General features: G+C 41.2%; 1 protein-coding gene across 6 annotated transcripts; it reads right to left on the minus strand.

Annotated features, from left to right (window-relative positions):
- Positions 1-10,486: 10,486 nt before the first annotated feature.
- GPAM (glycerol-3-phosphate acyltransferase, mitochondrial) lies at positions 10,487-49,249 on the minus strand. Of its 6 annotated transcripts, none has more exons than XM_058543982.1 (21): positions 49,207-49,249; positions 47,290-47,420; positions 45,964-46,086; positions 43,551-43,624; positions 41,155-41,268; positions 39,297-39,443; positions 38,581-38,677; positions 37,817-37,953; positions 35,011-35,110; positions 34,470-34,682; positions 32,548-32,661; positions 25,155-25,240; positions 24,310-24,425; positions 21,963-22,033; positions 20,899-21,163; positions 20,175-20,317; positions 18,931-19,008; positions 18,164-18,304; positions 16,599-16,788; positions 15,010-15,068; positions 10,487-14,324 (listed from the first exon to the last, which is right to left on the minus strand). In XM_058543982.1, exons 2-21 carry the CDS (start codon positions 47,389-47,391, stop codon positions 14,208-14,210), a joined length of 2,487 nt encoding a protein of 828 aa, XP_058399965.1. In that variant the 5' UTR covers positions 47,392-47,420; positions 49,207-49,249; the 3' UTR covers positions 10,487-14,207. The 6 variants fall into 6 exon arrangements, with proteins under 6 accessions (XP_058399965.1, XP_058399968.1, XP_058399964.1 ...); XM_058543985.1 differs by lacking the exons at positions 47,290-47,420; positions 49,207-49,249 and adding exons at positions 47,151-47,223; positions 49,109-49,198; XM_058543981.1 differs by lacking the exon at positions 49,207-49,249 and adding an exon at positions 49,109-49,198.
- Between the last annotated feature and the right edge of the window lie 22,840 nt (positions 49,250-72,089).

Consider the following 72,089-nt stretch of genomic DNA (forward strand, 5'->3'; position numbering starts at 1 on the left):
GTAAGCTGCACGAGAGGCAGGATGTCAGCCTCATTCATCATGGCATCTCCAGCATCTTGCTGCATATAGTAAGCAGTCAATGAATATTGGAATGAATGAATGAAAGAGTCCAGTGCCATAAAAGAGATGGACTGAGAGTTCAGAAGAAGGAACAGTCACTTCCAGGTGACCCAAGGCAAAAAGTAATAAGATTTGGACATGCCGACGTGGGGACGGAGAAACTGCAGAAGCAAAGGTGCAGACGAGGGAAAGGAGGGTGAGGAAGCCTTGAGTGGGCGGGCTTGACTGTAGTGAACAGTGAGGGCAAAGGAAGGAGAGGTGGTCCTGGAGGGCTCTGAGAGTTATTAACAGAGGAGCAGAAAGGCTCAGGGAAGGTGGACTGCAAGGCAGAGGTGGGTAGGGGAACCGGAGATGAGCTAATATAGTCATCCCAGAGAGAGTGGCAAAATGACCAGAGCCGGGACCAGCACAGGACGATGAGGCCACAGACAGGAGACGGAGGCAGAGGCTGCCTCAGGCCCTATCGATTCCCATCGTTGTTCCAGCAGGACAGCAGAAAGAAATGGAGACAAGAAGGAGACGGGGGACCTTGGGCTCCACTGCCGCCCCTTACATCCCATCCCTCCCCATTTCTGTCTCTTCCCTTTCCTTTCCTCCATTTGGAGGACCCATCCTGAGGTCTCATTAGTGACTGTCGGTGAGCATCCCAAGGCCCCCGAGGAAGCACACGCTCTAGACCCACGGTCTGGGCGGTGGCCGCCCTTTTTCTCAGTTTAGGGTCTCAGTCTAGGAGCCCTAGATGAAGTTCCAGCGCCACCTAGTGGACAGAGCTAGAATGCGCGGCGTGGCCACACCCTGCATCCTCGTACAGTGCGGGCAGATTCAGGCAAACTCGCCCTTGAAACTTCTTGGCCATCAGAAAGACCTAGGAGGCTGGGGAGGCCCAAAGCACTAGTCATGAACACGGCTGCCCCTGTCTGCACGGGGCTTGCATAGGATCTGTCAGAGCATTCCGGAACCGCTGGCTGACGGAGCTAGTAGGCAGGTGGATGCAGAAAAAGCAGAGGGTCCTGCCGAAAGTTATCTGAGTCCCCTGGAAAGGGGCAGACCTTTGACAGAGCTAACATTTATAAAGCATCTACTATGTGCTGGGCTTGGGGCTAACTGTTTCACGAACGGTCATAACTTCATTTTATCGCCTAGTCCGTGGAGGCTGTTAATCAAGAAGCACAGGCGATGGTCCGGGGGCTGAGGAGGGGGGTTGGGATTTGAACCCAGGAGGCTTCAGCCAGGTTCTGGGCCCTGAATCACAAAGCTATAAACGCCTGGGCCATGGTCACCTCACAGACAGTTAACCCAGAAGTCCCCAGACTCCTGTGCGGGACCCCACCTGTTCAACACTCCGGTTTGTCAGCAGTTCAAGGCTCTGTCCCTGAAGAAAGCTGTGAAAATGGATTCATCCATGACTTTCAGGTCATGGCCTTCTTTCCATTATCCAGGTGCCCTGGTCTTGTGACTGGCCCACGCTCAACACCAGCCCTCACTCTCTCTCCTGCAGCAGTTGTGGCCTCTCTGTGCCAGAATGGAAGGGTTTAACTCCTAAGGCAGAAACCTGGGTGCTGGGAGGCAGGCTTTAAGTCATGGGGGTAATCTTAAAGCCCCGCTTCCTAGTGCGCCACCCTCCGTCTCCCTCCCTCTACCCTCATCCCTATCCCACCTCCAGATGTGGTGACAGTGGGGACTTACCACACCCAGTTCATGCAGTCCAAACAGTCAGGAAGAAACTTAAGGTCAAAGAAACCCCCAGGTTTGGTGGAAACAGCAGGAGTTTGAAAGCTAGGCTGTCCGTGCTTCCCTTAAGACACTTGGATTTGGGGCCGGCCCCGTGGCATAGCAGTTAAGCGCGTGCGCTCTGCTGGCGGCCTGGGGTTCGGATCCCAGGCGCACACCGGCACGCCACTTGTCAAGCCATGCTGTGGCGGCGTCCCATATAAAGTGGAGGAAGATGGACACGGATGTTAGCCCAGGGCCAGTCTTCCTCAGCAAAAAGAGGAGGATTGGGAACAGCTGTTAGCTCGAGGCTGATCTTCCTCACAAAAATAAATTAATTAATTAATTAATTAAAGAAACTTGGATTTCCAGAGACTTCCACACCTCCTCTTCCTCATCTGTATAATGGGAGTGGCTAGATGTGCCTGTAAGGCTGTTAGCTTGGCTACTGGCAATTAGTTCATGCTGGATATGTATTACTTTATTCTCCCCTGAAAAAACAAATTGCCCACCTGCCGACTCAAATGGCTTTCTTGTTTCCATTTTAACCAAAGACGTGCATTTAGAGACATTGCTCTCTAGTTTGGAAAAAAACAAAATAAAACTGTGCAAGCCCAATGATTCAATGACCCCTGACCCTTGGCCTCAGTGCCAGGGGACAATGGAGCAGGTGAACTGTAGCAAACTAAAAGGCACACACCCCACCTAAATGACCTCTAACCCATTGTCCCATGTGGAATGCACACCCAGTGCTGCCAGATCTTCTAATAGTTTTAACAAAAGCTAGAATTTTACTAGAATTTTCGATTTTAGAAAAATCTTCGGACATCATAGGCATTGACTCCATTTCTTTGACAATTCAAAGTTACCAAATTAGCCAGGTCTGTGGGCTGAATTAAGCCTACAGGCCACCAGTGTGCACAGGTCTTGCATATGAGCACGTTGTGGTTTAGTCAAATTTAATTATCAGGTGAGATTTTGAAGGGCTTCCTGTTCCCACTCTCTGGGTTCCAGGCCCAGTTAAAGACTGACTCTACCATGCACCCCCTCAGTGGCCACCCGAGAGTCCCTCAGCAGGTGCTGTATTTGCCTCCACCAAATACAATATTGTTAGGTGACTTTTCTTGAGTAAAGTCCTGTGTCCCTTAGGAGACAGTAAGCTCCAGGTTTGCACCACTCTCTGCTCTTTGTATCCTCTCCCTTCCCTAATTCTAGACTCCGTCTATGTTGGTTACTGATAACAATAACACCCCCTGAACATTTACCGCCCTGAATTCTAATCTCTTTAGCCACCACGTTTATCTTTCTCACTGGCAACCAGCATTGGAGGCAGGGCAATGTTTAGAGATCATTCCTCAACACCATCTTCGAACAAGGCTCTCAAACTGGAAATTGGAAATGCCAGGTTCTCTCTCTCTCTAATTATTCTGCCACCTGGTATGACAATGCGTTGGTAAGTCCAACTTAACCATCTTTGGAAACACCAGCTCTTGACATTGCTTTGTAGCTCTGCATCTGGTCAATGAGTAGTCATGAGGACTGTCTTAGTTTGGGTTGCCCTAAAAGCAGCTCCTGAGACAAGAATTTGGCTGCAAATTATTTATATGTGAGCTGATGCCAAGAAGTACCAGTAAGGGACAGGCAAAGGGAGACACGGATGGCGGAAAGCTCCAACTGGAGCTTAGTCCCAGTGGAGACGCTCCGAATTGTTCCTCTGAGGGGCAAAGAAGCCAGGCTATTTATCTCCTAGTTCCCACTCCTCATTGGCTGAGGGTCCCTCCTGGGTGTTAGCTCCCGGCACTCCCCGCATGTTCTGTGGGCCCCACAAGCTCCCAAGTGACAGAACGCTCTCAGCAGGGAGATCCAGGCAGACAAGGGGTGCAGGAATGGCCTCAGTGAACCCCAGGTGGCCAAGGGGACATCGGTAGGGTCCTACGGAATCTACTGCAAGAACTCTGCCTCAAGAAAACCCAATACCATGACAGAAGCCCATCTTTACACTTAGAGAATAAATTACACTTCCAAAGCACCATCCACTGGCTCGGTTGGGCTTCCCAACACTCCAGTGATAGACATGGGGTCGTTATTACCTGCCCTAATTTACAAATGGGGGAAATCAAGTGTTTGCCCAAAGTCATATAACCAATTACTAACTCTAATTTGCAGACTTGATGAACTTCATATTACTTAAGACCTTACCAGGGGGTTACTTAAATAGCAAAGCATTTAATACTTTAAAATTATTTTGAAACGTTCAACGTTGATTTCCTTACAGCTTTTCGGGAATTCATCTGGTGCTTGGTGTCGTCTGTCTTTTGTGGTTGTGTGGTCGGCTCTGCTACAGTAACCCCATACTCAGTGTCTGCTGCATTCTGGCCCCTCACGGTGTCGTGAGACCTGAATGCTCTTTCTGACAATTACTCTTTCAGCTTCTACACTTCACCTTTATTTATGTAAAATTATTTCATGGACACTGACAAGATTTCATTGTTAATAAAACTGAATTAAAACAGCAACCATGGACCTACCATTTAAGCTGACCCTCCTGGTTCAATAGTTTAGAGAAGCACAATGCATTTTCATCGAGAATGACCTAAATGCAAGGTTGTTGCCAATAAAAATGGTCTCGTCCTGATCAAAGACAGTGGCTGTTGTTCCATTGCCCATTTTAGACCTACTTTCCAAATTAATTTGCCTGTTTTGTGCCTGCAGTGAGAGGGAACTTCTGTGGGGAAAAGTTAATGAGGCTGGAAGGCTCCCACAAAGCAGATCCTATAAAAGGTTCCAATCCAGAGATGGAAACAAACTTTCTGTAAAAATGACTTGCAGTTTAGAGCCTTAAAGCATTGTGTAGCTGTGGCCCTGTTAACACCATTACTGTCCCAGGATTGCAGTTTTAGAAGTGATTTGTTCAGTGCCTTGGAGGGAAGGGATGTCTCCTGACCCCAGACGGAGAGGCCAGGACCGCAGCCTGCGGTGTGGGAGGACACGGTGGAACAAGAGACAGCGACTTTTCCAACTCAGTGAACACAGTGAAGACTTCAAAGCGAGCCCAACCAAAGCCTGCCTTGATCTCAAAATGCCTCCCAAATAAATGCCATCTGCAGATTCTGTTTCAATGTTGTTTGTTCTCTCTTCCAGACATGGACCCACCAGGGACGCCGAGTGCCTCCACTAAGCATTTGTAAAATACAATGTTGAAGGTCAAGTCTGAAAACCAGCCCCACAGCCTGCCAGCCACATGACCTTGAGTAATTGCTTACACTCAGTTTCCTCTTAGGGTCTTCAGGACCATCCCAAGCGATCAGCATGTGGTACCTGGCACACACGATAGTAAAAACACTATCATATTGTTGGTTCACAAACTGGCCCCTGTACACAGAGGGCAAGGAGAGACCACAGAAGGAGGCAGACCATTCCAGATTGGTGGTTGGTAGTCTTAAGAAGCAAGGGAATTTGTTTACAAGATTTGTCTTGGGCAGCCACGAGTTGAGTAGATCTCCGCACCCACCCACCAGAATCTTAAAGGCTTATATAGGGGCCTCAACTGAGTTCAGTCACATATTCAGTCCAGATGGTCTGAACAACACGTTACTCTCTCAAGGCTGTGTCCCTGAAACGGCAGCTAGCATGAGAGTAGTAGGCGGAAGTTACATTCCAAGGACAGGGGATCGGGTGAGAGGCCTCTGACTGCCTGGGTCCAGCTCATGGGTCAACTGGCGATCATGTCCTCTCAATGACCTCCTCCAACACGTATACTAATCATTGCTGAGTTTGGGCTCTGCACCATAACAAATATGCAATAAATGGTAGCAAATTCTAGCCATCTTCAACCTCAAAGGCTCTCTTCCTGCTCAACTCTGTGCGAAGAGCATGGTCTAAGAGGGCTTCTGCAAAATCCTATGAGCTAGTCACATCACCTCAGTGAACATGGCTGTCCTCTGTGTTGTACAGGGACAAACTCACAATGGATTTTTGAAGAAGAAATTTGGTGGAATGAAGGGAAAAAATCCTTACATTATTTTCCCCCTGTCTTGATGAGACATACTATGCCCCTGTGCCTCTGTCAGTTGTTCCAGGATGAAGGCAGAGTTTGCAAATCACAGGAAGAAGTGTGTCACCATGATCAAGAGAAAGTTGGAACTCAGCCTTGGCAGAAGTCTTCAGCAAACTACTGCAGCCATCAGCCTCTGTTTCATTAGTGGTAATATGGGGTTAATAGTACCTACCCTAGAGGACTGAGATGATGCATAAAAGTGCCTAACTATAGACACACAAGTAAGTCCTGGGTCTGAGCATGTCTAGCACATTGTTTGTTGGAGCCAATTTACTTTCTTCCAGTTTCACATCATTATGCAACTTGCCAAGTTCCACACCAAACTCGTGGATTACCTCTACTTCTCTGGATGGGAGATTGACCATTTTGCTGATTTGCTCACATTCCATTTGGCTGGTGGTCATGGGACTGAAAGTCGAACAATGTTGCTCCTGATCTAGATCCTCTCATCGACTTACTGTGCAAGTGCAGATTTTCTCTTCTGTAAAACTTGGAGGCTGAATACTAGGTGACTCCTAATTTCCCTTTCAGAGCCAAATTTGCTGTCCTAAATGGGAAATAGAGAAAACCAAATACCACACAGTTGCAACACTTTCAAGCTTACAAAACACTTCCATATTCATTCCACCTAATTTTGTGACCAGGAAGCAGGCAAGGAAAGGGTTACTGAGAATCTGATCAGTAACCTAAACGCTCTGTCAAATATTTTCCAGACAAGGAGAAAACTAAATGTGCTATTTTTCAGAGGTGGATGTCCCCGTTTTTGCAGATGTTGCCATCCTACGGTGAAACTTACATGGTTGCAGCAAGACCCCTGCAAATTCCTCCAGCTCCAAGTGTCCAAAAGTTACCATGGACCCACTATATAACGGTGTGTTTCTTGAACTCATTATGTAATGGCATGTTGCATTGAACCCGTTATGTAATGGTACCTTGACCTTGTTGTGTAATGACATATTACATTGAACTCGTTATGTAATGGCATATTACATTGAACTCGTTATGTAATGGTACCTTGACCTCATTATGTAATGGCATTTAACATTGAACTCATTCTGTAATGACCTACACATGTGCCATGATTGGGCCTAGCTGTTACACAACTGTAACACATCCTCTGCACTCTGGTGTAAAAGTCTTCACCGGCACTAAGCTCGAGGGGACACCGCGTGGGAGCTGTCCCCAGTGTTTTCCATTGCTTGTACAAGCAATAAACCTTTGTCTTCACCCGCTTCAGCCTGGATTGTGCTTTTTGGCTCCGCACTTGCCAAGAGATGGACCCATAGAGTTCAGTTACAATTCAATCTTCAAAAATCCATTGTGAGGTTGTTCCCTTACAATACAGAGGACAACCATGTTCACTGGAGTGATGTGACTAGCTCAAGGTCTTCCTGCATACGCATAAGAGGCCCAGACGCAGTCCTAGGTTTACTGCTCCCCAAACCCCATACTCTTTCTCCTATAATAAAAACCTATTTGAAAGGCCATGTAAAACTCACACACAGAACAAAACTTGGGCAAGCCTCCCTTTTCATAGACTGAGGGCTGAGAAGCACCCAAATGCCAAGCTTTGTGGTACAAGTCCCACAATGTAGGAGCTAGGCTGGCATCTACAGAGACAGCTAAGCAATGACAAGGCTGAAGGCTACTGTTTCCCAGTGTAGAAGCATCTCGACACTCATAGAAGTTCCAAGCACCGTTACCTTAAAGCCTAGCTCTGTCAAGTTAACTTGATGGCTTTCATACTTCCCTGAGAAGAAGCCATTTTGGAAAGGGCGTTTATTATCCATCCCCTTCCCTTGTTTTCACTTCCTGAGTACACTGTGCAGAACTGTGAAACTTCAATTTTTGCCAAGGCAATGTGTCTAGAGCAGGGATTCTCAAACTTTATGGGCATTAGAATCCCTGGGGGCTTGTTAAAACAGATTGCTGGGCGCTTGGGCGGGGCCCAAAGTCTTTGCATTCCCAACAAGTTCCCAACTGGGCTGATGCTGCTTGTCTGGTGATCACACTTGAGTACCACTGGTCTGCAAGGAACAGCCATATTCAATCCCTCCTTGAAATCCACATCATGGACCCACAGGTTCTACTGTTTCCTTATTAGGTGAAGGGAGAAAGGTCACTCTCTTCCCCACCATGCACACCTAGAATCATGAAATAGAAGGGGGGATGTTTTGCTTGCCATTTCAACAACAGAGAAACAATGACACACATGAATTTGGTCTCAAACCCTCCTAAAGTTGTAGAGGAGATGGGCTTTGTGGGATTCTGAAAAGCTGAGAGATTACTTGGGGAACATCTGGGCTGTTTCTCTGATAACTCCCCATGAGTGCTAAGATTGGTTCAAGAAGCAGCAGTCGGGTGTTTATAAACATTTCCTTACAAGTAAATTCAAAGATGGTTAAAGTTTTCAGGTGATAAACACCTGAGTATATTAAGAAAGAAAAAAAAGTAGCATCCTTTTCAACTCCAGCAGGACCCTCCCTGTCATTGGCAGCTGCGTGTCCTATAGATACAGATCATATAATCTATTACCCAAACCTAGACTCTTCTGAGAGTCAAAAGGGCCATTATTAATAATTATGAAGGGACTGTTGTAGGCAAATGGGGATCCAGGTATAGGATCAGCGCACCAATAAGGAACCCAGAAAGAAGAAAGAAAAAGTGATCTTCATCTGCTGTTGCCTTATGCAGCCACCTCACTTCTGCTAGTTCTATATCTTGACTTTATAAGTTGAGGACTTTCAGCAGGTGTTTGAGGGTGTGTCTTGTGTTCTTTTCCCTAATTTTCAACCAACCTGCAATATGAAGGTGGCAAGATGTTTTTTCAGGAGCTGGAAATTGAGTTTGTTCCTTCATTGATTCTAATCATTCATGTCATAAGTAGCTTTTACACTAATACCAAGCCCACTGACAGTGGCCAACACTGTCTTGTCTTGACATACGCTTTCCTCCATGTGGGCATGGCAATGAGCACAGCATCAAAGGTTGGCTCAGATGCCCACTGCCTGGTTAAACATCACCCAGAGGTCCTCATCATCCCTGCTTAACTCAGATGAGCAAGATCAATCTTCTCTCAACGATGAATTGCCTTCTGGCTCCTGGAAGGGGTACCTTGAACTGGTCCTTTCATACCTCTTTTTCCTAGGCCAAAGACATGACCTGGCAGCTGGCAAGATAGAAATGGCCCAAAGAGGCAGTTTATAGGATCCGCATAGTTTGTTGTCCCAACGTGTAAAAATTGAGTGTTTTATGTAAAAAATACAAATTTCAGACAAAATTGACTGTTTTTTTAAATCAGAGAATCCAGCGACAACACTGGGACTGTCTGGTAAGGGATAGGAGGCGAGGAAGAGTTGGAGAAGAACAGGGTCATAAAGAAGATAGAGAAGAGAGGGCCGTGGGAACTAAAGGAGTAAAAGCAGCCTCCCAGTGAGAGGCCAGGCCGTAGCAGGGACATCACAGATGCTGTGGGAACAATTAAGAAAATGCCTTTGTCCTTGTCAAGGAAGTTCATTAAAATTTTACTAGATCTGTGTGTAGAAGACAGACTGCGAAGTGTTAAAAAAGGGAATGGACAGGACTACAATTAGTGAGGACAGGACTAAACATCAAGAGATTAGTCTTCAAAATTAACGTCCACTTAAAGAGACCAAGTGGTTGTAAAAGTTAGAATTTTGCTATCATAGAGGTGTGTTGGGTGGCAGCAAGAGAATTGCTAATGCAAAGAATGAGTGCACCAAAGGGTGAGGGTGTAGTCATAGCAACAACATCCCAGAGGAAATCAGAGGACTTAAAGGACGGGTTCAGACGTCGGTGTCGGCAGAGGACAGATGGGATGGTCTTCAGTGTCAATCAAGTTCTCAGCCATGTCATGCACCCAAATGGCATGGATGGCATCACCAGGCACATGGTTACCACCCTTTCCAGATGGCACTCTTGAGAAAAGGCTGCATTTGAGTGCACAGAAAATAGTGCTCTAATACTAGTCTTACTTATGAAAAAAGTAAACTAATATTTTTTGAGCAATTATGAACTAGTAGGAAAACCCTAACACTTCAGTGCATAGATTTATAAATTTAAATATATAAAAACGCGACAGAAGCACCAAGTTTAAAGGAATCTTGACAGAAATCCAACAAATATCTCTGTGATGTGAATATTTACTAAGGAGGGCAAGAGCTAAGATGTAGATATCTACATCTCCAAATCCTTGATCAAATTTAAAGAGCTCTGGGTCAGTAATAAAATCATGGACTGTAGGTTCATAAATTTATGTAACAGTGTTTCTTATAAGCATTTTATTTATTTATTTTTGGTGAGGAAGATTGGCCCTGAGCTAACATCTGTTGCCAATCTTCCTCTTTTTTTGCTTGAGGAAGATGGTCCCTGAGCTAACATCTGTGCCAATCTTCCTGTATTTTTTTGTATGTGGGAAACCACCACAGCATGGCTTGATGAGCAGTGTGTTGGTCCACGCCCAGGATCTGAACCCATGAACCCCGGGCTGCTGAAGTAGAGCGTGAAAACTTAACCACTATGCTACCCGGCCAGCCCTCTTATAAGCATTTTAATAAAGATCTATGTAAAGTCAAACAAGAACAACTGTATAATGAATTACACAGGGAACTTTTAACTACAAATGCAAGACATCAAGAATATGTTCATTTTTTGGTTTATTAAAACAGAGCTACACTTCTGTGCTTCTTACAATACGTTAACAGGCATAAAAATCAATGTTTCCAAATAAGGGCTGCCCACAAAATCACGCAGTGTTATTTTACAGTACTTTATAGTAATCTTTTTACAACAATCTAACGTTTCTTCATACAACAGGTAAATAATTTAACACCTCCCATCATGGCATTTCAGAGCTTTAGAGTTTAGAAATAAAGTCAAAAGTCTTCTTTCAAATGCAATCGTTAGTTTGTATTAAACTAAAATGCCAGAAGCCAAGTCTCAAGTTCCTAAAAAAAGTGTTTTAAAAAATAGATTTACATCCAAATTAAGTCTTATAAACTTCAATGATAGGTCCTATCATTTCTAAACACTAGAACTGTGGATAAAAATATGCATTCAATTGTGCAGTATTTTCTTCTAGATCTGAAATTAAAATCTCATTTACCTCAGTAAATCTCTGAGTTAATTGTGCTACTTTCGGTGACAAACCCAGGATCATTGACAGTTGATCTTTCCATCAAAGGAAAGAGCTCTGCTCTAATCACCTATATTACAGTTTTCTGTGCTTATCGTCTCGAAGGGGAGGAAATATACACCTATTAAATGCAACATTTGATTGTACGAAGTGCACGCAAATTCTGTCTCAGTGCCATGTATTACTGTTTTGTCCCCTTAAAGAACTACCTAACATAGTGTTTCTCAAAATGTTTTCCCTGGGTACTAGGGAGTGGTTCACAGGTGTCCCAAAGGGGAAAACAGTCATGGGGTCACAACCGTTTGCAGAAACGAGGTTAAACAGGCTTGGTACTGCCGGACCCTGAGCCATTACTGAGCTGAAGTGCACTGTGAGTTTCCAGGAAACAGGATCCGTGTGCAAATTTATTTTAACAGGAATGCTTTTGCTACAAGACACCTGTGAACATCTCGCAGACCACTCAAATGACACGGAGCTCTATGGGGAATGCTTCCCCTTCAGACGACTGGAATCCCACAGTCTGAGTTACATTCATTGCAATCCCTGACGTGTTTTCTCCACTCACCCTCAGGACTTTGGGAGACTTAAGAGATCTGAGAAGGAAGTCAGAGTACTTTCTCTGTTACTAGTTCTACACACTTCACACTAGTTCTTTCCCTTTGTTTTTCTTAAAATTTAAGAGAGCAAAAAGTCCTTTGCTGTCTTCTGAATTACTTAGGACATTCTCACTTGCAGACAGTGCAGTTTTATATTGCTTATTATTGGGTTTTTTTGTTTGTTTTTTAACTTGACTCACAGTCTTCCCCTGGAGGGCACGCATTTCAGTTTTATAGAAATGCAATTGAGTAAACTGTCATAAGTTATTTACAAGCACCTAGTTTGTTTAATCTTACATGGAAGCCATTCACTTTCGGAAAACAATGAGAATAATCTTTTAGCGAGATAGTGCTATCTGGAAGCTTTACTGTGATGATGTACGTTTTTTCAGGAATGAGGCACTGAAGGATGAGTTGTGCTAAAATTAACTCAAGGGTCAGCTTGTCTGGATGAGCATAACTTTGGTTGAGATTTTTCTTCCTTAAAAAAGGTTTTCAAAGCACCAGTTAATTAAGAAAAGCATGCATATTTATTCTCACAGTGAGTTAAGTGGCGAGAGAGCTAGCAAATCATACATTGCATTCCCCAAAGCATCTGATTAGATTTCTAGAAAACAAACCAACTGAAAGGGAAAATAAAGCCAGAGAAGACAGTTTCCTGCTCAGGCTGGCACAGCAGCAGCTCTTGGCAGAAGTGATAGGCAGGGCAGCAATATCCACTAGGAAGTCAGGCCCAACCTTGACTTTCCAGCTACTAAGAAAGAGTTTGAGTAATCCTTGATCTGTAACGTAGGGGATGAATAAAAGAGACGACGAGTAAAATGTTCATTTGCCCAGTTAAGGAACACTCAAGGAGATAAACAAGCCTCCCTGGTTTTTCCTCCAAACGCAGAGCTCCAGCCTAAAGAAGAAGGGCTCTCCTATCCTAGTTAGTAAAATGGAATGTTACAAGGTGAAGAGACCCCTCCACACCAGAGCTGCTACAACACTGACAATGGCTTAATGGTACGTGAGTTCCTATAAAGAAAAAATATATTTTAAATGTGGAATTTGAGAACAGTGGAAGAAGATCACACCAGCACGTCATTATTGCTATGAATTTCAAATGCAATATTTCATACAACGTGAAATACCAATCAGTATCCTTCCCTCTCCCAACACACACAGAATATTCATGATACTATTAGTGTTTAAAATCCAAGCTTATGCAAGTACAAACTTAATTCTCAGTACTTTTATATTAAATTCAAAGACTCTATGCAATATTCATCAGGAAAAATTCCTAATTCCATAACACCATGGAGAGAAGGAACAATGTGCTGTTAGAAAATACCTGAATATCACATGATCTTTAAGAAATCACATTACCACAATTAGCTAACAACTACACTCCCTGCTCACAGAAATGCACCTACTCATTATAAACAATTTTTCATAATTATTTACCATTATGCAGCATCCGGCTTTAAGCTCATATAAATTTTTTTAAAACTATGGTTTTTCCTCAAAGTTAAAAATCCATAGAAGCCTCTGACCATTTACCAGTCAGTAGGGTCACCCCATATATTGCATGGCTTCTACACGGCACAGTTCGAATGGGTATCAGTCACCCAGCCTAGGTGCAGTGCACACTGTATGCAGTACATGAGAGCCCTGGGGCAGTAGCCTGTAGTCAGAGCACTTTAGGCTAACACGGTCTATCAGGTCAAGCTAATCTAGTAAGGACAGTTGCTATTTGGTTGGAGGCTCTCCAAGAAACAGCTGTACCTATGAGAGGCAGGGACCACCTGAGGGGTAGGAAGGAGTACAGACATAAAACAGGAATTGTTCCTAAATACTTGCCAGTCATTTAAAACTCAATGGCACTGTTTTATATGAGCAAAAGTTTTCAAAGTCACTTTTCTGGCCAAGTTTACCTTGAATTTTGCCAGCCGAATTTACTTCCTGATGTTAGCTGTTGATCACATGATGTTTCTTCTTGACCTAAACTGACATTGCATTTTCATGTAGCTCTTAAAATGCTTCCTAAACCTGACTGCAAAGGACAGCACAGTGACACCTGGGTGTGACGTACATCAGCCACTCATTTGTGAAGCACTTTGGAATGAAATATGTTCCCATTTAAAATTACCTAGTATTGACAAAGATAAAACTCTGAAAAAAAACAGTGACTGAATGACTCAATTATTTTCAGACGAAGCGTTAATCGTTAATCAGAAAATATACCAACGAATTACGGGACAGCATTAAGTATACAAGATTCAGTTCTAGAATACAACTACATTTTTGTGTCCATCACAGTTAATTAGTCCTTAACAGTTGTACTTAAAATGTAAATCTTGAATAAACTCCAAAATAATTTTTTGAGATTTCATTCTATAGTCTACTGATTATGAATTGCAAATGGGGGCTGAGGGCCCCCCAAAGTGTTATCTGCAGGCTGCGTGTCATCTCAGGGCTGGGATGATCACAGATCCACAGAGGGGAGAAGGCACTTGTCTTCCAGGAGGTCACATCACGACAGGTCAGGCCTGACCACACGACGGCACCTTCAACTCTCGAGCCAGAGGCTGGAGCCCACAAGGGACTCGTCCCGTGCCCTTCACTTGCTAGAGGTGCCAGGAGTCACCTACAGCACCACAAAACTCAGAATATATTCTAGGAGTTTCTGCCGGTTTCCCTGAGGTAGAAAAGTGCTGCTGAGTTCTAAAACAGACACTCTCTTTTGTTTGGTCTCTTTGAAAACCTAGAGAGAAAGTTTAGATTAAATTAAAGACAACCACAAAAAAAAGAGACATTTCTTGTCACCAACCCTGACCTGTGTCCTAGACCCCAAAAGGCAGTAAGGAACATAAGACCACATCCTGGCTTTAAGCAGATGTTCATGTGGGTGTGTGCGAGTATGGAGTGGGGAAGTTAAAGGCGCAGGTGTTTCTTTGGGTTGAGTTCAAATAGCGAACTATACTCTGAAATTTATGCTAGAATAAAGTCACAAATAGTCTCTTATAAAGGCCACTAGTACCTCCATGAAACTCATGTCTCATATGATATGTGAAGGCGGCCTGAGGATACTTCTAGCAATATTGGTAAAAACACAAGAAAATAATTGAAAATCATATGGTATAACTAACATCCCTGCCAAACTGTAGTAGCATCTTGAGACACATTGGCACTGTTATATATAAACAGTTTTGGAATGAGGATGAAAACCAGGAAAATTCTGAAACATTCAAATCTGTGCCGATAGGCCTCACTTTCAACATGCCTCTTCCCCTACAATCCCCAGAAATGCCTTCATAATTAACCCAGGAGGAACTGCTCTTCTCAGGGTCCACTCCAACACAAAGAGGGCTCAAACAGACTAGATTTAAATGCAAAGAGAACAAAAGGTAACACATGCTCTCATAACACAAGCAGTGGACAACACTTACCCCAATATCCTTAAACATTTTCACAGCATTCTTCACAAGACAATATGTGGCACTCTCAGCTGTAGAGAAAGAATAAGATCCTGTCAAATGTCTAGGCCTAGCAAAACACGAAAACCCCAATTTCCACAGTAAGAAAGTATGAGAGGCTCTGAAGAAGATTAGAGCAGGTCAGTGGATTGGGGTCAAGCTCCATTTCTGCAACTCGTGACCTGTGACGTCTCAAATGACCTGCTGTTTCTTTAATCCTACTTTGTCATCTTTTAAGGAAAAAAGAAGGAGAGAGAGAGAAAGAAAGAAAAACAGGAAGAGAAGCAGGGAAGGAAAGCGAGAGAGAGGGAGGAAGGGAAGGAGAAATACCTAAAACATCCATCCTGAAGGTTTTTTGTGAGAATGAAACAAGACAGTGTAGAAATTCTTTCAATTGCACAGTGATGCACAGACAATTCCTACGGCAGTGGAATTTCTGACCTCAGGTCAGAAAACAAGAGTTCTAAACCCAGGTTTGCCCATTAACTACTCTGTGATCTGGGAGAGTTTCCTCATGCAATAAGTGAGGTGACTCTATCTCTAGATATTTATCTAGAGATAAATGTTAGATATTTATCTAGAGAAATATAGATATATCTATAGAGAGAAAGAGAGATCTCTAGATAGAACTCAGTTTCATCTAAACTGTTAAGGGTTGTAATTCTTTTTTTTTTTTTGCTGAGGAAGATTCACCCTGAGCTAACATCTATCACTAATCTTCCTCTATTTTGTATGTGAGCCACCGTCATAGCATGGCCGCTGATAGATGAGTGGTGTGGTTCCGCACCCAGAAACCAAACCCCGCCCACCGAAGCGGAGCACGCCAAACTCAACCACTAAGCCACTGGGGCTGGCCCACTAGATAGATATCTAGAGACAGATTATCTTTAGGTCCCTTCTGGCTCTAAAAATTATGGATTCAAAGTTGTTTCAGTCCTAAACTGTACTGTCTAAAAAGCTCCTCCCGCCCCAGCCACACCTCTCATGTAACAGACAACACTGAGTGCTGACCAGGATATGGAGCAACTGACACACACCGCAGCTGGGAGTGCAAACTGGCGCGCCACTTAGGAAGCCCTGGGCAGTACCGACTAAAGCTGCACACACCCTACCCTGTGACGAGGCAACTCTACTCCTAGATCCATCCCAACATACATGCGTACACATATTCACTCAAAGACATATTCAAACACATTCACGGCGGCACTATTCACAGTAGCTCTGAACTGCAGACAACCCAAATATCCATCAACGATGGATATGAATAATAAAATGTGGTAAATATACAGTAGAATCCTACAAAGCAACAAGAATAAACAAACAACTATATGCAACAACATGTATGAATCTCACTTATAATGTTAAGTGAAAAAAGCCAGACATAAGGGTATATAACTATATCATTCAATTTACATAACATACCAAAACAGACAACAGTAGTAATCTATGCAGTTACAGGTCAGGGTCATTTTGCTTTTTTTTTCTGATTGTCTACAATTAGCAGATTCCTGTAATCAAAAAAAGGATAGTTCTAAAAGAAGCCAAAATCATGACATACGTACCATACACTGCAACACTTCTCTCTGTTCTGGTTATTAGGTATTTGTGCAGCTTCTGCAGATAGTCAGGCTCCGGAACAGGACCACTGAAGTTGTGAATGAAGATGGCAGCAGAGCTATAGGCCTCCAGCAAAGGCCCAAGGAGCCTCTGCAGGAAGGTGATGAACTGCTGGTGTTCCTTGGACTGGCTCACCTGGGAGTGCAAGACGGGAGATGAAGTCATGGAGAAGGGACGGGAGAAACAAGGCAGCTGACAGAGGAACTTCCTCGGAGAACAAGTAACTTGAGAAGATGGCCTCTCACTGTCCTACACAGAAGCAGCCTACTGCTCCACGTGCACAGAATCTCCGTCCGAAACAACAGCTGGTTTTGAAACGCGTTCTTTAGTATAATCATTGACTTTTACGGTATTTGAGGTGTGCATTCATTGAACAGCTGCCTAGAAGAAACTGCCATACTTGAATGACAAAATCATGACATATTGTCATCACAGAAAATAGCTGGTTCCAAGGCTGGACCCTCCAGGGCTTGAAACGTGGCTTGACTACCACTCAAGTGTGCAAAAAGGCCACCTGGCAAGTCCACCAAGGTCATCGCGGTCCTTCCCAGCCTTCACTTCCTGCCACCCCCACATGGCCTTCGGGCCACAGCCCGGCACTGTGGAGAATGATGGTGGTGGTGACAGGGTGCTTTGTGGCGGGACGGCTCTCACTGTACCCACCCAAAACGTGCATGTTCAGATAAGCCCCTCTGGAGTGTTGAAGCAAGATCACTGTCCATCTTGAAACTAATAATACCCAAAATGGGAAAACTTCTAAATGTCATTTGGAATTTCCAGAAGCTACACCTTCTAACTGTGTGCGTGCACGTGTGTGTGTGTGTGTGTGTGTGTGTGTAAACTAGGGGTGCTATCCCACTGCAAAGACAGTAATCCACTTAGGGTATCCAGAAAAGATGGGTCATTGTTACTAAATTCTAAAATTGCAAATTAGACAAAATTGATTTTTCTAAATCAGGGATAATCAATCTTTTAAAAAATCCAAATTTTCTCCTGTGATACTTTTTCTTTTAATTGAAAGCAAAGAGCTCGATGTACGAAATTTTGGGAGGGATGGCAAGACTGAGAATGACTCAAAGAGGGCAACCAGGCCAATGACAGCTGAATCTTAATTTCTCCCCCATACCTGGTGTGGTATTGCCTTGCTTTGGTAATGACTGAACAAAAATACTGCCTCTTTAGGAGCGGGTGCATGTGTGCATAAACAGGTCTGCACCTGCGCATTCCAACGCGAGGGTTGTGAAAGGTAACATCTATGACTTTCATCTTCCCAAATTTTCAGACTCCTGTTTCCTTTTCCATTTACCTATACCCAAACTGAACAATTTCAGGTATTAACTCAAACAGTTTGAAGTGTCTTTACTAGGTAGAAAGTACCGCAGCTGGTTTGTGGGTGCTTTAGATATGAATAAGCCACCAGAGCCCTGGTTTATAAGAACCTCATTAACTAGTGGCAATATCAACCTCAACTCATCACAGAAATGTCCACCTGAATTCTTCACCAAAGTACCTTCAGGTAGCAATCTCGCTGCTCCTCACCAAAATCACTGTCTTCATCTTCTTCATCACTTCTCCAAGACAAAGGTTCTGGAAGCTTCTTGTCCCACTGCTGCTCAGCAAGACCAGGACTAATATCTTCCTGATCGTCTTGCTATGCCAAGGAGATGACCAACAGTAAAAAAATATGCACAGGCACAGAAACACCAGCCCAGGTGGACCCCAGACAGAGCAGTCCTCTCTCTTTCCCTTCCCTACTCTTCACTGTTGAGCCATTCACAGCGTCAACCCACCTCCCTTTCCAAACTCAAAATCACTCCAGAGACAGCAGGGAAGGAAAGAAGCGGGGAAGGGAGGAAGCTACCAGACAGAACAAATAAAAATACCTTCACATCTCTTCTAAATTTATATCTGCTTTCCTAGGCCATAGCCTCTATGCTAAATCTACCAAAATTAACACAAAATCTCAAAAGAGAAAAGTGCGTGTGTGCAAAGCTACAAGCACAATGATAAATGAAACATCTCATCTTGGACTGCAAACTTCTGGATGTCACAGAATCAAGTCAAGATACGTTTTAGACAATACCAGTTACACAAAAGGAACCAAAATATTAATCCCCAAAGACATTTATTCTCCCCATTCTTATTTTTCTCTTCTCTTCTTCTGGATTTCACTATATAGCAAATGTATTTATTGGTTAAAATACATGGTAAAAAAGATAAGGAAATGAAGAACAAGAAACTAAATAAAGGCAAATAAAGAAAAGCTATTTCTCTTACCTCGGCCACAATAAGAATGCCATACTGGATAAACCTTCCTACTGTTTCATGGCAAATTTGGTAAAATGTCTGGCAGGGCTGAAAAGAAGCAGCATTTAAATGTAAACGTCACTGTCCTACACTTCTTTTTTTAAAGACAGAAAACATTGTATAAAGTATACTTCCATGATATCACCTCCCTCACTCCACTGGGCAAGTCCTAAGATTTCGGATGCCTACCCTCTTGACAAATGCATGGTCCTGGGGAAAGTCCGAGAAGAGACCTTGTGACCTGACTGGCAGAGCCCCCTCTGTGGCACCACCTACCAAGGGGGCTCCTGGGCTCAGTCTTACCCCCCAGGGGAGCTGCCTGTCAGGGCTCTATCACCTGTTTCTTTTTATCAGACAATTTCTCTGAAAAGCTATCTTACAGTAAATATTGTACACACAAAGTTGGTGGACAAGGAAACACAATATTCAAATAACTCAAAAAAGACCCAGGAAAAGGACAAGATCAATCCTGAGAGCCTTATCTACTCTATCCCTTCCCATCCTGCCCCCCAAGTTTCATGTGAAACAGATTCCCCAACAAGGCCAGCAACATACAACATACAAAGAAAGCTGTGGAGGAGGGCTGCACGCCTCTTGCATGTACTCATACATGTCCCAGCACACAGTCAAATAAGTGGAAGAGAATATTAGACTTTAAATAAAATAGGAATTCTATTTGTTAATGATTTTGAGGGAAAAAAACTCTCTCTACTGCTTAATACATATGCCTCATTATAAATGTCTAGAAGTGCTTGAATATAACATAACTGCTCATTAGTTCTGCTGGGCTTTAGTTTCCCCATTAGTAAAGTCAGAAGGGGTTGAGCAGATGATTTTAAGACCGTTTCTCACTCTTATCTACTGCGGTTCTATCATCCACGAGTGGGCGTGTTAACCATTTACAAACCTGACGCAGTGCCTTTGGCACGATAAGAGCTCAGTAACTTTGATCTGACTGATGGAGGACGTTGAGCAATCTGTCCTATCATGCCTCAGAGCTGTATGATGGGGTCACTGAAGCAGTGACCTCCCCCATAGCAAACCAAGATAGTAAACGACATATTGGTTTAGTGGTCACTGAGACCCAGAAATATAGAATGTAAAGCTTCAACAATGAATCAAAAATTCTCTAAGAGAAAAACAAAAGTGGTTTATGTTTTCATAAAAACGCTCAAGAAAAAGAGAACAGGCAACACTAAAGGGTCTTCACTTACGAGAGAGATGGTGCCTTCGTTAGAGAGCAGGTAGCACAGGCTGGCGGCCTTCCGCACCAGCTGCTCCTGGCTGACCAAGCTGGGGGATGTGCCGGCAGGCCCTCCGCAGCCCCTCTTACTCAGAACTGCGTAAAGGCTGCAGGCTGAGGAAGGAAAAGCATCAATGAAACTGGCAGCCTTAGATCTCCAGGAAAAACTCCAACTGGCTCAGATAACTTGGATTACCTTAACAGATTGTTAATACATCAAAAATAATTATCTGCATTTACTGGAGAGATTTCAGTAAATCCCCTCAGGATTCACTTCTCATGATTCCATGTGATCCCAAACCCATCAAACGCCTTCCTCAGGGGCTTCAGGCCCCTCTGCTCTCCTCCTCTGTTCCCTCTTGATCACAAATGAGCCCCCTCTACTCACTTCACTCCACGTGTGTGTCTCCTCTCACTTAGATTTTCAGCTCCTGGATAGCAAAATCCCTTACTTCTCCTCCTTAGTAATAAGTGGGCTACTGTGCATACAGTCCAGTAATTCAGTAACTACTTATTGAAGAGTAAATGTAAAAGTAAGCTATAAATACTGCTATAGCAGATTACATTTTTATTTGAAAACTAAAAATATAGTAACACTCCCTCAAACAAGGGGCTAGCCTCCAAACTGAAGTAAATACCACTATGTGTTTTAGGCCCCACTATTTTCCATGAAAATAGTTCAGGGCCTGACATACCTATGATGGACTCCATGATAAAGACATGGAGTACCCCATTGCTGTAGAAGTTGAGTTCAAAGACTGAAGGGATAGTTGTGCTGGGAGTAATAAAAAACTCATCATTCCTGCTGGTGTGGGTGATGGTGACGCAATTTCCCAGCAGCTGTATGGCATGCATGACTACATCTTCTGCATTTCCCGAGAACCCCAGGTCAAAATCACGAGCCAGGACTTCCTCCTTCATCACAAAGAAGTCCTCCACCAACGTGGAGAGATCAACTCCCTAGAGAAAGACAGAAACGTCTCATGGCAGTGGAAAACCTACTTCCCAAAAGGCTGAGAGGCCATTCCAAGGATTTTTTTCTTGCCTTGGCTTTCCTACAGCTCACATGTTGGCACATACAGAAAAAGGGCCAGAACACCAATGCAAAGAAAGTCAGGAAACTGGTTAAAAAGCTAGACCCCCAGGAATGTCCAGATATTCCCCATCTAGGGAACACTCTAGCCACAGCACACGATAAGAGCAAGTAACATCACAAAGGGAGGAAGCTGCTGTCTGAGTGTAAGAAGGGCTTATTTTTTAGCAAGAATTTACCTCGTGTTAACTATTTATGTGACAAATATTTATTTGGTGCCTATACATATTGGCACTACGGCTGGTGTTGAGAACATGACTGTAAGTGAGGCAGACATGGTCTCTCTCATCATAGTGCTTAAACAAGTGTATCGTGGGAAGGTGAAGCGTGGCCCTAAACACATATCAAATAGCTTGGAAACCATTAGCGACATGACATGCAGAATACTTACTGCATGTCAATGAAATATGCCATATTTACGTTAAGTATATTACTCAAAGAACATCTTACTATTTTATATATTAAGCAGTCTCCGAGTTTTTTTCAAGTAGATTTCTTCCTCCATCAGATTTGAAAGCTCCTGTGGGCAGGGTCCTTAGCTTATTTTATTATTTATCTCGCAATACTAGCCAGGAGTGGGCCAATCTGTTAGCGAATAAGCACGTGAACAGCTGACAAAGCATTCTCATGCTTCCTACGTAACTCCACGTGACCCTGCAGACGTACCTGCCTGTGTCTGTAGAGGAGCAGGCAGGCCACGATGTGTGTAGACATAATGGCACAGGATTTGCTAGCAGCTGGAAGGCAAACACAAAGCTTTAGTTGCACTTTTTGTTAATATAGCTGAAACCTTTTAAAAGTACCTAAATCTTAAACTATTTAAAACTATAAAAGTCCTCTACCACATTTCCCATGACTGTGATTTACCAAAGGGAAGTTACAACATTATACCACGTTCTGAGCCAACAGAACCTCATTAGAGATCAGTGTTCATCCTATAACAGAATTCAGTCTAAGATGGGTCCACCTTTCATCCAGGCCAACGGAAGTTAGTTACCGAATGACCAAGAGATACCTTTATGGAAACACCAAGACCCAAAGTATGAGCATGTTTTAGTAACTTGACAGGATATCCCATTTTGTGTTTCTTGACTTGTTCCTGGCTGCAGGCTACCATAACTGCCTCTCTACTTCACTCCTCTTACAAGTATTCACCACCACATTAAAACAAAAGTATAGTGGCGGGGAGGGGAGGTGGATTTGAAGTCAGAGAATCTGGGCTCAAATCCTGGCTTCTACACCGACTAATTTCATGACTTGGGGGAAATTCACTTAAGTCCCAAGCTTCAGCTTCCTCATTGGTACAGTGAGAATACCACCTCGTTCACCGGACCATGTGAGAACGAAATGACTGGTCTGGCACAGGACTCACAGTAACGGTTGCTCAATATATTTTAATGTCCCCTTTTCAATCTGGCCCAGAGGCAGCTCAGAGGAAGGGAGGAAGGGGACAGAAATAATTTGAGAATGACTATAGTCTGTAACCCAGTACTCTGAATTTGTAGAAAATTATGATCATATAAATCAAATATGAGAATGTCTATGGAATAATCTGAAAGACATCATTTGTGAGTTTTCTGAGATGATAATGAATTCACGAATACTTCACTCACAATTGACGTTGTCTCCAGTGTTTAAAATATAAAAAAGTACCCAGTACCATATTTAAAGCCATTAAAATGAATATTTATAAAGAGTTTTTTAAAAACACGAATAAATAGGGGCTGGCCCAGTGGTGTAGCAGTTAAGTTTGCATGCTCTGCTTTGGCAGCCCGAGGTTCACAGGTTCAGATCCCGGGCGCAGACCTACACACTGCTTATCAAGCCATGCTGTGGCAGGCATTCCACACATAAAACAGAGGGAGATGGGCACAGCTGTTAGCTCAGGGCCAATCTTCCTCAGGAAAAAGAGGAGGATTGGCAACAGATGTTAGCTGAGGGCTAATCTTCCTCACACACACAAAAAAAACATGAATCAACATTTGTGTTATAAATGGAAAATAGCACAATACAAAACTGTAAAAAAACATTTTTAAAGACTAGACAGCAACACCCCTGGTTATTATTTGGGTATGGGTTTTATCTTTATTTTCCAACTTTTCAACATTAAGGACATATTATTTTCAAGATCCGGAGTTTAAGCAAGGAAGAGACACAATCAGATGCACTTAAGAAAGAACAGTCTGGGCCTAGCGTAAAGCAGGAGTAGGAGCAGCCAGAGTGGAAGCAGCGAGATGAGGAGTAGGAACAGCCATTGTGGAAGGAGCGAGATGAGGTGAGGAAGCCTCCACAGGAGTGTGGGCAGGAAGAGCTGAGGTCTGACCTGACCGGGGACGAGGCATAGGGAACGGCGAGGCGGTCCCACCCCACCACGTGGTGCACTAAGGGACCACGCGGCTGCCGTGGGATTTTAAAGCGGCCTCTAAACATGACACAACACTGCAATTCGGCACTTAAGGAAGGCTAATTCTGCACTCCACTCACTCGGCTCTGGGTCACTCCCACTTGAATTATTTGTATACAGCTTTCCCACTGAGAAGAACATAAGCTCTTTAAGTGTAGAACCATGAATTATTCAAGTTGTATTCCCCAAGGCTAAAACAAAGCTTTACCCTTAACAGCTGCTCAATATTTGCTGAATAAAAATGATCATGGGGTCAGAGGGGAAAGGGACATGCATAAACCTATATGCTGTTATACCACAAGTGAGTTCAAAGAAACAAATTCATGAGCAAAAGAGGCAACAAATCATTTTGGCAATGTTATTTTTTAGAAATAAGAACTACCACATGAGCACCTGCTAATTATCAGGCACTGAGTGACATGTTGATTTGATCACCTCAAATCCCCACAGTATCACCTTCCTCCTCATAACTCACCCATCACCACCTATCTACTAGGTAACGGAACCAGAAGTGGGAGCTCACCTCAGCAGATGCCAAAGCCTGTATGGCCTGCCCTGCACCGTGCCAAGTCTGAACCGCAGAACTCAAGAGTTTGGTGTTCTACTTACTGAAGAGAACGTGCTCAGCCAGATTTGCAATCAGTCTTCTTCGGAAGGATTCATCTGTTGCATTCCTGGACTCATTAATGGACACGTCTGTACCTTCCTCAGCAGCATCATTAGGTCTGAAAAGATTTTTTAAAAATTAGACTTCCACAACCCCATACCGTTACAAAGCAAACTATATGAGCCTAAGATATAAATGTATTAGATACTTTAAACTACTTTATATTCTAAATTTCAACCACAAATAGATTATTTCTCTGGGTTGTTTTCCTCCATAATATCCTTTATTATGTTTAATACACTCTCCTGACCAAAACATGTTGTTTAGTTAAGACTAAACAGTCCGCTGTACATCACTTCCAAAACTCACTGGCAGAAAGAACGCATACGGAAAGATGCTTCATTTTAAAACATTTTCAAAAATTTGACACTTGAACATATTAAAGGAAGGGCTTAATATTCAATTTCTCTAAGTTACAATTCAACTGAATTCTGGAAAATTCACAAAGGAAAACCCTTTTATATGTTGCACTTATGTACAATATGCATAACCTAAGCCACTACCAAAAAGAATTCTTTTCACACATTCAAAGCATAAATCAAATAAGAACTCCTACATGATTGACAAAATCAAAAAGATTTTAACACAAATAATCAAAAACCTCCAAACTAATGTGAAAACGCACCATTTCAAGATCTTTTACCAGACCAACAGAAAAGTTACTCAAGTAAGGAAGTAAAAACAAGAACATGCATGTTCTTAATAAAGTTAACTATACTCTACACAACATGAGAAATAGTAGATATTTGATAGTTTAGTTAGTATAAAAAATTTCCTCAAATCTTGCCTTGAAGGAAGTATAGCTGGTAACAATGCTTGCTCCAGAGAAAGTGGAGCAGACACAGCTTTCTGACTTTGGTTTTCTAAATATTCCTGAAAAAAAAAAAATACAACACAATCATTTACTCTCAACGGCTCATTTTCATAAACATATATAAAATATAATTTGATCTTCAAAAAATAAAAAGTTTAGGATATAGAAAGTATTTCTCATGCTCTGTAGCATGGTTCATAAACAACTCCTTATCTTCAGAAGTCCAGAACAACTCAAAAAATGTTGTTAAGCATGAAATCTAAGAACTAAAGATACAAAGAACAGGATGATACTTAAGCAAAATCATTTAAAAATTAAAGGAAAAAATTTAACTTTTCTCACATCTTCATGAAATTATTTGACAATTCCAACATTAATAATAGTGATAATCGATACAAGCATACTTTTTAAAGGAAATCCAGCAACTTGAGGGTCAATAATATTCAAAAGAACCTCAGTCCAAAAGCAAATCATAACACGATAGAGAAGCTGCACGATATAGTTTAAAAAAAAATGGTAACAGGAGTGACGTCAGCATCATGGCGGAGTGAGCTTTCCCGTGAATTCTTCCCCCACAAGATACAACAAAAGCAACATCCACAGACCAACAATGGAATCCCAGACAGTGAAAAGCTAGAGCGGAGGGATCCACACTGCCGCATATCTGAGAGCGGAACGTGCTAGGCCCCGGGAGGAAGTGGGGAGAGGTAAGGAGAACTCCGCTCCCTCCCCATCAGATCAGCGATCCGGTCCGCGCGGCTCCCAGAGAGGGGGGAGGGGCGGCCCTCGGCGGGAAACTGTAGCTCTTCGGGCTCTCTCAGCCAGTGGGAAACTCCCGCACAGAGGGCTCAGAGGAGCCACAGGGCTACCATCAACATCTGAGCACCCCAGAGAGCGGATAAAGAGGGGCAAACGAGAAGCCTCCCACATCAGGGACCCAGAGGGCAAAAGAGAGAGCTCCCCCCTCCCCGCAACCCGGAGTCTGCAGCTCGACCAGATCTAGCGATCCGAGGCAGACCTGAACAAACTGGACCCGTGGATCGCAGTGGGGAAAAAAAACAAAACAAAACAAAACAAAACAAAACTGCGGATCGCAGCAGAAAAACTGGGGCAGAGCGCAGGGGGCTTAGACTACACAGCCCTTTACCACCAGACAGTGGCAGCAGGTGGAAATTGCAACCAGAGACTTCCAGGATGAGGAAAATCAAAACCAACACAGGAACCACAATGCAAAAATATATGAAATCACCAGACCAGAAACAAAATGACAAGCACCCAGAAATCAACCCCGAAGACACAGAAATCCATAAACTAAATGACAGAGATTTCAAAATAGCTATCATAAAAACACTCAACGAAATACGAGACAACACAGACAAACAATTAAATGACATTAGGAGTTTCTTCACAAAAGAGATTGAAATCATAAAGAAAAACCTATCAGTGCTGATGGAGATGAAGAACACAATGGAGGAGATAAAGGAGAATCTGGAATCTTTAAAGAACAGAGCTGACAATATGGAGGAAAGAATTAGTACTTTAGAGGATAGGAATACAGATATACTCCAGATGGAAGAAGAGAGAGAACTAAGACTAAAAAGAAATGAAGAAAGACTCCGAGAAATATCGGACTCTATTAGAAAATGTAACATAAGAATTATAGGTATTCCTGAGGGAGAGGAGAGGGAAAGAGGAACAGAGAGCCTATTCAAGGAAATAATAGCTGAAAATTTCCCAAATCTGGGGAAGGAGCAGGAAATACCAGTAAGCGAAGCCAACAGGACGCCTATATATATTAACAGACAAAGGCCTTCACCACGACACCTAGTGGTAAGGCTAGCCAGGGTCAACGACAAAGAAACAATATTAAGGGCAGCTAGACAAAAACAAAAAATAACGTACAAAGGAACTCCCATCAGGCTCTCAGCGGATTTCTCAACAGAAACTTTTCAGGCTAGAAGAGACTGGAATGATATATTCAAAATACTGAAAGACAAAAACTTTCAGCCAAGAATACTCTATCCAGCAAAAATATCCTTCAACTATGATGGAGAAATAGTAACTCTCCCAGATAAACAAAAGCTAAGGGAGTTCATGGCCACGAGACCCCCACTACAAGAAATACTCAAGAAGGCCCTCAGGCCTGAAAACAAGAAGAGAAAGGGAACACAAAGCTTGGAGTAAGGAGAAAAGTAGGTAGACAAAATCAGAGAACTAGTAGATCTTTACCGGAATAGGTTAGCAACCACTTAAATACTAAACTCAAAGATCAAAGGAAGAAATTCACCAAAAATAAATTTAACCTCATCACTGTAAACACACAGCCACAACACAAGATAGAATAAGGTATAACAAGAGCAACTTAGAAGGGGAAGAGGAAAGTGACTGAATTGACTTAGTATAAGGAAATAGGAGGCTATCAGATAATGGACTATCTCATACAGAAGATTTTTTGCCCAAACCTCAAGGTAACCACTAAACAAATAATCAAATTAAAACCACATATGATAAACAAAGAGAAAACTAGAAGAATCATAAGACAGAACAACCAAACTGAATTGGCAGTCCAAAACAAATAGGACAAGAAACAAAGGAAATGCAAAAGAACCAGAAAATAAGTGACAAAACAGCAACATTCAGCCCTCATATTTCAATAATTACCCTAAATGTAAATGGATTGAACTCTCCAATCAAAAGATACAGAGTGGCAGGATGGATTAAAAAGCAAGACCCAACAATATGCTGCCTTCAGGAAACACATCTTAGCACTAAAGACAAGCACAGGCTCAGAGTGAAAGGATGGAAGACAATACTCCAAGCTAATGGCAAACAAAAGAAAGCAGGTGTTGCCATACTCATATCAGACAAAGTAGACTTCAAGATAAAACAGGTTAAGAAAGACAAAGAAGGGAAATATATAATGATAAAAGGGACACTCCATCAAGAAGACATATCACTTATAAATATATATGCACCCAACATAGGAGCACCAATGTACATAAAACAACTATTAACAAACCTAAAAGGAGAAATCAACAACAACACAATAATAGTAGGGGATCTTAACACCCCACTTACAGCAATGGATAGATCATCCAGACAAAAAGTTAATAAAGAAATATTAGACTTAAATGAAAAACTGGACGAGATGGACCTAGTAGACATATACAGAGCACTCCACCCAAAAACAGCTGACTACACATTCTTCTCAAGCGCGCATGGAACATTCTCTAGGATAGACCATATGTTGGGAAACAAAGCAAGCCTCAATAAATTTAAGAAGATTGAAATCATAACAAGCATCTTTTCAGACCATAAGGCTATGAAACTGGAAATGAACCAGGAAAAAAAAACTGGGAAAGTGACAAAAATGTGGAGATTAAACAACATGCTACTGAACAACCAATGGATCGTTGATGAAATTAAAGGAGAAATCAAAAACTATCTGGAAACAAACGAAAATGATAACATGCCATATCAAACCATATGGGATGCAGCAAAAGCGGTCCTGAGAGGGAAACTCATAGCGATACAAGCCCACCTTAACAAACAAGAAAAAGCCCTAATAGGCAACCTTAAATTACACCTAACAGAACTAGAAAAAGAAGAACAAACAAAGCCCAAAGCCAGCAGAAGGAGAGAAATAATAAAAATCAGAGCAGAAATAAATGATATTGAGACCAAAAAAACAGTAGAAAGGATTAATGAAACAAAGAGTTGGTTCTTCGAGAAGATAAACAAAATCGACAAACCCTTAGCCAGGCTAACTAAGAAAAAAAGAGAAAAGGCTCAAGTAAATAAAATTAGAAACGAAAGAGGAGAAATTACAACGGATACCATGGAAATACAGAGGATTATAAGAGAATACTATGAGAAATTATATGCCAACAAATTGGACAACCTAGAAGAAATGGATAAATTCTTAGACTTATACAACCTCTCAAAATTGAACCAAGAAGAAATGGAGAATCTGAATAGACCAATCACAAGTAAAGAGATTGAAATAGTAATCAAAAACCTCCCAAAAAATAAAAGTCCAGGACCAGATGGCTTCTCCAGTGAATTTTACCAAACATTCAAAGAAGATTTAATACCCATCCTCCTCAAACTATTCCAAAAAATAGAGGAAGATGGAACATTTCCTGAATCATTCTATGAGGCCAACATCACCCTGATACCAAAACCAGACAAAGACAATACAAAGAAAGAAAATTACAGGCCAATATCGCTGATGAACATTGATGCAAAAATCCTCAACAAAATATTGGCAAACCAAATACAACAATATATTAAAAAGATCATACACCATGATCAAGTGGGATTTATACCAGAGACGCAGGGATGGTTCAACATCCGCAAATCAATCAACGTGATACATCACATCAACAACACAAAGAATAAAAACCACATGATCGTCTCAATAGACGCAGAGAAGGCATTTGACAAGATACAACATCCATTTATGATAAAATCTCTCAATAAAATGGGAATAGAAGGAAAGTACCTCAACATAATAAAGGCCATATATGACAAACCCACAGCTAACATCATACTCAACGGGGAAAGACTGAAAGCCATTCCTCTGAGAACAGGAACGAGGCAGGGCTGCCCACTCTCACCACTCCTGTTCAACATAGTACTGGAGGTTTTGGCCAGAGCAATTAGGCAAGAAAAAGGAATAAAAGGAATCCAAATAGGTAACGAAGAAGTGAAACTCTCACTATTTGCAGATGACATGATTGTATATATAGAAAACCCTAAAGAATCTGTTGGAAAACTGTTAGAAACAATCAACAACTACAGCAAAGTTGCAGGGTACAAAATCAATTTACAAAAATCAGTTGCATTTCTATATGCTAATAATGAACTAACAGAAAGAGAGCTCAAAAAGATAATACCATTTACAATTGCATCAAAAAGAATAAAATACCTAGGAATAAATCTTACCAAGGAGGTGAAGGACCTATACAATGAGAACTACAAGACATTATTGAGGGAAATCCACGATGACATAAAGAAATGGAAAGATATCCCATGCACGTGGATTGGAAGAATAAACATAGTTAAAATGTCTATATTACCTAAAGCAATCTACAGATTCAATGCAATCCCAATCAGAATCCCAATGACATTCTTCACAGAAATAGAAAAAAGAATACTAAAATTTATATGGGGCAACAAAAGACCCCGAATAGCTAAAGAAATCCTAAAGAAAAAGAACAAAGCAGGAGGCATCACAATTCCTGACTTCAAAACATACTACAAAGCAATAGTAATCAAAACAGCATGGTACTGGTACAAAAACAGACACACAGATCAATGGAACAGAATTGAAAGCCCAGAAATAAAACCACACATATACGGACAGCTAATTTTCGACAAAGGTGCTAAGAACATGCAATGGAGAAAGGAAAGTCTCTTCAATAAATGGTGTTGGGAAAACTGGACAGCCACATGCAAAAGAATGAAAGTGGACCATGTGCTATCGCCATTCACAAAAATTAACTCAAAATGGATCAAAGACATGAAGGTGAGACCTGAAACTATAAAACTCATAGAAGAAAATATAGGCAACACACTATTTGACTTCGGTTTTAAAGGAATCTTTTCGGATGACATGCCTACCCAGACTAGGGAAACTAAAGAAAAAATAAACAAGTGGGACTTTATCAGACTAAAGAGCTTTTATAAGACAAATGAAACCAGAATCAAGATGAACAAACAACCAACCAGCTGGGAGAGAATATTTGCAAAACATACATCTGACAAGGGGTTGATCTCCATAATATATAAAGAACTCACACAATTGAACAACAAAACAACAAACAACCCGATCAAAAAATGGGCAGAGGAAATGAACAGACACTTCTCCAAGGAAGATATACAGATGGCCAATAGGCACATGAAAAGATGCTCAACATCACTAATCATCAGGGAAATGCAAATCAAAACAACACTAAGATACCACCTCACGCCTGTTAGAATGGCTATAATCACCAAGACAAAAAACAACAAATGTTGGAGAGGATGTGGAGAAACAGGAACCCTCATACACAGCTGGTGGGAATGCAAATTGGTGCAGCCTCTATGGAAAACAGTATGGAGATTCCTCAAAGAATTAAAAATAGAGATGCCCTATGATCCAGCCATCCCACTGCTGGGAATCTATCCAACGCACCTGAAATCAACAATCCAAAGAGGCTTATGCACCCCTATGTTCATTGCAGCATTATTCACCATAGCCAAGAAGTGGAAGCAACCTAAGTGTCCCTCGACTGACGACTGGATTAAGAAAATGTGGTATATATATACAATGGAATACTACTCAGCCATAAAAAAAGACAAAATCGTCCCATTTGCAACAACATGGATGGGCCTGGAGCGTATTATGTTAAGTGAAATAAGCCAGAAAGAGAAAGACAAACACTGTATGATCTCACTCATATGTGGAATATAAACCAACACATGGACAGAGAAAACTGGACTGTGGTTACCCGGGAAGTGGGGGTGGGGGGTGGGCACAAGGGGTGAAGGGAGTCATATATGGGGTGATGGACAAACAAAAATGTACAACCCAAAATTTCACAATGTTAGAAACCATTAAAACATCAATAAAAAAAAAAAACAAAAAAAAAAAGTTTCCCTAAAAAAAAAAAAAAAAAAATGGTAACAAATGACGAGGTCCCTGAAAGTTAAAAGCATTTAAGGAAAGAAAGCGTCAGCTCAGCAGTTAGAATCGTTTAAAGTAAAACTAAGAAGTGGGACAGAAAGAGAAGCAAGACCTCTGCTCCTTATCCCCGGGTTTCTGACTCTCTTACACGGCCTTCTCTTTCTCCTTGACCACTTTGAAAATCTTAGGAACTTAAAACTGCCAAGACCTCAGGGACCTACCAGCCCCAGGTTTCTCCACGAAGATGCCACCATCACTCGGAATATGTGAGTACTGGATTCCACTCAGTAGGATGCAGCATCACCCTAGACTGTCAATTTTACCCAGCTTTTAGGGGTTGTGTTTTGCAAGATTTCCCCTCAAGGCAATTTTAAAACATAATATAAAATATCAATATATATTATAAAGCAACATGCAAAATTTTCATGAATTAAAAAAAAATAGCAATAAATGTTGAACCCAATATCTCCCAAAGATAGACATTAACTATCCTTTGTCAACAGGCATACTTTGGTGGAAAAATTTACGAAACGTCATTCTTGACATAGTCTTCATTTACAAGAGAAGAAACTGAGGCCCCAAGTCACAAGGAGAGGAGGCGAAAGAGGCAGGAGAAGGGGCAGGACTAGAGCCCAGATCTTCTGAAACTGAGCCACACCTATGCTTTAACACAGCCTCATTCCAACAGATACTCACCTTTAGGGAAAACGGTTGTGCAAAATCCACTCTGACGCACCCATAGTTTTTTCGTAACATTCTGATAACGCCTCTGGCTACGCTCCAAAGGCTCTCATTCTTCTTAGGTTTTCCCTAAATTTCAATTTTGAAAGAATAACATGTTAAGACATAGCAACACACAAGCAAACATTCTGTTATCCAGAGAATAAAATTTATTATTTTTTTTTTTATGGAAACTGAGGTTTGTATTGAAAAACACAACAATGAATGAAGAAGGAAAATAAGTATTCACTGACTGAGTGCTGTCAGAAAACGATTAGCATTTAAAGATGCTAAAAAGATGTAATCATGTCATTGTGAGAGGCAATACGGTCAATGAAAAACAAAACATTTAACGCTAATTCATTTGGTGCACTGTCTACATCGCTCACAAAAATACATCTGCAAACTCGTGAAGGATAAAAACTATACAACAGCCTGAAAAACTGTTCTGCAGTTCTCAGATAAAGATATCTGAGGTCTGATGATCTCCAGAGTCAAAATACCTAACGTTAGGCAACTGAATGCCAAATCCAGCCCCACAGTGGCCTCTAAGCTGATGATTCATTTAGTAAGCATTTACTGAATATTTAACATATACAAGGCACAATGACGGCCATTTATAATGCACACAGGACTCAAATACGACCTCATGAGACGGCGAGGGTGAGTGGAGTACACATTCACGACAGACACATACAACACAGGGAGGAGTCTCACAAGAGAGATGCAGATAACAATCCAGGTCTATCACTTAATTTTTAATTTTCTAATTATCAAGTGCCCTTGAGCTTCCGACATGTTTTGGACAGTAGGCTTGAAACAAGTACCTTGCCCAAGACTTCCACACTAAATAACAACAAAACTAAATTCCTCTGGAACTCTCACAACAAAGGCAGGAATGGTAAGATGTAAAAGTATTTTGGAAAACTGTTTGTATCTACTAACACTGCACACACATATACTTTATGACCAACAATTCCACTCCTAGGTACAGACCCACAAAATGCATACATACAGTCATCAAGAGAAATGTACAAGGATGATCACAGTCAAAAACTAGAAACCAAACTGTTTTTCAACAGAATAGATGAACTGTGGTATATTCATACATTGGAATACTATGCAGCTATGAGAATGAACAACTAATAATATGCAACAACATAGATGAATCTCACCAAGACCTGCTTGAGCAAAGGAAATCAGATGCAAAAAGATCACACACTACATAATTCCATTTACATAGAGTTCAAAATTGGCAAAACTAACCTATTCTACCAGAAGTCAAGATAAGTGGTTCCCCTGAGGGTATACTGATGAGAGGGGCACAAGAGGAGTTTCTAGGGTCCTGATAACATTGTCCCTTGATCTGGATGCTGGTTACATGGGTGTGTTCACTTTGTGATAATTCAAGCTACATGCTTACGATTTGTGCATTCTTCTGTAACTATTATACTTACTTTAATAACAAGTTTACTAAAAAGATTACTGCCACTTCTCAAATTAATTTATAATTGCTTTGTCAACATGATCCCACCAGTTCTGCAGGCTTAACTTAAAATCTGCACATAAAGCAGTAAGCCCTGGGGAGAATAAACCACATATAACCCCCAAGGTAAAAACAGAAAGTGTTCTTCCATTTCCCAATCCCACGACCAAGGCCAGCACTGATAAACCTGATCCTGTCACCTCCTCCAAGTGCAGGAAAGCACCACATTAGCACTACCAATCGGGTTGACATAGGAGATGAGAGCTACTCACCATGCCCACTCTACCATGTTTCCTACAGTGCTTTAAAATTAGGGAGTAGCAAAAAAAAATCCTAATTAATTCTAAAAGCACTTATCTAAAAACAAAAGACTTGCAAGTGAAGAAGACTTTTGAGTAGGCCATCCTCTTACCAGTTGTTCACCATTGTAGTGACCTTCAATAATACGATCATAGGAGATTCCAACAGGTATTATCAAGATGTCTGGGATGGTATTCGTAGACAGAGTATCTACCACAACTGACAAAAGGCCTGCCCGAGCACAGGAGGTTTTTCCACTCCTAGAGCGTGTGCCTTCCAGAAAAATCTCCAAGAACTGCTGCTGTCGAAGTAGTTCAACTATATGCTGGGACATAAGGAGAAAGAAAAACATGAATTAAAGACCACTCAACTTAGAATAAGGCTCAGCAAAGGTAAATCTTAAAAAAAAAAAAAAACCTATAACTTCACTACTGACAAAATTTTACTCACACAAATAATAGACAGGCAAGACAGCTCCTCCAATGCTATATTTTGATGATACCAAAAAATCATCCTCAAACCCATACCCAAGCAACAATCACTCAAATAATTACTCAGACAAGTTGTTTTTTAAATCTCTATCAAGTCTCTTTTTTTTTTCTACTGTGATAACTACCATAACAGCTTTAGGGATAATTAGATATCAGACATACCCCATGAAGCAAAGCTCTATAGAGAATATCTTTCCGTCCATCTGGCGTCTCATCTAGCCTCCGTCGTATGAAAAAGCCCCCAAGCTTATGGATTAAGGTACTATAAATTCAAGAATGCATTAATTATTTACCAAAAAAAACGTAAAAAGAATATTCAAATTCCAAGTTACTTCAAAACATTTGCCATATGGATATAAATCACGTGCTATTTGAGCGGCTGACAGCGAAAATGTGGACTTTTTCTATTTTCCATATTATTGACATGTTTTAATCATTTACATTATTCATCAGCCTTTAGAATATCACTTCTTTTGCTGAAGCTCTATTACATCTGTTCCAATGCAAAAGAAGTATGTATGATACATTATCCCACAAAGGTGATGTTATAGATTATAAGAGGATTGTGAAATACTGCTAAATTTTAAAACCCTGTCCAGGGTCTCAAGACACTGACCATTAGACCATTAGACATCTCAGAATTTGCCTATGGCACATTTACTACAAAATGAATGTAATGTTACAAAAGCTCCTTTGGAGAAATTTTCTGAAATAAGTATTGCTTAGAGAGTGTCTCTGTGAGGCAAGAATAATTTTATCAAACTGAAACCAAGCATAACCATCTTTCCAAACCATGAAACAAAAATCGGCTTCACTTACACATACATAGGAATAAAACAATTCTTTTCACAGCCCCATGTCTCTTTCTACAACACTGATGGATTTTGATATGAAGTTTAAATTTTCTAATACTTAAGTCAACGTTTCCAAACTCAGAGCCTCCTCCCATTCTTTTCAAATAGGGATATTGATATAAACATAAATATTAATATATATTTTCAGTATCTTCTATAGTCAGTATAAGGAGGCAAAAGTAAGATGTTCCCAGAGCTTAATATCAACCTTTGAGAGGAAAACTCTGCAGCCTAAGTTCATAATGAATGAGATGAACTGCCTAGAAAAATAACCCACCCTGAGAAATGATTTGTAAATGTGTAGACTGGCATGTAATAAAAGAAAGCTGCAAATAAATAGGCCAGGTTATCAACAGTCTGTCATTCTGAAAGAATGATGAGTAGGCAATGACTGGCACAGAGTTCATGAAAAGGAAAGTTGGATTATGAGAAATTATCAGTGTTTATTAAACACTTCCAAGAGATCCAAGTTGAGAACCTGAAGGGAATGAGTACATGAGTTATTCTGATTACAAGAGGCAAATTATTATAGGGCAAGCCTTCTCGAGAGCCCAGATGGAACAGTCTTCTTTGCTCTAAGTCTATGCCTACCAGGAACCTTCTGACGACTTTCTAATTCAGCTTCCCAAGTTCCTCAATACTGGGAAGAGGTGCCCAGGAGAGTAAACATAGATATTCTAGTCCCCGGCAAAGCATGTCTGCCCTGTAGGGTCATATCACACTGTATTATAGTTAGCTGTTTCTCTACATTCCTCCATTAGATTATGAGCTACTTGAAGGCAAGGACTATATATCTTGTCACTCTAGTCTAAAGACGGCTGGGTAAGTATCGGCTGACCGTGTGAATGAATGGCTTCTCTTCAGCTGTTCACATGAGTCTTGTTAGCCACAGAACTCTGAGCCAAGGGATTAGGAAACCGCTCCTTGGACTGTGAGGCTGGGGATCAGACTTCACGGCATGCAAAGCAATGGCTGCCACCCTGTGAGGCCCTACCTACACAACCTGCCAGCCCACTGCCCTCCCAGTCACTCTTATCCATCGTCCTCTTACTCTCCGCTACTCACAGAGCTGATCTTAAAGAGGCTTTGTGCTTTCAAGTTTGAAACTCCAATTTCCCAAACCAACTAAACCTACTCCTCGCCAATTCCCCGTTGGTGATCAGCCCCACTATCTACCCAGTTCCCTGGTGGTAGACACCTGGGAGTCTTCCTCCCCTCTCTCTCCATCTGTTGAGCCCCACATCTGGACTACAACTGGTCTTGTAAATTCAACTTACTAAATACTTTTCAAATCTATGCCCTCCTCTCCAAGAGCACTACTATACTTTTAATTTAGGCTTTCATTATCTTTTGCCCAAACTATTGCAATAGACTCAGAATTGTTCTAACTCCCTCAACCAGAACGACTGTTCAAAATGCAAATCTGAACATGCCATTTCTCAATTACGGGATACACTCTAAACTCTTGGCTTAGAAATTGTTTTGATCTAGCTCTCACTACCTCTGCAGCAACCACCTCCGGCCCCTGACCCTTCCCAATGCATCCCCCATTCTAACCCTGCTGAATCGTCTGCTATTTCCCGACCATAACATGCTTTTGAATCTCTCTGCCTTTTCACTTACTATTTCCTCTGAATGGAATGCACTGCATTCTCCTAAAAACCAATAAAATGCACGTTTGACATTAAATTGTCTTTATTAGATGTTCCTAGCTCTACTAAATTATGAAGTCAAAATAGGTATGGTTCTTACTTACTTTATACCATCACCACCACCCCACCTCCCCACTGCCAATCCTGATACAGCAATTTACTATCTTGTTTTTCTAACTGCCTTTTATCTATTTGATAAATACTGCCCATAAAGTTAGGTATTCACAGTTCACCAAGTATTCCACATAAAACACAGAAATAATGCTAATAGTCTTAATTTTTTTATACTTTCCATATGTTCCACAATAAACATGCATTACTTTTATTATAAAAGTAAAAAAAAGCTAATGTCATCTTTACAATAACACGCACAAAAACATTTATCAAAAGGCATAATGAAAAAAACAAAAATCAAAATATAATCTTTTTCATACCTTAAAGTTCAATATAAGCTGATCTTACCTGAAGATGGGGATGTTAAGATTATTGCCTGAAGCAATGTACGGTGCTTTGATGTTATAGCAGAAGAGAATGAAAGTGAGCAGTAGATAGTCAATATGTGATCTATGAACTGGTAGAAATATAAGTGGCAAATTCATCTAGTAAAGGGAAAAATGCCAAATTTAAAATTCAAATGCAAAGTTCAGTCACATTTTCCAACTTCATATTTGGTTAGAGTCACTCAAACACAGGCTAATCAGTGACTCATTTTTTTAAAACATTTTCCAGTAATAGGAACTTCTTTCAATTTAATACTTATCTAGCTAAAAACAACAACAACAAAGGATCAGAGAAAGAGAAGAGCAATCAAGAGTTCAAGCTGGCTCCATACACCTTCTGAGAGGCAGCCCTGATCATACAAAAAGAGCATAGGTTTTGGAGTCAAGCTTGGTTCGGTTTGAAATCCTGGGCAAGTCGCTTATCAGCCGTAACTTGGGACAATTTCTTAATCTATCTGTGCCTTTATTTCCTCATTTATAAAATAGAGATCGTTCTACCTGATGTTCAGAGTTGTTGCAGGGTAACTTACAAAGAGGATCCTGCCTATTGCTGGGAGGTCCTCCTTTACCCCGCTGCTCCTCCCCAGACACACAGCTCCTGTACCTACCTCACACGGGGGAAATCTTCTAAATGGCTTGGAATGCACGACAGTATACAAGAGAACATTTCCAAAATCACTCTACAAACATGGAGAAAACAGAAGGACAGATTCACATAATTCTTGCCTCAGTTGCAGCTTTAACCATCTCAAGTTGACCCTTGTGAATCTGAATATTCCAGAAGAAGCTGTTGAACAGTTTTAGCAGCACCCATCCAGTCAGTCTGAAAGTAAAAAAATTCTAATGTCTATACATATATTTATATATATATACATATATATAGTTGACTTTTGACTATTTAAGTCTCTGAACCTACAACCTAAGAGCGATTGTAAATGACTTTGCATATGCAGGCACGCGCGTTTATCTGAACTGTGGAGTTAAAGAGCTGACTTTACAAATACACTACTTATGGCAGTATCTGCTTATTACACGCTAAAATCTTACATTTCACCCTAATTGCACATTTTACACTTCAGAAGCAAATGACCAAACAAATATTTAGGCAAGAAGAACGATCCCTCTATTGCACACAAACCACTCTCTTTAAGACATAAGCATGTGAACCCTGCTCACAACTAGTCTAGACAGCAGATGTCAGCAGGGAGTACAATGGCTGCCATCAGTTAACAGAAGTTAAGGAAGCTTAAAGCTTACCACAGTGCTACTTCCCATGGAAGTTGAATAAGAATATAAAGAAGAGTTCATTTTAACATCAGAATATGTTAAAACATCTTTTGGACCAAGAGCATTCGCTAAGAAAGGAAAGTACAATGGTTCAGTCCTGTGTGCTCAAAACAGGATGGCTCTCCTTGAAAGCTTTTTGCCTTGCCTTTTAATACCTGATCATTGTCGGTGAGACGGTGGCAACCATTTCTTGAAGGATCCTTTTGGCTTTCTTTTTCACTTTATTGATGGCTTTTGATTGCTGCTGAGCAGAACCATCAGGGTTTAATTCAGCAGCCACTTCTGCAATTGCCTCCTGTACTCTGATTTGAAAATGGAAAGATAGACAATGTAACTGGTTCTACACTACATTCTATATTCAGCATTTTCTAAACCTAGCTATAAACCACAAAACATTCTCTTTAATATGTGATAATATGAGAGAACAAGCTCAAGTTACAAGTGCTTTCTTTGCCTGTCTACCAAATATTAAGGGTATTATATTCCTAAATCAATGAATCCCTGAGGAAGCTGGAAGGCAGATTTAAGAATTTAATTCAAATTCACTGGGGAACAATGATGTGAATTTGAATGTTCCAGTTATGCTGTGAGGGACACAAAGTTGCACGCTAGCAGAAGGGAGAAAAAGGAAGACCATCCCTTTAGGCATAAAAGTCAGAGGTATCCAAAGCCCAAAGTAATGCGTGATTTTTCTGTTGAAGACTTAATTTATTATTCATTTATATTGTGTCTCTATTAGTGGAACTCGATGTAAAACTCTCCAGGAGGGATCCAAGATAAATATTTACATGTGTTTTCCAAATCAAACCAGTAATTTACAAAAGGGACAGCTCAAGATTAGAACAGCACAGAGCAACAAGCAGTGAGGTAAAATGGAAGATCTGATCAAGTTTTGTAAATTTTCCACGTGACTTAGGGAAGAACGCATGAGGTTAAATCTCCTCAAATCACTTCTAACATCCTAGTCACGAGTCAAAACGTCTGGATGGAATGGAACATACTTGAAGGTTTCTACCTAGAAAATAGAATATATAATAATCCAAGGGAGTTTCAAATAATTGTGCTTTCTCTCACTGCTGCTACTGATTTTAGACTAGTGTACAGCAAAACTACACATAGCCCCATAATTCATTAATACCAAAAGGCCAATTCCACAGGACACTGATGCACCTTGAATAGCATTTATTTCAATCTGGCCAGGAATGTTTTAACAAGTAATTGACACGATTATTACATCTCCTTTATCAACCATTCACTGGTTCATTCAATAAATACGTATTGAGTGCCTAGTATGTGCCACCACTGTTCAGGTCTTAACAACCACCCCATTGGGGCTGCACTTCTGAGATCTTTCACTCCATCCTGGTCTCTGGCTCCCCAAATCCAGATAGGTGTCTAACATGGGCCATACCAATGAGGTGGAATAGAGACCAATCGTCACGCAGGAACTCCCATATTCTAATGCCTAAACTTCAGAATGATCTCTTATCCCTCTCTGTCTGAGTTCCAGCCTCTTCCATTTGTGAGCAAGCTCCTCTGAGAGCAAGGACAGTATCTTAGTCTTTCAAAATTTCTAATGACAACTTTCTAGTACAAGAATTTGTGCCTAGATACACATTAGTTGTTTGACAGAAATATCAAACTCACTTCTCTTTTGGCTATAAAATAGGAAACGCAAGGTCCCAAACATTCATATTACCGAAAACTTCACAGAGAACTCTGAAAGATGTGCATCTCTCAACTCCAGCTCGCCTTTCCTATATTAGAAACCCATTCACTTGTTAATGCGTGAAACAAGATTGCTATTCTCACATGGCACTGCTCACCAAAACCATCTATTTTCCTGCCTTTCCTTGGTTTCCTTTGGAGCCCAACATTTAACATTTGGAAATGCAAATACCTTGAGACAGGGTCCCAGAGAAACTGGAGGTTAATAAAGGAAATTACTTCCTCACTCCCACTCCTAGTCCCCACCCCTGCCTCTCCCCTTTACAGCAGCACCCCCACCCTTACCTACTGCTGTTCAGTACATTTTCAGTCACATTGGTGGCAAACATGCCTTTATGGACATCTCGCTCTTGAACAAACAGCACGTAAGAAAGACGTCTTGCAAGCCATCCTCGGTGTCTGCAACGTGAAAATGACTTAGCAGAGAAGTACTCTAGGAACACCTAAAATAAATTGCTTAAATTACACGGTGGTTTCCCTCCCGTAAAAACAAAGCTTCATTTCATCTACTCCTGAGATATGGGGTTCTCTTCTAGCAAATTCTCCTCAGTAGTTTAGGATGCTATGCAGACAATTTCATTCCTAATTTCTTTCATGTACTCTCAACTAAAATTTAAACTTGGAATTTGTGTATTAACGCTTGAATAATGTTACTTTGCCAAATAATAACCCAAATATAAAAACAAAAGAAATAAAACCATCTTACTTTATTAATACCATAAAAAAGTAAATATGTTGAATGCTATATATATAAGCTATATAGCTTATAACTATAGCCATGGGCTACAAAAAGATAATTTGGAAGTCTTTTCCTACCATGAAGGGTTAATTCTTTTATTATAGTAATTGTTCTAAGGTAATCACTGACTCTTAAACTGACAAGGCTGATCAGTTGAGTGAAGTCAAGGATAACCAGAGTATCATATGAATATGTGTACCAAGGCCTCACGAAGCCAGAAGTTTTTTTTCTTTTTTTTTTAAACACATTCAACATATCTAAGGGATAGGACATATTCCCATCAGTGTCAGTGAGTATGTGTCATTTGCATAGGGGGTTGGGGACAGGGACATCAGAATAAGAATGCTATAAAACATCATTATGCAATGATTTGTAATGATTATATAATGCCTTATCATTTTCTCCATAACAACATTCATATGGACAGAAGATTTCAAATATAAATTCATTAATTCTGAAAAGCCCTCAATTGAGGAAAAGTGATTTGAGGGAGAACTGTTTATGAATCACTTGTTCCTTCATCTCTCCTTCCCGACATTCTCTTCTTCTACCTTCTTTCCTTTGTCTCAATTCTCTGCAAACTTGGCCCAATATGTTTAATTCTAAATTCTTCCTTGAGTGAACATTTTCAGAATTATTACTGGAATGTACAAAGTCCAAGTTTTCTATGAAATACTTTTGCAACTGACTGAAAGCAGTGTGTGAGTGTGTATGTGGGGGGGGTGGTATGTATGTGTGTAAAAACTTTTAGGCTTTGCTTCCTGTAATGCATAGAAGATCTCAACAGCCAACTCAACTGCACAGGCAGTGTATTATATTGACTAGTTTCATATCGCCTAGTCAATAGAGCATATGCTTTTTTTCCTAACTGCCTCCAACTGACAGCAACAAATGAAACTTTTGGCTTTATACATAAAACGTTGGCTCACATAAAAAAAAAAGAGTCTGTGAGATCCTTTTTCTTAGGATCTTAATCATGTCAACCAAGGGGGGGAAAAACATCAGTGGGCCAGAATTTCTCCTCCCTCCTTTAAATTTGAGAAAGAGAGAGAGAAGGGTAGCACAGAAATGGGAAAAAATACGTCCTGTGACTTTAGTTCTATTAAAAAAAAAACTTAACTAATACATACACGGGTATTGCCATACTCATTTATGATCTCATCATCAAAACATAAGCAGTAACATCAGACAGGCTTCAAATGTAAGTATTTGACTTCTTGGATCAATTTTTCATAGAATTTCAAGTATTTCTCATCACCTGAGACTCTCTACTGCTTTCCTATTCCAGGCCGTTTACTCTTAGAATTCTACGGACTGGTAGCATTTTTGGCTGCCGTTCCTCTCTTGCCTCACAGACATTCACACAACCTTCCCAGCCTCCCTCCTTCTCCCCTAGCCTAGATTCACATAGAACAAAGCCTCTTTTCTCTCACTCTGGGGCCTAATAGCCCATCCCATATGCCTGGAATTTGGAAGTAAGAATTCTAAGAAAACTCTTAAGCTAATAATAAATCAAAGAACATTTGCTCAATAGAGGAAAATATCTTCTAAAACTCTATAGATTAGGCAGATTATACTTTTTTTAAAATATAATCATAATAGATCAGAAGACATTCAAATCTATACCTCACCTCAGACAAATCTTTAATCACATTTTGGCACACTTCAGATGCAAAGTCAATATATGAATAAGTTAGAGACAGCTATAAGTGATACCTACACCCTCATGAAAATATTTATTACATAATTACAGTGGTGGCAATAGTAATAGGTTTCTCAGGTGGCTGTACTGCTTTCAATTTTTAGAGAAAGCCTCTTGTGTCAGAAGCTCATATTCTATTAACTCAAAAAACATAAAGAGGTTCATTTTAAAGTGTGTTAATTGATTATTATGGAGTTTTTCTTTTGAGGTATATTAGAAGCATAAGAAATTTCTTTTTACCTTGTATGAGTTTCATTGATATAAATAACATTCCGCAAACCCAAAGACGGGATACTGGAGTTGAAAAATTTATCCTACATAAAACAAAATAAACGTAGACATAGATATACAATGGATTGCTGGTGAAGAGCTCACATTACTACTTCTTGATGACTTTTATAATTCAAGCATAAATTTAGGCATTGCTTCAAAAATCTAAGTGATGAAGACAAATTATGTTTTATTGAAAAGTACTTTTTAGCCTTCAAAGATTGTCAGAAACTCAAAATTAGTCCTTAACACCTTGCAAAGGAAACAGTGCCTCTCCCTTTCCTGCCTCACTCCCCACCTCCAACCCGAAAGAGTTGAAGCTCCAGATAGCTTAAGTCATTGACAGGAATACTGGAGATTTCAGTGTTCCCAAAATACAAAAATACCATGCTAAGTACTGTGTAGTTATTGTTAGATTACTGAATCTCCCAGTAATCCTGACACGTAAGACTTATTATCCCCATTTTATAAACAGGAAAATCGAGGCTGACAGAGGTTTAACATTCAATCCTACATTTTGCTCTGAAGAGTTATGGTCTTTCTATTCCCGTAAAATGACTGCCCCACTTAATGAGAAAAATATATGGCTAAGGGTCACCCTCTTTACAGGGAACCTTAAAAGAGAATCCAGAAATAGCTCTGCTGAAAAGAGAAAGTCTACAGCTTTATCAATGTGGGCAAAAGGTAAACTTTCTGGGCTGGCCCCATGGCCTAGTGGTTAAGTTCGGCATGCCCCACTTCAGCAGCCCAGGTTCAGATCTCGGGCACAGACCCACAACACTTGTTGGCGGCCATGCTGTGGCAGGAACCCACATACAAAATAGAGGAAGATTGGCACAGATGTTAGCTCAGGGTGAATCTTCCTCACTAAAAGAAAAAAAAACATAAATGCTGAGAAAGCATAACGTACCTTCAACAAAAGATATAAAAGTACTTAAGTGAAATCTCTTTAGAGAAAAGGAAAATAGGATTTGAGAGAAAGAGTAGCAAATATCAAAAACTTACTATAAAAATATTGTCAAACAAAAATTATTTTAAATAAACATGCTATGGAGAATTTTAAGATCAAGTCCAGCTCCACCAGGTACCTAAGCAAAAATCATTTTATCTGTTATATTACTCACCTATTATCCCCACTCCAAACCATCACTATCAAATAATTTCTATACTCTCTCCTGACTTAAGAACACATTAGAGTTAAGGTCAAGTTTTGCTCTTTTAAGCATTCAACATTAGAATTAGATGAGATGTCAGGTCTAAAAAGAAAAGCCACATGATCTTCTATTTAAATCTTTATTTCTATTGGCCTATTAATCTGAACTGGCCTTACTCCTAGACTAGAAATATCTATGATCCTTCAAGTCTACCAAATTTTGCAACAAGGCACTTGTGATTCAAAAGGAACGTTATTTACCTCAAGACATTCTAGAGCAGACCTGAATATTTAACATAAACTTCTTGGGTCCTACACAAATCTCTCTCAGGTTAGTAAATCCCTTTATACCAGACTCAGAATTCTACTTCCTGCCAAGCCAACCCTGAGTAGAAAATTCACAAAGTACAGTTAGCTCTTCACACAGGGCAAAGCAACCTCTAAATGACAAGCACTTAAATGGCAGAATTTCTATGTCCTAATAACTGGCCCATCCCAGAAAGAGCTTAATATCCAGGTATGCCTTTTAATAGGTAACCCTACTGCCTTAGAACACAGCCACATTAGATTCTACATTCCTGTGCTAACTCATCCCTCTGGCAAACTGCCGTCAGAAGCATACCTCTCATCTGATCTCTCAGGTGCGAGTCCAATCTCTCGGACTCTTCTCAAATACCACACTGTAATGTGGAAGATTTTGCATGGCTTGTGTTTTTTATCACCAAAACACAAACAACAAACTCACACATACATACTCTTTCTTAAACGTTCATCTGAACTTTCTAGTAACCACTCTTCACTATCCAAGTTACAACAGATACCCTCCCCCACAACCCCCCCAAAACAGAAACTTAGCAAAAGGAAGAGTAGAGCAAAGCCACAGTGCTGAAGTTCAACATCTAGAAGTTACGTGAAGGTTCCCACCAACTCTTTGGAAGAGTTAACTGAAACTAAGATCTACTCTCCTCCTAAAGTCATACTAAAACTACTAAGGAACCAAAACATCACCTAGTATCAAATATTGGACCAATATTTAATGAATAAATGAGTGGAAAGAAAAATTGAGTCAACATCTTTACTTGGAATATTTGGTTTATAAACATGGGTCTAAATTCTAGAAATGAATTAAGTCTATTAAGACAACACAATAACAAATTCACACAAAGTTGGAAATCTATGTGATATGTTTCATTCGGCTTATTAAAGGTCAACAAACAGTGACATTCTTACCCAGCTCTGGGGAGTACAGGAATAACAACATCTTCCGACAAAAGGCCTTTTCCGGCCCATTAGGCTTTCTTTCCATTTTAAGGTTGCAGATCTGAAGACAGGAGGTCTGAAACCACATTCACGCTAATAAATATTAAGAAAAAAATAGTGTCTGAATGGCAAGAGAATTATACTTGTCCACTTGATCTCGAAAGCTAATATATTTCAGATAGAAGAGAAACTTATGACTATTTTTCTTTTGGTAGTATAAGTATGTGTTTCTCACAGTGAATTTCGTTCAAGATACTCCCTCCATGATCAACACTTGGAACAAAGCTTGGAACATAAGCAAAAGTTGAGCAATAAGAATAGTAATAGGCGGCAATGACTGCTGCACAGTCAAAGCAGCATTCAAAGGTTTAAAAACTAGGATGTAAAAGGTCAAACAGCCTTCTGACAGTAGTGAGATGAATAAAATCAGACTCCTGGATCCCAACGCTAACAGTTAATTTAATACTCCCTCTTAAATCACACGCTCCCACAAAAGAGCTACAAAGGCCTTAGATAGTAAGCAAGTTGTTATAACACAGCTTAAAATATTTTACTTTAAAGGAAAGACAAGGTAAACTTACATAACATTCCCTTAGCTTAAGAGAATTTGACGGTTGGAATCTAAATTATAGCTGTACTGCCCAATCAGGGTCAAACTCTGCTCTTCTGTTCTAAACATTTTTCTCTTTGAGTTTGTCAGTTGCTCAAATCCCACTGATATAACATTCTCAAAAATAAGCAAAAAAAAAAAAACCTAAAATTCCAATATCATTTTTCATTTAAAGCAGATAGTGTCCAAGAAATATTTAAAACATGCCATGTTATGTTGAAATAGGGAAAACAATACAAGAAAATGTATGCCCTTGGATTGGGTTTCATACTAAAATTTATTTCCTATTTTTAATTTTCTAAATAAAGTTTACTTCCATTACAAAATTCATGCTTATTAAATATAATTATGGAAAAGAGATACGAAGAGAAAAATAAATCTCTTTATAACTACACCAACAAAAACAACTACTAATAGGTATATTTTCCTACGCAAAAGTGTTTTGCTTTTTAACATAATGACTGTACTCAAATTGCCTACCCAATTTTTTCTTCCCAATTAACATAATACCGTAAGAATTTTTAAATATTAGATTTCATAAACATACCTTCTAATAGCTGGAGGCAGTTTCTGTAGCTATTAACCTCTATTTGATATTATGTTGCTTCCAGCGTTTCCACCTTCATAAACAACATTGAAATGAACATCTTTAGGTTGACTGCTTTTAGTCCGTATGTTAAACTTACCCATTCCTCACTTGCATGCTTACATCGACCAACACTATATTCTGATGAATTTGGCAGACAAGAAACATCTATCGTGCCAAGGGTCAGTGCAGATTCATCCATGTCACAAAGCGTAACTCCTAAATCATGTGCTATAAAAAATATATACCATTTATGTTAATGAGAAATCCAGAGAGTAAATACCAGAACTCAAAACTCTGACTTCTGCATTATTTTGCTCCATAATAGGATGTCAAATGAACTACTATCGGACTTCCACCATGTTTAGTCAAAGTGTGAAAATGGATTTTGATGTATTTATATGAACTCGGGCCTTCCCGATTTTATTAAAAAAAAAAATCCACATTTGTATCTTTAGACTTTCTGAACAAAACAGCTATGAATTTGCCAAGGTAAATAATAGCTTATTTCAGGTACATGACAAAGATTTCATTCGTGTTAATAATTGAATAGTTCCTGGGAGGATGAAGGCATGTGTTTATTTAATTAAATATAAGTTACACGTATGCACACAAGTAGATAATTTTAAAAAATTATGTGCTGGGAAAAATTTTGGTTATACATACTATGCAACGTAAAATGGGTCAAGGAAATGAGGACAAAGTTTCCCACTTAAACTGAATTAAGCTCTTAATTTTCTTGTGATGCCTTAAATGAAATGATATTTGCACTTTTAATACATATACAAAGCTCTAAAGCAAAACCACACTGTCTTGAAATATCTGATTTATAAGTTTTCATCCTTTTAAAGCCTTTTCCTACCCTAAGGGAAAATGTTAACTAACCGTGAACAGCTCAAGAAAATAGATAGACATTAACCTAAAATATAAAAACTTTCTAACATAATTCTCAAATCATTTTAGCATTTAGCTATTTCTCAGCTGGCCTTAAACTATTCCTTTAAAACCTTGAAAGGTCAGGTGCAGGTTAGCAGTGTTCCCTGGAGGGCATATTCTGATTTCTTCATAATCTCCATATGGGTTTGCTGTGGTAACTGTTATCCTCAGCATAACCATATACTCCTTAGCGATTTAACACAAGTAACAATCTAACAGAACAGGCGAGGGGAGAGAATAGTAAAGCAATGCACCTGGCATGAAAGCTCTTCGGTGTTATAAAACAGCTATCAGTTTCAGGTGCACAATGGAGCTACAACAGGGGGAGCCCCTTGCTGCCTGAGAAAATGAACTCGTGGCTGGCCCCAGTGATGAGGGGAGAAGGGGAGGGAGAAAGAGTCTTGCACCGATAGGAAGTCCACGCTTGCTCCTCCCTCCCCACAGCGTCTATCCAAGGTCAAGAAGTAAAAAAAAAAAAAAAAAAAAAATCCTGGAAGCGCCAGATTGTGGGCTGAGGGGAGCCAACTGTGGGGTTTGAAAGGAACAGAGGTAGGAGGGCCAGCTCTGAAGCCAAACACACCCGAGGTCATATCCCCCACTTCTTACCATCTGTGTGACTTTGAACACGTTGGTTAACTTCTATGCCTTGGTTTCCCCATTTGGAAAATGGGTATAATAGGATAGATCTTACCTTCTGGGTTGCTGGGAGGAACACCTTATTATAAAACGCCTAGCACAGTGTCTGACACAGTGAGCGCTCAGTCCAATCAATGGCCATCTGTCATCGGATTGTCCCCAGCAACAGCTGCTCTCAGAGCACCCTGCCGCCTCAACGCCAAAGCTCATGCCCCCACTTCCCCATCAGGTGCATGGGGTAGAGAGTCCACAGGGACTTCCCTCCTCCCCCGGGGAACCCGCGCCGCAGCCTGGTCTCCCGGGGAGAGAACAATCTCGACCCCCACCCCGCCACGAGCTGGGCCCACCTCTCAGAGGGAACTCGGCGGAGGGGGCAGGGGGACACGGACCGCCCTGGCAACTTGCAGGAGCTGCACCGAGTCCAGCGGAGAGGGCGGCGACGCACCTGTGCCGCTCCGGACCGAGCAGCCTCCCGGAGCCGCTCCCGCCCTCGCGGCTGCTCCGCCGGCTGCAGATGCTGCAGCTGCCGGCACTTCAAGTCTTGGCCGTGCCTGCTGCACTGTCGCGCCCTAATGACGCAACGGGCGCCCGGGAGTGACGCGAGCAGCCCGCTCCGCGCGCGTGAGGCTGAGGGCCGGGCTCCACGTGCCTCGTAGCCTTGCTCACCGCACGCGGATCTGAGAGTAGAATAGTGCACACAAGTGTGTCTGTGTGGCAAAGTATGGTGTGTGAGGGTCTACACGAATGGTTATTCTGCTTAGGCGCTGAGTCACGTGAGTGTGTGTGTGTGCACCTAAGTCCGCATTGTGTGAACTCCGCTCATCTGGAAGTTTGTATCTCCGCCAGGGCCTTTTGGGAGTGAGCGCTTGGGCTGTCTGGGTTTATGTGTATATGTGTGGTCTATCTTTTATGAGATTTGTAAGACTACAGAACTTATTAGGGATAGGGGAGGTGGGGGTTGGGAATGGCCCTGTTGTGTAATTTCCACAACAGTGGCTGAGTGCCTTTTCCTTAAAGGAAGAAAATGAGGAATTAAAAGAGAAACAAATAAGACTTGAAAGAGTCTGAGGTCCAAATTTGCCTACCTTTAGCCTTTTGAACAAAATAACACTGGGCACAAAGTTTCTTTCACAATATCTGTTGTCTCGTTGACAAGGCCAATGGTTATCAAGAGCATGAGCAATTTAGAAGGAAAAAGATAATCTTTTACCTGCACTTAAGCAACTAGCAGCTGGGAATACAAAGATGATTAAGACATAGTCCCTGTCCTCACACCTCTACCACCAGTCCTCATCTCTGCACACATTAACCCTAACTCTGTCTTCAAAACAAATCTTCCGCCATGTCCACCCACCAAAAACCATCCAGAGCTCCCCACAGTCCAAATGCCTAAGCCTGACACGTAAGCCCTCCACAGGTAGGCCCCTACTTTTCCCACTATTCTATTCTCCAGCAGAAGTCCCTTACTTCAACCTCTCTGTCCCTAGCCAAGCAATGGGCACTCGTACGCCTAATTGCTCATGCCATTCTCCCCTAAATTCTATAGTTCTTTCCTGAACTAGGTCTCCAAGCCTTCCCTGATCTCTCCAGCCCTCAATAATCACACCCCCATGTGAAATCTCACAGATTTACTGTGGTACCACACCTTGGTTTTTATCAATTTGTCAGTCTTCCACAAGATTATTAATTCATTGTCATGTCAGTGACTTGCCTCAATCTCCTAGACAATACCACAATGCTTTGTTATAGTAAGCACTTACTACATAACTTGCTGAAGCTGAGGAAAGAGAAGAAAAACAAGAATTCCTTTCCTTGAACTTTCTACTTCTGTTTATAAATTCATCCCAAAATACAGGTGTGTCCCTCTTTTAAAACAATCCAAAACAGTAGGAGTAGGTATGCACATTTAAAAAAGCTTCTTGAAGTCAAAGACCCTGTCTTTATTCAACCCCAGACACGCCTTCGCTCCAAGACACACCTAAGTACCCAAGGCCTATGTTGACTAGAATAAAATGAATTCTAATCCCGAAACATTATGAAATTTTGTGAACAGATGACTGGTCTCTGACCAAAAAGAATAAGAAAAAAAAAAAGGAGAGAAAATCAAGGAAAGTCACAGGGTTTGAAGTGACTGCTAAAGAGAAAGTAATGAGAAACGAAATAGAGAGAGCATCACAGGAATTAAAATGTAAGCCAGAGGGAAAATTTAGAATGTCTTTCGTAAAGTTCATTTGCAGGCAACTCTTCTGTAACACCATTGCACAAGAGTTTACTGAGGTGTTTCACGTTACTTAATGGGAGTCGTTTTGGAAACAAGTGACACCCTTGGCAATCTATTTTATCAACAGAACCACAATAATTTGTAGTAATCCAGTCTAGCCAGCCAAGATGGAGCAACAAGGACTGAATTTACTCTGCTGCTAAGACAATTAAAAATAAACAAAACAGGCAAAATATATAAAACAGGCAGTAGTGCAGGACAGTGGTCCATAAGGGAGAGGAAACAAATGAGATGAGCACTATGATTGCCTCAGCTTACTGCCTAGAGAGTTGCCAGGCTGCAGTGCAGAGAGGGGGAATCCAAGAGGAGCTAGGCAGGCTCCTTGTGTTGAGGAGATAGAACTGGGAGACCAAGAAGGCCAAAGCAGCTGGAGCCAGGAGTAGAGTACCAGAAAGGAGAGAGCTATACGAAGAAAGTGGGAGTTCTGGGGACCTGCAGAAGGTCTTGTTCCAGTCTTCAGGTGATTAGTACATGGGGAGTATGAGGATGCTACCCAAGGCCGGAGAAAGAACCACCTACACAGAGAGAACAAACACCAAAGCTTACACGGGATGGGGAATTATTCCTGTTCCCACAAGCCAGAGTGGAAAGTATAGCACAGAGTGGAAGTGCAGAGTAATCATACAGGACCAGGAATGGGGCCTGATCCTGGCACCTAGACTGGAAAACCTCATAATTCATGCCTCAAAAGGTCTTGCCTCAGTAGTGGGGTAAAATTAACCCTAGAGTAAATGCTGCTCTAGTCCTATCTAACAAATATTAACAGCCAGCCCCAAAAGGATCAAACTGTTTCTAAAGAACAAAGTGTCCCAGACAAAGCACAAGAATACTTATAGGAAGTCAAAAATATCCATCACCCAACAAGGTGAACTTCACAATGTCTAGCATCCAATCAAAAATTACCAGGCATGCAAAAAAGAAGCAGGAAAGAATGACTCATGATGAGGAGAAAAATCAATCAATTGAAAGAGTTGCAAAATGATAGAATTAGTAAACAAGGACATTAAAAAACAATCATAACTACATTGTATATGTTCAAGAAAGTAGAGCAAAGATTGAACATATTAAGTAAAGACATGGAAAATCTTTAAAAAGACCCAAACCAAACATCTAGAGATTATAAAACCATTGTCTGAGATTTTTTAACACACACAAACCCCATTTGTATGGGACTAACAATGGATTAAACATTCCAAAAAAAAATATTAAAGAAACTGAAAACACTGCAATAGAAACTATCCAAAATGAAACAGAGAGGGAACAGAAAGACTGAGAATAAAAATGAACAGAGTATCAGTAAGATAATATACATGCAATTGGAGTCCCTGAAGGAAAGGAGAAATATGAGACTGAGGAGGGGTCAGGGAGGACAGAAAAAAATATTTAAGGAAATAATGGCTGAAAACTTTCCAAATTTGATAAAAACTATAAACTCACAAATCCAAGAAGCTCAACAATCTCTAAGTAGAAACATAAAAACTATACCAAGGAACGTCACAATTAAATTGCTTAAAACCAAAGATAAAGTGAAAATCTTAAAATCAGTCAGAGGAAAACAAGACATTAATGTGCAGAGGAATAAAAATAAGAATGACAAGCAGACTCCTCATCAGAAATTTGCAAACAAGAAGACAGTGAAGCAGCATCTTTAAAGTACTGAAAGAAAAAATTGTCAATCTAGAATTCTTTCCCCAAATACGTATATTTCAAAAACAAGACAAAATAAAGACATGTTCTGACATATAAAAGCTGAAAGAATTCATCACCAGCAGACTCTTACTACAAGAAATGTTACAAGAAAGAAATGTTTCTTTCTCCTTCAGGTAGGAAGGAAATCAGAAGGAAATCTGAATCTACTCAAAGGAATTAAGAGCTCAAGAATCATATGTAGGTAAATAAAAGTTTTTCTTCTTTTTAAAACTCTTTTAAAAGATAATTGCTTAATGCAAAAATAAAGACAATATTTTGGGAGGGTATTACATATGTAGAAATAAAATGTGTGACAACAACAGCACAATGTCCAGAATGGGGAAAGTATTCTGTTGTCATATTTTTATACGAAGTATAAAGTGGTCTAATATACTGGAAGGTAAACTATGACAAGTTAAAGATGTTTACTCTAACTCCTAAAGCAACTACTATAAAAGAAAACTAAAGAGCTATAGCTAATATATCAACAAAGAAAAGAAAATAGAGTCATTTAAAGAAAAAACGCTCAATGAATCCAAAAGAAGGCAGTAAATGAGGAGAAAGGAAAGAAAGAATAGATGGGATAAACAGAAAACACATAGTAAGACGGTAGATTTAAATTCAACCACATAAGTAATCACCCCGATTAAAAGGCAAAGAGGGTCAGACTAGAGAAAAAAGCAAGAACTAACTATATGCCACCTATTAAAAAAAAAAAACACTTTAAATGTAAAGATAAGTTACAAGTCAAAGATTGAAAAACAATGTACATAACGCTAATCAAAAGAAATATAGGTGATTTTATTAATATCAAAGTAAATTTCCTATAAAGCATATTACCAGAAATAAAGAGGATCCTTTCATAATGATAAAGGAATCAATATATCAAGAGGAAAAACATTCTAAACATTTATGCATCTAATACAGAGTTTCCAAATATATGAATCAAAAACTGACAAAATTCTAAGGAGAGATAGAAAAATCCAAAATTACAAACAGCAATTTCAATACCCCTCTCTCAATAATTGACAGAGCAAGTAGGCAGAAATCAGTAAAGAAATACAGGCTTGTAAAATACCATCAGCCAACTTGGCCTGACTGACAATTACAGAACACTACACCCAACAACAGGAGAATATCATTCTTTTCCAGTGCATACAGAACATTTACCAAGACAGATCATATTCTGGGCCATAAAACAAGTCTCAATAAATTTATAAGGATTTATATCACAAACAACATACACATACTCTAACCACAATGGAAATTAGAAATCAATAACTTGAAAGTATCTGGAAAATCCCCAAATATTTGGAAACGAATACACTTCTAAGAAAAAAAAAAAAACATGGTTTAAAGAAGAAATAAGAATGTAAATTAAAAAGTATTTTGAACTGAATTACGATGAAAACAATAAGCCATAATTTGAGGGATAAGTACTAAAGCAGTACTTAGTGAGAAATTTATAGCAGTAAAATATCTATATTAGAAAAGAGGAAAGGTCTCAACTCCTTGATCTCAGCTTCAACCGTAAGAGCAGCAAGTTAAACCCAAAGAAAGCTAAATAAAAACAAGAAATAATAAACAGCAAAAATCAATGAAATAGAAAACAGAAAAATAATAGAGAAAATCATTGAAACTGAAAGTTGATTCTTTGAGAAGATCCATAAAATTGATAAACCTCTAGGTAGATGGATAAGGAAAAAAGAGAGAGAAGACACACATTATCGATATCTGGGATGAGAAAAGTAACATCACTACAAGTTCTACATATATAGTAATCCAGCCTTTCCATTGCCCAAACTAGTTGCCTTTTTGTTTTCAGGGTGGTATTTCAAGATGCTGGAGTTCCTGCCTCCATAAAGGGTGTCTGATTAGATCCTGTAAAAAGCTGATCCCACCAATTGTACCAGCAAAGAAGCTTCAGGAAAGCTAGGCTTCCCTCATCTTGTATTTGTGAAAGTGATGCACATCTATCTGTGTGCACGTTGCTTTTTGTTTTGTTTTGTCCACTTTTCAGTCTTTCAAGACATTATTAAATTTTTTTTCTGTCATCCTACACATTGACATACCTGTAAATATCTTAACATGACTCATTCTCCTGATGATCCTGCAAGGGGTTATAATCTTCAATTGATAAGAAAAATGAGGCTCAGAGAAGTTAAATAAGTTGCCAAAATCATCCAGACAGAAGGTAGCAGAGAAGGGATTTGAACCTAAGCCTTTCTCTTACTAAAACCCATTTTCTTGCTAATAACACATGCTGCCTTCCTACTAATCCCTGTTAGTCCTAACAGGCTTCCCTCCAGACTGACCCAGATTCATTGATCAAAACTTACCTGGGTACATTTGTTCAAGTTGCTACAGATCCACTTATGTATAGAAGAGTTTCTCTGAAAGAATATTAAGAGAAACATTGTCAGCTGAATTGCCGAAATCCAATGATAAAATATCTATGACATGCCCATATCTCAAATATAATAATTATTCTATTAATAAAGGAAATAAAATAAGTTTGGCCTGACTTATCCTTACTGAATCCATGCTGTTCTCATCATCTACTTTCCTCCAGATTCCTTTTGTTCATTTATTCAATAAATAGTTATAGAACACCTACTGTATGCACCCTGTTGTAGATACCCGGCGATGAACAGGACAGCACAGTACCCCCTCTTTTAAAGCTTCCAGTCTAAGAGGCTTACACAACTCCTGTTTAACAACTGTTTCCAAAAAGTTTCAAAAAATCAGCATCAAGTTCATTAGCCTGTAGCTTCTAGAATTTGCCTAGTTGACTTGGGGCAGGCACTGAGACCTGCCTGTCCAATATCTATTCTCTGGCACTTTCTGGCTGTCAGAAGCCTGATTTTGTTCAGGGTGATCTCTCACCCAGACCTGAGAGAAGAATGAATCAAGGTAGCCAAGCCGATTGTGGTCATTTTGTCCTCTAATATTCTAACTGTCCCTGCAACGGATGGTCACATGACCAAGTTCTAGGTAAGGAGACCTAAGAGAAAGTCAAAGTTGAGGATTTCTGGAAAGGCTTTTCTTTCCTAGGAAAGGGGAACAGACGCAGTTGGCATTGCTTCTTTTTTACTTCCCCCTCCCTCCCGATTTTCTCTGTAACTTAATGTCCAAACCCAACACCACCAATCACACACCTCTGGATTTCGTTAAATCTCTCTTCAAGCCACCATAATCTTGTTTTCTGTTACTCGCAGGCAAATGCATTCCCGCCTCATATTTAATTTTGAGCACAGTTCTGGCTGCTAGAATCACTCAAACATACGGGAGGAGAAGGGAGAGAGAGTCGAGAAATAGTGCCTGCCAGTGAATCATGCTGCGGGATGGCAATGGAAGTGACCTTAGGGCAGCCATTTAGAAAGTACCTTAGGCCAGAAGAGAAAGGAACCCCTCTGACTCACTTTTACCACATTTGTGGCAGAATAAGGACTTCAATTTGACTGAAATTGAAAACTGCTTCATCCGTAGATTAAGCTAAAAACTTCAAATAAGCCAAACAAAAGGCAGTCAGGCTTCTGGGAGATCTGTCTTGGCATCGCCTACCTGATGGGCTTCATGATGAGGCTCCACCCCCCACACACTGCAGGAGGGAAAGGCAGCAGGAACTGTGCCTCAGGGCAGGGCACCGGTTCTAGAGGGGAAGTGGGACACTGGATCAGATAACTAGGAGAGCAGGGTACTTAAGAAATTAGCTTGTAATTATCTTTTTTTTTTTTTTTTAACAACTGTTAATTCATTCTAAGAAATGAAAGATATTTTCTTCACTTCTCACAGGAGTGTAGCCTGGCTCTTTGTTTTAAATCCTAACATTTCCTGAGCCCCTGAGGGAGGCTGAGTAATTGCGATTAACAGAATTTTTGTTACAGAAAGTCGGAAAATGAGAGACTTGACTTGGTTGCCAAGAAGACAAAGCCTAAATGGGCCTTTGTTTTTCCTGTAGAATCAAGCTGGATTGTGTAAGAAGAGGTTGTCTGAGAAGCGGGTAGAAGCCAGGATGGCCCAGGCACTGAGAAGGGACAAAGGGTTGAGGGTTCTGAGTATGGTTCAGACTTGAGGTGGCAAGTCTTCCGAAGGAGGGTGAAGGTGGGAGGACTGTAGAGTGCGTCTAGAGTCTTGGGAGCCTCAGCGAAGGTCCCAATGGCTGAGCGTGTTGTGGAGAGGATGGAGCTTCAGGCATCACGCAGGGCCTGGGCAGGGAACAATGGTGAAGGAGAGCAGCCTGAACCCAGCCAGGGCCTCTGCTTTCAGGCTTTCTGCCCATTACAAGTGCCAGGGTAAGGGAGAGGAGGGGAATCCCCAAAATGATCACTACTGGACTTCTAGGACCCTTGATATAAGCTGTTAGAGACAGATTAACTCAACATCCATTCATCCATAACATAGTGACCGAGAGCCCACTTTGTGCCAAGCATCTTTGTTAGGCACCGAGGATACACAGATGAAGATGTCACACATAGACCCTTACTTTGTATAATTGGTAGTCTAATGGCCTACGGCACGTTGGGAGGGAGAAAGCACTAAACAAGTGATTTTTAATAAACACATAAAAATCACAACAAAATGTGAAAAGTGCCATGAAGATCCAAACAGCATCTGTCACAGAGAATAACAGAGGTGACTGACATTCAATAAGGGGGTCAGGGAAGGCCTCTCTAAAGGAGGAGCAGCTACGCTGAGCTGGGGTGTGAGAAGGACCTGGCCACAAAAGGAACCCAGAAAAGACCTTCCCAAGAAGAGGGGACTAGACCAGCCAAAGACCAGAGGGAGGACAGAGCTTGGCAGAGAGAACTGAACGAAGGCCACTGTGGGCTGGAACGGAAGAAGGGGAAAGGTGGCTGAGGGAGGGGTGGGGAAGCCAGAGCGGCCAGGTCAAGCAGGGCTTTTTAAGCAAGACTAAGTTTGGAAAATTAAAAATAAAACTGTGCCATGTGTCATAAATGTCATGGAGGAATTCACATACCCTTTACTCAGTAAAGATTAGAGATGGGTGAATCAAAATAGAAGCCCAGGTCTATGGACCTGGACAATCTGGAAGGAGGAGAAGTGGGCAGTGACTTGGGAGCTATAATGTAGGCAGGGGCCTGCCTGGGGCAGACTGGCAGCAGAGAATCTAGGTAAGAAGAAAGTACATGTTGTAAGCTACCATTTATTGGGCACTTATATGCCAAGCATTGTTCTAAGTATTTCATATCACATACAATCTTCTGTATCAGTCATGGCACAATCTGGAAAACAGAGCCCATGCCAGACAGCCCGTAGTGGGACTTAATACAGAATCTTACCTAGAAATGTCTTGGAAGAGCCGAAAGGATGAAAGGGAACAGTGAGGCAGCCCAGAGATTAGCAACAACAGAAGATCACTACCCTCCCTAGGGCTGGAGTGACAAAGTGAAGTGTTAACAGCCAGGAGCCAGAGCTAGCTAGACAACAACTGGGACCAAGGAGAGAGGGGCTGCCTAGGAGGAGCCAAAACCACAGAGCTGCCACCACTGGAGATGCTACCCTCCCTGGCTTTTCCTTCTTTCTGCCCTCCCATCACCTGTCAGCCTCTCCTATTGGCTGAAGCAAACTGCAAGGGAGCCTAAGGAATGAGTTTGCAAGGGCCACCACTACCACCCCCCTCCTGCAAGACATAGAGTATACTTGGCAAGGATGGGGAGTGGACTGAGGGCAAACATGCAAAAAAGGGGCCTATCCTCCCAATAGCCCATGAGCTAGGAACTGTTATCACCCCCCATTTTTCATATGGGGAAACTGAGGCATAGGGAGAAGTTAGGTGAAACTGGTACATGACAGAACCCCAAGTTGAATTCAGATCTATCTAATTCTAGAGCCCAAACATGTAACTGATGCATTTTTCAGCCAGCTTAGGTAATACCTGGTAGTTAGGGTTGTCTGATCCCACATCTGAAAGCAAATCTTAATGTTAAACCCCACTCTATGAAGATACTCAGATGAGGCTGGCTTAAGAACTGAGCTGCTCATTGGGACAACAGTGGACTAACCTCAAGTCCTTCTAGCAGGATATCTGAGAGTTCTGCAAGGACTTTGGAGCCAAACAACCTGGGTTCCAATCTTGGTTCTGCCACTTACTAGCTGTGTGCCTCTGGGCAAGTTATTTAACATCTCTGAGCCCCAATTCTCTCATTTTTATGTAGATTTGCTAATGTCCACTTATTGCATTATTTTGAGGTAAAGTCAAATAATGTATACAAGATAATTAGCACAGTGCCTGACACATGGTAAGATTTACTAAATGGTAGCCATTATTGTAATTGTTAGTCTCTTTTTGCAGAGACTCTGGGGACAAGAGAGATCCTATTCCCTTGAGCTTGAATCCTTGCGGAGAATTTGTCCATCCTAAAATCTTTGGAACTCATATGAATCCTAAAGTTTACTTTGTTCTGGGAAGAGTATCTCTGTGTCAGTGAAGATGGGCTAGGTTATGATACAGTAACAAATGTCTCATAGTCTTAAGACAACAAAGTATATTTCTTGCCTATGCTACGGGTAAACTGCAGGTTATTATAGGCACTCTGCTCATAAAGGTAACTGAGGGAGGCTCCAGCTTACCTTGTGTTTCTTTGATTGCTGAGCCTGGGAAAAGAGAGGGTAGTGAACCATGCACTGGCTTTTAATCCATACATCACTCTGTTCCCATTTCATTAGCTAAAATGTCATATAAAGCAAGGTGGGTGAAGAAGTGTAATCCTACCATTATGAAACAGGATAACTAAATATTTACGAACAACCCCAACGACCATCAGAACAACCTTCTGGTTGGGCTGGATAAAGCAAAGTTCCCAATCTGGAATGAAGAGATTTAGGAGCTTCTAACAGGCCAGGCTACCCCATGTGACATCATAAAAGTTTGTCTTTGTCGTGCCCAGAGTTGCATCTCTGAAGACGACATGTCTTTTAGGAAAAACTTTTGTTCCTAAATATCGCTTCAGATCACTTCCCTGAAAATCACTGTTGGTTCTTGGAAGATATTGTCCAAGATGGTTTGTGGAGCTGAGATGTTGGCTGGAAACAAAGCATCTTGTGTTCTGGAAGAGGGAGCCTCAAATGGACTAGATAGTCCATGCCCAGACTTACCCAGAACTTTTCTATTGTTGTATAATCTGATGTCAGATCGTTGGGTACTGATGGCTTGTTGTGTAAATTCAAGCTCTGGGGGTAAGGAGCAAGGCCTTTCCTCGGCTTTCACAACCCCGTGCTCTCCTGGATTTCTTTCCACCTACTTGGATGTTTTTTCTTGGCATCTCTTCTGGCTCAAAGCCCTCTTTCAGTCTTACTCCATCTCTCTCCTTAGCAGACCAGGAACTTAGGAGTCATTCTTAACTTCTCACATTCAATCCAACACTAACTTCTGCAATTTTACCTTCTAAATATCTTACAACCCATCATCCATTTACTTCCCTCTCTGTCTGCACTGTCCTAATCCAGGCCACCACCACCTTCCCTGGGAGGCATAAGAACTCGCTACCTGGACTCTTCGTGTCTGTTTCCCACTCACCACCCTCTCAAACATCCCACATGTCACCGGAATGAACATTTTAAAATGCAACACTGACCATGTCAGACATTCCCATTTCTCTGCCTGATCCCCACTCCACCTGATTAAAATCCTTTTATTTATCCCTTATAGTTTTTAGGACAAAGACTCAAGTCTTGAACACGGCCTCTCATGCTTAGCTCGGACCCCCTTGCTAACCTTTCCACCCTCATTTCCTCCCACACACCCTTTCTCTCTCCAACTTTGGCCACCCTGGCTTTCTTTCAACTCCTCAAGAAAGACAGGCTGGGCTCTTCCTTGCACAAACTGCTTCCTCTGCCGGGAGTGCTCCTCCCCCAAACCCCCATTTTCTCTCTAATTCATGCCTCATAAAGCAGCTCAAATCTCACTTCCTCATAAAAACCCTTATTGATGCTCAGACTAAGTCAGGCCTCTTATCATATACTTCTCCCCACGGGACTTATCACAATTATAATTGAATGCTTAATTATAGTTTAGTCATTTAATATCTGCTTCTCCCTCTTCACTTCCATTCTTGACTTCTCCCATTCCATTCCTCTGTATGCCTAGCACCTCACAGTGCCTGGCACAAAACAGATGTTCCAGATCCATTTGTTGAATGGCTAAATACAAGGCACGATTAATGTATAATTAATAAAGGAGAGTGTGAATGGCTGTTATAACTGTCAACAGCTCTGGACAACGATAGCTCTATATTCAAGGAGGGATAAGTGAACCATAGGTTTGGGGGCTCAGGACTTTACGGGTCTTGGACAAGGCATATATCCAAGCTTGATAGAGAGGTAAAAAGCAGATTTCCCGTTCCTCCCCCCAGGCCACTCCTTGGGCCAGAGTAGAGGGAACAACATAACTACAAGGGAGAACAGGCGCCCAGATCTCCAGTGGTAACCGGCAGCAGTGGGTGGTGGCCCACCATGGAATAGAATGCCACAATAGAGAACAAGGCAAAGCAGAGGCTGAGAGGCAAGCACACATGTGCCCAATACACTTGGAGGAAGGAATTTGAAAATACTTGAAAGGGAAAGCTAGGAATGGCTGGAGACAGACATTTTTATTTTTCCTCCCTCAGAATCAGTCTCTGTCAAAAACAAACAAACAAAAAATGTTATGAAGAAGACGAGGAGTAGAACTGTTTTGCATTTAGATTATTCTTTTCCTAATGAGTTCAAAATAAGCTAGAACCTCACTGAAGTCTAACTGGGAGGAAGGTCAATCTAACTTCAGCTAAGGTTCATTTTCAGAATACTTCTCAAGAAATTTAGTTTTATTACTTTTGGGGACACAGAAGCTCTAAGATTTTCTTTGGGAAAATTTATTCTCTTGGGTATTCTAAACATACTCCTTATAACTGTCTTTAGCTTTTAAACTGCAGATTTCCCAAAAGAAAAGATTTCTGAAGTAAAGAGTTATCAACCCAGTTTCCAAATATCTAAACTGCTTTAAGGTATAAAGCAAAACCTGAATAAGCATAATACAATTGATTGTGGTTTTAACCAAATCTTTATTAACTGACAGTCAGCATCATATTATTCCATAAAATATTTGTAATTTATTAAAATGATCTTCCACATGAAAGTAAGATATTAGAGAATAGGCTTTTCATAATCCAGGGTCATGGGGTACTATCCCCTCTTCCAGCCCTACTTTGTTATACTGCTGATTGGGCAGGCCACTGGGTCCAGCCCTTCACTGAATTACGGTGACTTATAGCTCACCAATTTCTGTTGCATATCCAATTCTGCTTAGGAAATGGCAAAACATTTTCCCTCTTTTTCAAATTATTTTACAGTTACATTTTCCAATGGCTCTCAGTTCTGGTCCAGGGTTCCTACTTTACTTCCATAAGTCACCGGAACACATATGTAAATTTAGCATACATACAAGAAGTGTAGAATTTGTAGTAACCACTATAGGTTGTAGATGGGATTAAACAAACCTTAATATCCATAATGTTGGTTTTTCTCTAGGTCGTTTATAAGTGATGGTCTTAGAGGATAGTCCTTCTAAATTTCTAGGTCACCTGCTCATTATCTGTTGAATAAATATAATCTAGGTAAAGGGTGGATTATATCTAAAGTCCCATCAATTGAACAATTCTGGAATGAATGAAATTTTAACCTCCCAGAGATAAGATTTAGTTAACTTGAAGCTCTACAGAGTATGGCATGCCTTGTGTACACAGCATGAATTTTTTAGTGGTGTTAATAGTTACAGTAATAAAATTATCTACTTGGTCAGTAACCTCATTTTATAAACCATAGTGACTCTTAGCCAAATTCTAATTAAGCAGAGTAGTCAGCTGACTCTCCCTTGCATGTCACCTGCAATCTGTTCTTGTTCACAAAACCAGAGGTGGTGCATATAGGAATCATGTTATTAATTAGGCACATGCTTTAAGATTACAACATGGCTGCCATTCAGAGAGACCCAAAATGATAATTATTCTGAACCATTAGTTAGAGTTTGACAAACTACGTTATCCAGAACTGTGGAGGGTCTTGGAATGTTGAATGTAAACTCAATCTATGGTTTTAATCTGTGCCTCATTTTCCTCATCTGTAAAACAAGGCTAATCATAGTACCTACTTTATAGGGTTGTTTACTGGGACAGTATGTGGTGCATAGTGGGCACTACGTAATGTTTGCAGTTATCATAAGAGTTCCTAGGAAAATATGTAATCCTCTAGAAGAAGGCCTTATTTGATCCAGGTATCAATTCTGCTTACTTTCACAGGTTGTAATTGATAAATGTGATCTTTTAAAATCACAAGCTTTCCGAGCTCCAATCCCAATAAGTTTTCCTTTTCCAGTTACAAACTTGTACTGAGTTTTCCTTTGATAACCATACTATGGATTGAGTCAGTAAAGTCTTTAAATCAATAGTTCCTAGCTGTTTGGAGTCAGGGAAGGCTCTGAGAATCTGATGAATCTCCAGACTCTCTCTTGAGAAAAAAACATATATGTAAAAGTTTGCTTTCAATTTCAGGGGTCCATAAGCCCCTCCGAGGTCATTAATGAACCCCAGATTAAGAATCAGTGTTTGAAAGCATGACTTGGAAGATAGCCACATTTGGATCTTGTTCTTTTAACAATATCTAAAGCAAGACAAGACAAAAACACATATTTGCACACTGTAAAGGAAGTATTAATTACTTTGGCCAGCTAAGTACTTTCTAGTAAAGGGTTTTGAAGATGGTAATGAAGTGGAGAACGAGAGGAGGAGGAGTCATCCAAAATGGATACGGTAGGTAAACTACAGGTATACTTTTACCTTTGAGTGAGCCAACTATGCAGCAGTGTTTTGAAACCAGGACTTACTGTGTCGCTGTTATTATTACCAACTCTGGAGGCAGTTTGAGTAACTGATTGTATCAAAGATTTCTTTTAAACCTCAAACAGGTAAAATATTATCACTGGGGCTCTTCACGCCTGTTCAATGTTTCAGACACAAAACAAATGCTAATTATGGGAACTGAGCTGTGAATTCTTAGTGACTCTAGGGACAAAATGATTATCTAGTGGTCTTATGTTGCTGGAAATTTATTAGAGGGTTTTAAGTTTACATTAACTGATTTTCACCTTAAGTGCTCCACCTGGAGAAGCATTAAAGGCTCCTGATAAGGAATGATTTCAAAGAAGTAATGGCATCCCCCAGAAGATCTTTCAGGTGAGTCAGGGGTACTGTAAGGAGAAAAGCCCGAGTGAGGTGGCAGTGTCCAGCTGGGGTGCTGTGATGGCCTTGCCACAACCAAAAGCTGCCACTTTTATTAGGGCTCACTAGGTCCCTATTCATCTCCTGCTTCCAACAGTGACAAATGCCAGAGACCAAAAGAAAGAATAATATACTTACAACAAAGGTCATAGAATGGGGCCAAGGACCCAGCTACATTTCTGCCCCATTATGGTCTCAGATTGCACCCCTGCCTCTAAAAGCCAAACATGTTCTCAGGGTCTGCAAATGTTGACAAGCTCTTACCCCTGCAGACCTCTGCTCCCTTGTCCTCCACCACCTCCCCTCCCTCCCTCCCTCTGCCCCAGTTCCCAAGGCCATCTCTCTGTTCTTGGACCATCTCAAGCTCTTCCCTGGCTCAAGGCCTCTGTATTCATTGTGCCCTCTGCCAGGAAAATTCCTTCTCTAGATATTTGCATGGCTGACTCATTCTTGTGTTTAAGTCTTAGCTTGGTTGGCAAGTTTCTGTCCCCTGCCTTTTCACTGTCTTCCATATCATCCTATTTTATTTATTGCACTTATCACTATCTGAAAATAATCTGTTGATTTGTTTTCTTTATATTGTCTATATTCCTCACTAGAATGTGAGCTCCATGACAACAGGGACCTTCTATGTCTTGATCACTGTTGTAGCCCCCAGGCTTAGCACAGAGAAAGCACTAGATAAACATTTGTCAGCTAAAGGAATGAATGATCATCGTAATAGCTACCATTTATTGAGCACTTACTCCATGCCAGGCTCAGGGCTGCAGGTTTTTACAAATACTCTCTTACCAAGTTCTCATAGCAGTCCTCCAAGGGAGATATTTATCTATTATCCCCATGATCCAGATTAGGTTTCAGAGAGGCTATGCAGCTTTTCCAGTGTCAAAGCTAGCAAGTAACCAAGGCCTCATTTGTACCTAGGCATGTCTTACTCCAACACTCATACTCGACATCAAGAGCCAGCGCACATTTTCTGTAAAGGGCCAGATACTAAATATTTAAGGCTTTTTGGGCCATCATATAGTCTCTATTACAACTGCTCAACTCTGTAGTAGTTTGAAAGCGGCCCTAGGTAATACACAAACAAATGGATGTGGCAGAGTGTCGATAAAACTTTATTTACAAAACAAGTGGGGGGGCAGGATTTGGCCCAAGGGCCATAATTCTCAGATCCCTCCTTTAAATCATCATTCTATATATGCTATGCTAGAAGGGGGGCAAAAAAAGGAGGAAGGGAGTAAAAGAAAAGATTAAAATGTGTGCTTTGTGCTTGATGAGCTCTCTTTCAACAAGACAGTAGGTGAATAAACATTTAAGTTAGAAAAGGCAAAATAGGTGATAGCGTTCTTGTAGGAATTATGACTCTACTGATTTAACTTCTTGACTGAATTATGACCATTGCTTAAGACTACAGTAGAGTTTAATTCAAATAAGTTATTCCATTTAACCAAGGTTCCATTCATATTGTAATTATACATGGTTTCACATGCCAACACTTAAACAGAGACCCACATAAACTTCCATCCCAAGCAGGCCCAGAATAGTCTGTATTGAAGGATAAAGAGTCACTCTGACTGTTAAAACTCTTCCTCTTTCAACCATTGAACCTAAAAACTTCAGTCTTTCCTTCTCAAGCAAACGTGTGAGTTATTGGCAAGAGGTGTGAGTTATTGGCAAGAGGCGAAAGACAAGATATGAATCTCAGGTCTGAGCCAGCCCAGAGAAATCTCTAGCAGCCTCATTGGGAAGGTAAACACTATTTGTGCTCAGTTGTTCAGTCATTCAGAGTGGCTCACGGGACTGAATATCAGCACTAAAGCAAATGATCAACTCACCAGTCCCTAGGGTCTGGGCGGGGAGGCAAGGGCTGAACTTTGAGAAGATGGGAGATGGAGGAACAAAGGTGCTGGTTTCTGTGGTGCTTGTCTGTGCATAAGCGACAGGCTGGTGCGGGCTGGAGCTGAGGGGGCGAGGCCTCCTCTAGCACTCTGCTTTTCTCTCAGCAGCCCCAGGTCATTAGAAACACATTAGACAAAATATTCATTTTTCTCGTACCCTGAATAAAGAGTCCCTCTGGAAACAGCCTCCAAGAAGATTCCCTTTGTAAACACCCCATGATTCTTAAACCACAGGCTCATTTTCCTCAATTTGTAAGCAATTTTCTAAACATGGGCCTTAAATGTTTGAGCAGGTGACAAAGATTCAAACTTTAGTCAGGCTCCTGAACTTTCTCTGACTAATCTATGCACTTCCTTGTAAAAATCAGTTTTAGCAAGAACTCTGCTAAGTCAGTTTAACCAGCACCCCTACCTTCGATATCTGATTGGGTCCCTCATCTTCCACGATCTCCTGAGTGATGTCTGACCACCCTGGCCTGTCTTCAGCAAGGAATCCTGTTAGGTTGGTTTAGCCAGAATCCCACTTATTCCTGATGTTTCCTCTTAATAAATTTTCCATCCACTGACCACCACCCCCCAACCCTGCTCCCTGGCTATAAATCCCCACTTGCCCATGCTGTATTCTGAGTTGAGCCTAATCTCTCTCCCCCACTGCAATATTCCATTGTGATGGTCCCCATTCCTATCACAATGGTCCTGATAAAGTCTGCTTTACCATGTTTAACAAGTGTTGTTGAATATTATTTTCTCTAACACAGGAAAGCAGCCCCAGCATGGGAGAACCAGCATCTGAAGCGGAATCTAGAGATGCCAGATCTGTCCCAGCTCTGCCATTAACCAGCAATGAGGTCCTGGGCACCCCTTCCCCTCACTTTCCCTTCCTGAGCCTGTTTTCTTATCAGTAACAGAATGAGTCAATCTCATACCTTTTCATTCACCCCAATGTCCATCTTTTTGTTATCTGTTTAATATCTGTTATATTCATTATTATTTATAGTTACTATTAAAGAGGATTCATATTATTAATAAAAATGAGTTCCTATTGAGCACTTAGTATTTACCAGCATTGTGTCATATGCTCTCCATGCATTCTGTTATTTAATTCTCACAACCTCCCTGTGAGGGACCAATGTGATCACAGACTTCACAGATATGACAGCTGAGGTTAAGGGAGGTGACATAAATTTCCCAAGGCCAAACAGAGAGTAAGTGGCAGAGCTGGGATTTGAACCTGAACCTATTTTTTTTTTCAAGAACTACACTATCTTCATGTGCCCTGTAGCCCGTGGTCAGGGTCTGACCTGAGAGAAAAATGCAGATTCAAACTCCCTTGCCCTGAATTCCTTATTACTGCAATACAGTGCCTCTCACCGAGTCAGGCTACCAAATCCCCAGATGTTTTCCCTGGAGGAGATGGTGTAGGAGCTGCCATGGATATCCAGTGCATGGTCTTTGCCCTGGAGACACTTAGGACCCAGGAGAGCTGATAAAACCCGTGGCCCAGTCAGGAGGACCAGTGCTGATAACTTACATAGCAGGAGTTCCCTTGTCCTCGATCCCTTATTGTCATTTTCATGTACAAGCAAACTTGAAAAAATGGTGTCTGCAAATCTCTGTTTACTGAAGAATCTTTTTCTTTAGTAGGAAGAGACAACCCTTCCAAGGATGGACCAAGTCAACAATCTGGTGATACAAGAGATCCCAGGGTTCCCCTTGAAATAGTTGGAGACTTTTAAGAGGACATATCAGTGCTGGCCTGACCAGGGAGGAGGTTGGGGAGGCGTGGTGGGAAAAGGGTAGACGCCTAGAGATAGCAGAGCAAGGCATGAAGTTAATGGTTTGTGCATATCTGATTCTCTCCAGGATGGGGAGAAGAAAGGGGAAGGAGTTTAACTACTGAATGTCTCCTACGATCTGAGTGCTTTTATATACACTTAGCATTAGGTTTTGGTAACAAGATGTAAAGTTGATGTTTTACAGATGAGGCTAGTAAGAATCCAAACAGGGATTCCATCTCTTCTTTTCACTCTACCTCAATGCCTGTGTAGACACCATCCTAGCTGTAATACCATGCTAGCACATAGTAGTAGCTCAACAAAACAGGATGCATTAACAACTCTGAATGTAGTTTCTCAAACTGAGGTAAATATCATTTGATCCAATAGTTCTCAACTGGGGGTGATTTTGCCCCCTGCAAGACATTTGGAAATGTCTGGAGATATTTTTGGCCGTCGAAAAAGAATGGAGGAGTTCTACTGGCATCCAGTGGGTAGAGATGCTAAACATCCTACCAGGCACAGGACAGCCCCACCGCAAAAAAAAATTATCTGACTCGTAATGTCTATAGCGCCGAGGTTGAGAAATTCTGATCTGATCCAATATGTTTTACAGATGAGAAAAATCCTGACCCAGAGAGATAAAGAGACTTGCCCAGGGTGAAACAACTAGTTGGTGGCAAAGCTGTGATGAGAAGCATCCCCCGAAGCCTTCTACGAGGTTCTCGTCGGGCCTCCAGCTGCTAACCAGCCAGAGGGCCGCCCGCCACAAGAGGGGCGGGTTCAGGGGAGGGACCGCGTCGGCCCAACAGCCCAGGCAAACCAAGCACAGTCAAGTGAGTTCAAGCGCACCAAGCCTTGCTCCCCAGTCTGGATCATCCCCTGGATCAGCAGCCCGTGGAGGTTCCAGAGAACTAGGAGATCCAGACTTGGAACACACAGTGCTTTCCTGGAGGCCTTTGCTGCCCACCAGCTCCACACTCCCACGGCCTCCTTTTCTTAGGGTTGCAAACCGAAACACAGTTATCAAGTCAAAGACAGGATTTTCTTTTCGTAATTAAATAGGCAAGTTGAAAAATATATTAATGATTAAGTGGTCATACTAGCTCAAGGTAGAATTTGCCAGACATTGATTCTCTCCAAAAGATTTTAGTTATTTGCATTATCTTTGTCACCAACAAGAATTCTTTGGCCTCCTATGTGACAAGAGCTGTGTTGGGTCCCCAGGGAGAGATGGGCAGAAGGAGAAGAGGTGTCCACTAACGTCACACGCAAGGCGTATCCCTGACCTTAAGAAACACTTAGTCCAAACAGAGAGTCTCCTTTGCGATTGCCATCACAGAGCAAGGCCAACCTTCAAAATGGGTAAAGCAAAACTCTCCTTACAGCTAAATATCTAAGCCTAGCATGACTCGCTTATTTTAAACAACTTTTAACACAGAAACATTCAACTACAGCCCAAGAACTTGGACTTTACCACTTGTATTTTGGGATTGAGCTTGCCTGATGGACATTTTCTTCTATCCATCAAGCTTCATGTGGGACTCCTAATGCTCTGGTTCGTATCTAAAATGACAGCATAACCAGATGCAGAATGGGACTTCACTTAACCAGAGCAGATCCTTTGACCCCAAAATCCCCTAACTTAAGCAAGTGGATGAAGAGCCCCTAAAAGTTTACCCCAAGCCAGCTTACTGGCATCTGTTCTAGCAGTCTCTAAGCCAGTCCTAAGGAAGCTGGAGATCTGGGTTAACACAACACTGAAGATCAACTTTTATCTTGAAATTTCAATGAAAAATTAAACGTCCTGATAACACTGAGTACTAATGGCTTTTATTTCCATGCAACTGCTTTCTGAGATGGATAATTCCCCTTTAGATTTTCATGAGTTTGGCCCAGAAATCGGATACTCAAGGCATTAAACATACAGGAGCCTGGGGCGCCAAGAAAACAGTAGTGTCTATTTAAGAGTTTGGCTGCCACAGCCAGCTAAGAGTCTTGGGGAAGTGAACGGAATTTGAATATATCAGCTCTGCCACTCGGCTACAGACTGAGAAATCAGACAGTAAGAAAGACACTCTAGGGGATCCTACTTGAGTTGGGACATGGGTGTTAACCTCAGTGTAACCTCAGTGATGAGCAGCTTGTTGGACAATTCTTCCCAGACTTTGAGCTATCACAATGCAGTCAACAAAGGGATGCTAACTTTTTTATTCTGCCTAGCCATAATGTTAAAGTTAAACCCAGCATAAATTGACAATCTACAAACACCATCATTTGATAAAAGAAAGAATGTTTCAACATCCCAACAAGCAGGAAGGATAGACTCTGAAAACAAAGGGAAGTCCCTTGAACTGAATACCATGGCTATATTAAAGAGTTGCTGCTTTGTCCTTAGTTCTTACATCACCCTAGACTGGAGAAATCATCATAGACCAGCACCCATCTGCAATCCAGAACATGGGTACTGTGAGTAGTCACTGGAGTTGCCTGGAAGAGAATTGGGTTTGAGACCCAGCTTAAATGGAGAAGATATTCTTGGGCAAGGACAGAAAGGGGTGAGGGGGTAAAACTGGGGGGACGGGAATTGCCATGAGAATCAGCCACGCTGCTCTCCGGTGGCACTCTCCATGCTGTAATGCTACACTAAATTGCGTATTTAATTTCCAATCTCTTCCACCGGCCTTTGAGTTCCTTGAGAGCAGTGACTGTGCCTTGTTGCCCTGAGTCACGGAGCTAATTAGATGTGGGGCAGGGCTGGTGGTGTAGCAAGAGGGCATTAGAAGGAGAGATGGCAAAGCACCCAGGACACACAGTGCTGCCTCCTGGACTCAAGCAATCTGAGGATTAGAATGCACATTTTCTATTATCTGATCATGCGTGCCATTTCTGGCTGGTGTAGTAGAGTGGTCTCCACCTCCATCCTACCCAGCAGGCTCACCCTGAGTATCATCCCACAAGATTATTATATACAAATACGCTCCAAGGGGATGTGAGGAGGTCAGGACTGCTGCTGCCCCAGGGAGGTGCCAGGGGACTGCTAAGCGAAGGCTCCTCTCGTCTCCCATTGTCCCTGCGGCTGTCTGGTCAGGAGCAGGGCTGGGGTGGAGAGCAGCCAGCCTCCTGCCTACTTGCTGCTACATGCCCCAGGATTTCCCATTGCCAAGTCTGAGAAGAGCTCTCAGTCCCAAGTTTTTCAATTTTCACAGGCCCTTATTCCTCATAGTCACTTTTTGGAATTAACTCAAAGAAAACACCATCCACATTGTTACCAGCAGCCTCCAGAGTTAAGTTCCACAGCAACCACCCCTTCCCTGCAGAGAAAGTCCAGCCCACAGGGAAATGGATGTCACTTTCTTTCAAGACTCATTTTGGGTGGTTTTGTAGCCAACTTGATTCCTGGCAGGATGTTGAAGCTCAATACACAGAGCTAGCCTCAGCTAAACTTCCCACCAGCCCCACGGGGCACTGAGTGGAGGCCAAATGTAAAGCTCACTAAGCAAGTGCACTGAGGCAGGGGGAGGGTGGTTGGGGGAGGGCTCTTGCTCCCTGCTGCTTGAGAGCCCAGGAGTGATGATCGAGTGTTTTTATTAGCGTGGGATCAGCATGGCAGCTGGGAGCCCCATTATACAACTGAGATGCTGCTCCTGGCTGGAGAACTGGGCTCCACCTTGGTGGGATTAGCAAGGCTGTGGGTTCTGGGAACTGAATGGTGAAGGTGGGTTTCCCATCGCAAATATCCTGTCATTTTCCTTTTATGACCTGTTGGGGGAATTTGCCTTGGGACACAACTTGCTATTCAAAGTCTCCTTGGAAATGCTCTTGGTCTAGTGTATTGTTTATTGGATGGCATCTCTGTTCCTTTCTCAACATCCAATCCTGCATGACTGTCCCACCAACCAGGGGTTTTCAAATCCTGAATGCAGGTGAAGACAGTTGTGTGCCTCGACATATCAATCCTACTGCCTGTCTTCCCACCATGATTGCTCCCTTCAGGAGTCACTGGATAAAACACTGACGGCCCTGGGAGGTCCCACCAAGCCCTGTGGCCAGCAAGCAATAGATGAGGATTGGCTAACAGACAGCTGAAGGCAAGGCAAGAGCGAGCCCCAAGTAGGGAAGAGGAGATGGAGAGACAATTGATATGCTTCTGGAGGTCAAGGAAATGGTATCCCCCACAGGGAAGGTGGGAGAGAATTAGACATGCTGACACCACCATTCTTTCAGGAGCCTGAGACTGATCATTTCCTTTCATCACTCTCTGCAAGCTTCCCATCACCTCCCAAAGCTTCTGGCTTTGTCTGGGAAAAATGCTAACCAGCTCTTTACAAGAGCTGTCACTAATGTCCTGGCCAGAGAGCTCACAAAACACCCTGTGTGCAGTGCAAAAGGAACATGGTGCTCTTGGG

This window comes from Diceros bicornis, chromosome 6 (genome assembly GCF_020826845.1).
Source record: "Diceros bicornis minor isolate mBicDic1 chromosome 6, mDicBic1.mat.cur, whole genome shotgun sequence".
In the NCBI taxonomy this organism is placed as follows: Eukaryota; Metazoa; Chordata; class Mammalia; order Perissodactyla; family Rhinocerotidae; genus Diceros; species Diceros bicornis.

What these genes read in the sequence shown, in the direction of transcription:
- GPAM (XM_058543982.1), bottom strand. Translation starts at nt 47,391, where the DNA reads ATGGATGAATCTGCACTGACCCTTGGCACGATAGATGTTTCTTGTCTG. An exon ending in TGGTTAAAGCTGCAACTGAG is followed by an intron (nt 37,954 to 38,580) that starts GCAAGAATTATG and finishes TCCCTTTACTAG; the next exon opens with ATGAATTTGCCACTTATATT. An exon ending in CTTAACATCCCCATCTTCAG is followed by an intron (nt 35,111 to 37,816) that starts GTAAGATCAGCT and finishes TTGAATTTATAG; the next exon opens with TACCTTAATCCATAAGCTTG.